This window comes from Triticum aestivum, chromosome 3D, assembly GCF_018294505.1.
Source record: "Triticum aestivum cultivar Chinese Spring chromosome 3D, IWGSC CS RefSeq v2.1, whole genome shotgun sequence".
Classification (NCBI taxonomy): domain Eukaryota; kingdom Viridiplantae; phylum Streptophyta; class Magnoliopsida; order Poales; family Poaceae; genus Triticum; species Triticum aestivum.
The window spans coordinates 46,550,719-46,621,252 of record NC_057802.1 but is presented as its reverse complement, the minus strand read 5'-3'; the positions used below and the strand labels follow the sequence as shown (position 1 = coordinate 46,621,252).

The window sequence follows — 70,534 nt, the reverse complement described above, 5'->3', positions numbered from 1 at the left end:
ACAACGTGATTGTGGGGGATGAGAGTGAGGCAGTTCACCAAGTTCTGGATTTAGAACAGATGGGTGATCATGCCCAACTTCTAGAGAAGAATGCGGCAACATGTGAGCAATTTCTACAAATGCATCATCAGATCCGCAATCGAGAAACTTAAATACAACATTAGTATTATGTGGTGGGCATTTGTGGACGGTTCATATAGACAATTAGAGCATGTGTCCAAATAATTTAAATTTAAATTTGAACTATTTATTTCAAAACTTTATGTTTGTATTGGACAACGTTGGATGGCAGCCCGGCCGGATGTCCGTGGACATTTGAGGGAATGAGTCTGAGGGACAGCTTGAAGTCACCCTTAGAACGCTCAGTTGTCAAAAGAGTCCATATTCTTTTTTGGGAAATCGTTTGTATCCGGCTGGCCGGCTGAAACTTCGATCGACCATGCCGCATGCGTACGATCGAAGCGACTTGTGCGTCCCTGGTGCGCCTTTCCCAGATCATGTATCTTCTCTCCCTCCACTAACAGGTCTCCTCTTTTTATTCCTCTCCCCCGGCAAACTACCACCACCGGTTGAGCTCGCACGATCGCGCGCCCTTGGCCCGCCCCCGCCACTGACCAGCAGCCTCTCCCTGCCTCCCTCTTGCGCCACAGACCCACCCCCACTGCTTTTTTTGGGCTCTTCACATGCTCCGTGTAGAGGACGCCATGGCCGCGCGCAACGAGGGGCGAGCACCGCCAGCAAGCCAGTCGGTGCACCTAGCGATGGTCGGAGATGCGACCCGGCAGCCCGAGGTTGGAGAAGCGGTCACCACGCGCTAGAACTAATTGACGTCGAGCTACAAACATACTGGAAATTTGCTGGAACCGGTCGACATCGGAGTTACAACGAGAGACGACAATGCTATGACCCTGCACGGCGAGCTACAAACCGGCGATGACGGCGGAAGTTTTTGCTGCAACCATATCGTTTTTTGCTACTACCGGCGACCTTTTTTGCTACATCCATTCACGAACTCCCGCATTACTTCACGGGGCTGTGAGATGTTGGTGGTGGGTTGCTGTGAACCACGACGGCGGCAACGAGCGCGGCTGCGAGCAGGATGACTATCTAGCATGGAGCGACAGGTGGCACGGTGCTGCGACCGGACGCGACAGAGCGTGGCGGCCCATATCCGAGGAGCTGCGCGGGATGCGGGACCAACGCAAGGAAGGAGAAACTCGGGGCAAACTGTTTTCTGCCCGATCCAATGGCCCACGCGGCTCGCATCGGACGGATCGCGCATGACCGGCCGAAATTTTGGGCCGGCCGGCGCAGAACACAGCCCCTTTTCTTTCGCTTCTATTTTGCGCATCTTTTCATAAGAAAATAGAAAAATGGAGAAACGAAATTCTCAGAAACCTTTGCTATATGGGTTGTTTGATTTATGCGATTTCCTTTTGTAACGATTTTCAGTGTATTTTACAGAAAGCTTCTGCCCCTCAAATCTTTCGGAGATTCCTTTGTTTTTCCTAGTGTTCAATCGAACGACCTTTCTATTTCGGGGTTTTCTGATCAAGTGACAGTACGCTGCAAGTGCCGTTTGAAAAAAAGAATACTAACAAGATCTTGTGTCTCAACTGAAACAAAACATGTGAAGAGCAGGTTTTGTTACTACGCACAGGCCAACAAAACTTTGACAACTCATTGTAATGTCGATTTTATGTTCAGGCCAACAAGTTTCGAGAATTCATGTGTAAGTATAACAAATATCACGAGAAAAATATATAAAAGTACGTAAGTCCCCAAAACCACTTATTTTTACGCTTACCACACAACTACATCTGCAATATCAGTTTCACAAAGTTAGATAATTTGGGCAGCAAAATCCTTGCAGCCCAACCACGTAGGTAACTGAATTTCGGAAACATCAAGCTGAGGAAAATAAACTACAAGAGCAAGGAAAGTGCACCGGTACACAGTCCGAGAAATCCCCTGCAGATGCTCTCGTACTAAGGCAAATAACAGCAGCAAAAGGTCAAAGTAAAAAACTTGGTTCAGAAAGATAAGGAGAAGACGGAGAAACATAACGGAGTTGATGACAGGGACATCCAACTGATTGATGCAGGGCCAGCACTCAGCAACACCTTGATCACTTCAGAAGAAGGGTTTTGAACTGACAAAATTTGGAGGCCACTTTATCAACAGCTAACTGTGAACAATTTTTCTAGCTCGCTGTGGCTTACAGACTCGGAGTATTGAACTGATCTGGCAGCCCCACGCACAGCCTGCTCAGAGACCTGGCAACATCGTTCAATGATCAGAGAGTCTAACTTCTGTGGATGTGCCAGCTTCGATACTCCAACATTAGTCACACTTTCACAGAGCCGGAGCGTGAGATTAATCAAGCATGGGGCACACACAGTGAAACGCAGCCCAGCATCAGTTATGCTCTCGCAATCCACAAGGTCGAGGGCCTCCAGTAATGGAGCAGATGAGAGGGCCTTCATCCCCTTGTCATTAAAGAAGTTGGCACCCCTTAGCACGAGAACACGAATCGGGCAAGACTGAATGAGAGCCACTAGGCCCTTCTGTGTGAAGCCTATTTCTGACGGGTACATGGTATCACAACCTGAAAATGTGAGATCAACACTCTCAAGCATAGGGCAACTGAGAGCTAGAGCCTTAAGGCTGTTATCAGTAAATGCCGTCCTGAAATCATCTTGGTAGTACTGAGGATCCAGCGAAAGTGAGATGCTTTTAAGGTTGTTGCAGCTCTGGGATAATGCAATCATGTCGTTGTCATTTAGACCCCGAACATACTCCAAGCAAAGTTTCTCCAGTGCTTTGCACCTCCCAAGGAGAAAACGAAGTCCTTTTCCTGTCGCAATTTCGATAGATCCCAACTTCAAGTCCTTCATGTTCTCACAAATGAAATCATACATATTCAGGCTATGAGGGTCGTATGAGGGATCATAGCCCCCATTAGGACCAGCCCACCTATTACGAAAGAATCTTTTCTTGATTTCAAACACAAACTTCTGTAGATTTATCCATCCCGAGCCAAACTTCAGGAGGTCATCCTGGCTGATGCCCTCGCAATTCTTTACTACAAGCTCCTCCAATGATCCTACAGAGCCAAGGTACTCCAACCAATCTTTGCTACCTACTTTGTTGCAGTCAATAATGTGGAGAGCAGAAAGACTCTGGCAATGAACAGACACGGTGAGAAGCCCTCTTGAAGTTATGTTTGGTGTGGACGTCAACCTGAGGGACGCTAGTTTCTTGGAACAGGCTAGATAACCAAGACCAGAGTCATCGATGTATGAGCAAAAGCTTAAACCAAGACTAGCCAGCGAGGGGCAGTGAGATGATAACACAGAGAGGCCTTGGTTGTCCAACTGATTGCCATGGCCTTCCGTCCAACCAGAGTAGTCGATTTCCACTTTACACAAATTAGGGAATCGGGTGCACAGCGATGCCAAGGCTTCTGTAGCAGGGCAAAGGCCACAGCCAACATGGATAGCACCCCTCTGATCTGCCTCAATCTTGTAGAGCCGCTTCGATACAAGGGAAAGAGAATTCAGATCACTTGTCCTGGTGATCCTTTTGAGGAACTCTGCAAACAGTTCCTCCGGGAGATCCTCCATCGAGCAATGCAGTGTGCAAGTATGGTAATCCTGAGCTTCAATAGGTACACAGCATTGGACAGAAATTAATGAGATCAGAGTTATGCACAGCAGGGCTATAAGATCACTTTAGCTATAGCGATAAAGATAAATATTATACTGGAAAATTCATGTGATACTAATAAGGAACATCTTAGTAATTATCCTCCCAAGTATCTGAAACTGCTAAACTAATAAAGAAAGAAGGGATGCAGAAACAACCAATCAGAAATACAAGTCTAAGAGATAACAGTGATCTGACCGATCGCATAAAAACCTCCTCCATGTGAGGACTGAGACCTAGGTGCTCCTGAGGAAGTTGCATCAATAGAACAGAAACTATGTTTTTTTTTTCAAGTATAATCCTTTGGACATTGAGTCATCAATTAAAGTGCAACAATCGAAATTCTGAAACATGTACAATAAAGTATCATAGATACACGAAAAATTGCTCTTTCAAGTATATATCGAAGATTTATGTGCTCATCTTTCGAAAGAACATTAATTAAGGCACCACCCTATTTATCTCTAAATCTCTAAGCAGACAAGAAAGAACCCATAAGTCACACAATAATGCAGAGACATATCTGGATTTGCTGGGAAAATGAAAGCAAGGAAGAAATCTATGGACATAATAACTAGAATCGATGCAAATGAGCAAATCTAGTAGTACGAGATAACATCCACCTGCTGATTTTTTATTTTATTTTTTGCCTTTAGCAAGGAAATCACGGGATTGGACATAAAAATTACCGGCAACAAGAACGCTAATAAGTAGTAATAACTAGGAGTTCCATGTGTCAATCGACCATCCAAATCGAAAGAAAGGAAGAAAGGATCCATATGAGCATCTCAAGTTGAGGAGCTAACGAACCGAGGTTGGATCTGTTTTCTTCAGACGGAACAGAGGAAAGGGAGCCGCCGTCAGCACGAACGGGAGAGAAGAACGGCACGAATCGGCGGCGGTCGTGGGTCGGCTCGGCCGGAGGAGCAGAGCGCCGCCTCCGACCAGTCTTGAAGTGACGGATCGACCAGCCAAACGCCTCGCGCCAGCTGCAGCCCCGACTCTAAAACCCCCGCGATAAAATCGGTATGGGGTGGTAGGTTTTCCAGTCGTCGCCCCACGGTGGCCAGATGTTGTAAATAAGCTAGTGGTGCTTTAACTTGTCATGGATGTTCACTTTAGTGCCTGAACTCAAAAAATACACCGAACTGGTTCTAAAACTTGGCACGAACATGCAAATACGGTGTTAATCTCATCTGTAGATGTAAAGTGCGTCCACGTGGCCCGTATATGGATGATGTGGCACTGACATGGCGTAGGCCCCAATTGTAGCTAGGAAACAGAATTATTACTTGACTCTATAACTAGTGGACCCACCTGTCAGTACATTAGAAAAATTAATATGAAGAATGAAAAAATGCGACAGGAATCGAACAAGCAACCTGATGTGTGCCCGCTAGTTGCGATACCCACTATTACCAAACATGTACTGGTTATAAAAATGGCAACTCCATTTATATGTATTTTATATAAAAGTCTTGTGCCCATAAATTAGTTGTAGCCAGTGGTCCATTTTGCACACGTTATTTTTTCAAAAAAAAAGTGAAAAGCATATTAGTACTAATCATAATAATAAAATGCAGATTCAAATATGTGTGAGTAATAATTACCCCATGCTACACAAATATCCGTGTGCACAAAAATAAATATATAGAGGAGTTTAATAAAATAACTTACTAAAAAATGTTCCTGTAAGTTTTAGAAATATTGACTTATTATTTAGAAAATTCCTTTTTAAATATAATACATGGTTGTTTAAAATATTTGTAAATATAAAATTTAAAATATGTGAATAATTATTCAAGTGTTTGAATAATTGAACAAATATTTACAAATGGTAATCTAAAAGAAATGAATTATTTATATTATTCAAACATTGTTATAATTCATATATATTATTCATGTCTGTACATTTTATATATTTGTATATCATTGTTAAATATAATCCATGACTGTGCATTTTCAATGTTTGTTTACGAACAGTTTGAAACACTCATATGTTATATTTAAAATAGTATTTTCCAAATAATTAGTTAATATTTCTAAAAGTAATTTTTTTATCGCATACCTCTATATATTTACTCTGTGTGCACACCGATATTTGCGTAACATGAGGTAAATATTAATAACACATGAATATTTGAATCTAACTTTTATTATTATGATTATTATTTACATACTTTTTACATTTAAAAAAATGTTTCCAACATGGGCCGCTGGCTGCAGTCAATTTATGCACATAAGAGTTTTTTTGTTCAATACATAATACTTGAGGGACTCTCTTTGTCAACAAAACATGTTGGTTCTGATGGCTAGCACAGGGATCCCTGAAGGTCTGGTAGCAGGTTCGATTTATGAAGTCCAAATTTTTATGTTAATTTTCGTCAGCCATATACCATCTACGGACAACATTGGCACCGTATTTGCACGTTCGTGCCAAGTTTTAGAACTAGTTCGGTGTATTTTTCAAGTTTAGGCACCAAAGTGAACATCCATGGCAAGTTCAAACACCACTGGTATATTTAGCTCATTAAACCATACTCAGTCAATGTTTTATTGTTTTTTACATATTGTTGAAAACATAATTTACAAACAAAATAAAAAACAACGACTACTACTACTGCGCCGCCGCCCGCCGCGGCGTCCGTCAGCCGCGCCTACAGGCCGAAGAGCTTGCCGAAGGTGTTGTAGCCGCCGCCGTCGTCGTCCTTCTTCATGCCGCCACCCCTGTCCTTGCTACACCCCTGTCCTGGGTCGCCTTGTCGGACCGGTTTGGTCGGCGGTGGTGCCTCATTGTCGCTGTCCTCGAGGACGATGACGCCGCCCTCGTCGCGGCCGCGGCGCCGAGCGACGATCTCCTCGAGGGCGCGGCACTGGCACTCCATCTCCAGCCGGACGTAGTCCTCGCGCGCCCACTTGATGGCGGCCTCATCGGCGGCGGCCATGTCGGCGTACTCATTCTTCACGGCGACGAGCCCCGGCTCCGTCTTCGGCTTGACGAGGCGGGAGGAGGGAGCAGAGGAGCCACGGCCCTCGTTGATGACGAGGGCGCCGCCGCGGGTGCGACGCCCGAGCGGCGTCTCCACGGGCTCGGCCTTGACGTTGGCAAGCGCCGATGAACCGGTAGAGCGGGAGGAGGAGGAGGAGGAAGAGGACCCGCCCGCCATGCGCCTCGGCAGTCATGGGCCGCCACTCCGGCGGGGGACCGGGGCGGGGCCGCCGGGTACTAGCGGTTGACGTCGGGCTGCGGGGGGGGGGGGGGGGGGACGCCTCCGGCGCTGAGCCTCCACCACCCCGGCACGCGCATGTCAGGCGGCGCCGGGTAGTTCGCCTCGTGAAGGAGGTGGGCCTCCCACTCGTGCAGATGGCGGCGGCCGAAGCCGTTGGCCACCGCTTCATCGCCGGGAAATCGCTCTCCCATCGACAGTTGTGGACGCGGTGGCTGTAGATGGAGAGAGAGAAAGAGATGGGGGCGTCGGCGGCGAGAGAGGGACTGCGGGTGAAGAAGAGTCGTCCACAGGCGAGAGAGGGGGCGGCTTTTATAGCGGCTGGGGAGCGGCAGATGTGTGTACGCGTGGCGCGTGTCACCGCTCCATTGCGCCGCCCGTGAGGAATCAATGGAAGGCTGACCGGCGAAAGCTTTGGCATTGATTCCCCGCGGGAAATCGAGGCGATGAGGTCGACAAAACGCGCCCGGTCACTGACTCGGTGGGCCCGCCAGGTTTTCGTGCAAAAAATGTTTACCCCGGGAGCCCTACAGCGCCTCGGGTTTGGTCCGGGTCCGCCAACGCCAAATTCGGTCCTAACCGATGAAAAGCTTCTGGGGGTGCGACTCGACCGATTTTTTGACGCCGACGATAAAAAAAGGGCTCCCGGAAGAGGGGGGGCTTGTTGAGAGCGCGGCTGGAGATGCTCTAAGAGCTTGGGCCTAGCGTAGCGTAGCAGGGCATTTCCAACACGAACTTGGACACAGTATACGTCCGTCCACAATGAATATGAAAGCCGAATCGACTATCACTTCCGCATGCCACATACTCCTTCTGTAAATTAATATAAGAGCGTCTAGATCACTACTTTAATGATCTAAACACTTTTAAATTAGTTTACGGAGAGAGTACATTTTAAATGAGATTTGAACAAACCGAATGATTATCCTGCAAAACGATTAAAATCATTATATTTTCAACACATTTCAATTAAATAAAAAGGGAAAGATTTTTTAAACTAGTCTGAATGATCACTGGCCATGGCAACATTCATGTCTCATGTCATATATTTCCCATGTTCAGCAAGCTCACCGAACCCTAAAAAGTGAAGTTGTGGGAGGAGAAAAATAAGACGTGGGGCGTGGCCCTCCTGGGACCCAAGCCATGCCAACATTCCACAACTCTTCCTCCTCTGACCCATCATGCAGCACAACGAAGTATGCATACTTTGGGCGCTGCTGTGCATCAGCCGGAGGATCTTTTTAAAAGATACGCGCCTCACGAGTCATTGGATTTGATGGATTGAGCGACCGAGCGTTGTTTTTTATCATTGCAACACAGGTCGTGTTGCGGAAAATTTCTGCAACACGGGTCATGTTGCAGAAGTTTTTGCAAGATTTTTTTTAACAAAGGTCATATTTCAGTTTTTTTTGCAAGAGAGGTCTTGTTGTAATTTAGTTTTTTCAACCGAGGTCTCATTACAAATTTAACATTTTTTATAACATAACTCTTGTTGCAGATTTTGCAACAGATGCCTTGCTGCAGAAACTCATCGCAATGAACAATGAGCAGCGAGCAGCGGCCACGTTGACCGAAAGAAAGAAAAAAAAGACCACTCGGTCAGGACACGTGTCGTAGGGATGAGCCGGCGGATGCTCGCGTATGATCCGCCGGTCGTCACCTTTTATCATTGCAAGATATTTCTTTTGCAACAGAGGTCTTGTTTCAGTTTTTTTGCAACATAGATTTTGTTGCAATTTAGTTTTTTTTTGCAATAGAGGTCTTACTGCAAATTTAATTTTCTACAACAAAGGTTTTGTTGCAGTTTTTGCAACAGAGACCTTGCTGCGGAAACTCATCGTAGTGGATAGTGAGCAGCAAGCAGCGGCCACGTTAACCGAAAGGAAAGGACCGCTCTATCAGGACACACATCGTACGTACGAGTCGGCGGATGCTCGCGTGCGATCCGCCAGTAGACGAGCGTTTTCCTTGTTTATTTTTGTCCTATTCATAAATATAATGTATTTGGGGTACCCTACGCATCGGCCGGCGGATCTTTTAAAGATCCTCGCCTCGATAGCTGCCAGATCTTGTGCCAACCAAGAGCCCAGCCTTGTCCTTCCAATTGCAACAACTACTGTGTTGTGAAACCTTTTGCGACAGAGGCCATGTTGCAAAAACTTTTGTAACAGAACTCATGGTGCAGAAACTTTTACAACAGAGGTCCTATTGCGGATTTGTTTTTGCATCGGAGTTCCTGTTGAGGATTTTTTTCTGAACATTTTTTCCTTTTCAGAATCTTTTTGCAACATAGGTCCTGTTGTAGAACCTTATTCTAACACAACACTTGTTGTAAAGCACTTCACGACAACGAACACATGATGCTTCTGATTCTAGGGGAATAGGTTGAGTGTGCGCCCAGGAAGGCACGTGGAAAATGGAGCAGGCGGCGGATGCGACCGAGCTATCCACCGGCTGATTGTTAGCGTTTTCCAATGTATTTTGGGTAAAATATGTTTCCGTTATGTGGAAGAATAAGACGTGAGCTACGGGAATGGAAGAATAAGACATTGGCGCGGCCCTTTTGGGACTCAAGCCGTGCCAATGTCTTATGCCCTACTCTTCCTCACCTAACTGTAAGTGCATCTAGTGCCCCTTAGTGATTTTGGTGTATTGAAGACTTATAGGTTAAGGAACTAATGTGTTTTTGAGTGTACACAGGACTATAAGTCTATGAGGAGTTTGATATTTACAGAGAAAGTCGACCCCTAAAAATGAAGTTCTTCGACTGAAGACTTTGGATTTCTGAAGACCTTGAAAGTGAAGAAATTGGTGTGACCTTGAAGACTTGGTATTCATTTGAGGAACATGAAGCGTGAAGACTTTTGTTTTCGTAGTTTCATTTTCTCTTTCTTGAGTCATAGGAAACACCGTACTGTTAAAGGGGGTCGAGGAAATACTAAGGAAAAATTTCCAAGTGATGCTCAACTCAAAATCCTACACCTACCAATCCCTTCGAGCGAAGCCATTGGAAATCTCATACAGTTCAGTCATATTCTTCAGTGACAGAGACGAAGTTCTTCTGGTCTCTGAGGAATTTGTTCTGATTAAGTAGTTAGGAATTCGCCAGTGCGGATTGCCTACACAGTGAGGAACATGATAGCCGTGAGGAATTTGATACTCAAATTTCCGACCGTTGCTGTGCTATGCGCCAGCTGTCCCAAAATATCTACCCACCTAACGGTCATATCATTGAAGGGCATTTATGTCTTATCATGTCGGGCTGCTCCCTAGGCTATAAATAGCTGCCCCTACAACCACTAGCTGGTTGGCTGCTCCGAGAGAAACTGACACTTGTCATTTGAGAGCATCCCATCCTCCGAGGACTTTGAGCGAAAATCATCGAGTGAGGAAAACCCAAACCCAAACACCTACAAACCCAAAGTGATTGAGCATCACTGAAGAGATTGATCCTGCGTGGATCCGACGCTTGTTACCTTTGAAGACTGTGCTTCTTCCAGACGGTTAGGCGTCATGGTCTATCGCATCCAAGAGGAATTGTGGATCGCCGAGTGACCGAGTTTGTGAAGGTTCGGAAGTCACCTGAAGACTTACCATGAGTCATTGGGCGAGGTCTGTGTGACCTTAGCTCAAGGAGAATACGGTGAGGACTGTGTGTCCTCAGGTTTAAATACCTAGCCGCTCCAACCAGATGTACAACTGAGACAACAGTTGGAACTGGTCTACCAAATCATTGTCTTCACCAAGCTTACTGGTTCTATTTCCTCAACTCTTTCATTTTCTCATTACAGTTGTTGTGTGCTTGTTCATATCTGTTTGAAGACTTTGACTGAAGACTTTCTCAATTTCCTCAGTTCAATTTCTTCAGTCTGTTTGTCTTCATCATGTGCTATCCTGTGTTTACGCTTTCTATACTCTGTGTTTGTCTTCATTTCATCATGATGACCATGCCTATGTTCTGCTATGCTTACTCTTGAGTACTTATTCCGCTGCAAGTAGTTCTTTGCTAAGGAATTTCCTCACCCGCAAATTCCTCAGTGAAGAATTCATAAAAATCGCCTATTCACCCCCGTCTAGTCGATATAACGCACTTTCAATTGGTATCAGAGCAAGGTACTCCCTTGTTCTGTGTGATTTTGGTTTAACCGCCTGGAGTTTTAGTTGTGTCGACCGCATGTATGATCAAGGTCTCTGCTGGGTGTCCTACCTTCGATGGGACGGACTACCCCTACTGGAAGAATAAGATGCGAATGCATCTTGAGGCAATTGATAACGATCTCTGGTATGTTGTGGAAAATGGTGTTCCCTCAGTCACACCTTCTCTGAATGCTGCTGATGTGAAGAGATTCAAGCAACTCGATTCTCAAGCGAAGAATATCATTTGTGGCCATCTGAGCAAAGGATAGTACAGAAGAGTGAGTGCTTTGGAAACTGCTAAGCTTATCTGGGATAGGCTGTCCAAAGTCAATGAAGGAGTCTCAACACAGCGTGACTCTCGAGTTGATGTTCTTCGCAATCTCTTCAACCGCTTCAAAAGACTCGACAATGAAAATGTTCAACAAACCTTCGATCGCCTCACCGACATCTCAAATGAGCTTCAAACACTTGGTGCCACTGACATCACTGACGATGAGGTGGTGAAAAAATTGCTAAGATCGGTTGATTCCTCATTTGATACTCTGGCATTGATGATACAAGAACGTGCTGATTACAAGTCACTTGATCCCGCTGATATCCTCGAGAGGCTAAATACTCATGAGTTCTAGCTTGCTGAAAAGAGAGATCTCTATGGTTCTAGCTATGGTAGATCACGTGCACTGAAGGCCAAGACACTTTCTGAGTCTGAAGATGAAGACTCTGGTAGCAGCCTTGGTGATCCTGAAGAACTGAGCCAGGAACTAGCACTGCTCGTGAAGAAATTTCAGAAGTTCTCAAGACGTGGTCGCTTTGGAAGACCCTCAAGGAGCAATGATTCCTCGTCCAGTGACTACAAGAAAAGGCTTTGTCACAAATGCAAGAAACCTGGACACTACATTCAAGATTGTCCTCAGTGGGAAAAGGAATCAAAGAAGAAGAAATACAAGGATTGCAGTTCTGATGATGCAAAGAAAAAGAAGAAATCCTCAAAGTCTTCATCATCAAAATCCTCAAAGTCTTCATCTCACAAGAAGAGCAGCTCCAAGAAGGCTCGGGCATTCATTGGCAAGGAAATGGACTCTGAGGCTGAATCTGAAGAAAATGAGGAAGAGGAGGCGTCTGAGGAGTCCGAATCCGGTGTGGCGAGCCTAGCTCTCGCTATTGCATTCGTCAGCAAGTCTATCTTCAACTCTGAAGAAAATGACCTCACCAACAAGGCTGATGAAGGCAATGATGACTACGCTCTCACCTATTGCTTCATGGCAAAGGGTGCCAAGGTACTCAAATATACCTCCTCTGAATCAAGTGAGAATGAATCTGATGAAAACCTCAAGCCCAGCTATTCTAAACTTGCTAAGATTGCTGTGAAACAACAAAGGGCTTTTGAAAAGGTTCAAAACATGCTAGACAAAAGTGATGATATGTTGGGTGAAAAAATGGATCGCACAAAAACCTTGACTGAAAATCTTCAAAGACTTCAGACTAGGTTTGACAACCTTCAAGGTCATCATAACACTCTCTTATCTGATCATGAGAAGCCTTCTTATGAATTTCTTCAAAGAAAGCAAGATCTTGAGAAGCTAAGAGTGAGTTATGAAGATCTTCAGAAGGAGCGCGATTCATTACTTGCTCAACAAATCAGCGCTTCTCAGGAAGAATTTGTCCCACCATGTTTGAAGTGCATTGAACGTGAATCTGCTAATTCTTCACCTGAATGTTCAAATGCTTCTAATGTTACAAATTCTTCACCTGCCTTTGCTATCACTAATTCCTCATTTGAGGACATTGCTAGTATCACTGACGATGCAGGGCTGAAGGAATTGTACATGACAGGCATGTACAAAAGCCTCAAAGGGCATCAGACTCTTTGTGATGTGCTTAAAAAGCAGATCCTCAACAGGAACCCTAGGAAAGAGGGTATTGCCTTTGAGAGGAAACTCAATGCTAATGGTACATATTGGAAGCCTGAGCAGTACCCCAAAACCTCATGGGTTGCTGCAAAGGGACCTCCAGTTGATCCATCTAATTTATCTGGCTTTACATGTGAATCTTCTCATTCTTCTGATGAGTCATTTGACTCCAACTATAAACTGTTTAAAAATCAGAATGGTGAAGTATTTGCTAGATATGTTGGCACTAACTGCAGGAACGGTTCTCCTATGAAGAAAATCTGGGTTCCCAAAAAGTGCCTTGAAAGTCTTCAGGTGAATGTCCTCATGACACCACCTGTGAAGAATAGGAACCCTAGATCAAATTCTTCATATGGACCAAATTCTTCATATGGATCCAAGTTCTCATACGGATCGAATTCCTCACGTGGATCATATTCCTCAAAAGGATCAAAGTCCTCATATGAATATCATCATGCTAACAACTCTGTTTCGCAGGGAAGAGCTAAGGGCTATGAATATGAGCATTATTCTTCTAATCATTATGTTCATAAGTCCTCGAAGAATTTCTCTGCTTATTCATATGCTTACCCTAACTCCTCTTATGTGAAACGAAATGGATTGGCTTCTATTCCACCTTTCTCGTATGGAGCTCGCAGAGTGATGAACTCTTTGCCACCCCTTCAGATGTGGGTGGTGAAGAAAAAGAACTAATCTCTTCTGCAGGGTCAGGTCTCCAGATGTGCGTGAACGTCTGAAGAATTTGCTGGAGACTTGAAAAATTGCTTGAAAGGACGCAGGCTAATCATGAAGAAATGAACTTTCATTTCTCACGTCCTCATACTGCTTTATTTGTTCTATTACTTGCTGAAATTGATCTGATGAATTGATGTCATATTCTTCACTGATGATGTATATGAGTTCGTAAGCTGCACTAATTCATCTGCAGGACGATCAACCCAAAGCCACTGAGTGGGTCCTTGATAGTGGATGTACAAATCACATGACTGGTGACAAGAATCTATTGGTGAATGCTCCCTTATCACCATCGCATCTGAAGCATATCATCTTCGCTGACAAAGGAAAAAGTCAGGTATTGGGTCTAGGTAAGGTTGCGATCACAAAGGATTGACACATGGACAAAGTCATGCTTGTCGAGTCCTTAGGATACAACCTCATGTCTGTCTCAATGCTTTGTGATCTTGATATGGTTGTTGTCTTTGGCAAGTATCGTTGTGTTGTGGTTATGGAAGCTGACAATTCCAAAGTCTTCGAAGGCTTTAGGAGAGGAGACTTGTATATTGTTGATTTCTCTACAGGACCGCAACCAGCCATGTGCCTACTTGCAAAAGCTTCAGAAGGCTGACTCTCGCATCGACGACTTGGTCATGCAGGCATGAGGAATTTGCACACGCTTGCGAAGGAGAAGCATGCCATTGGCATTGAGAATGTCAAATTCCTCAAGGATCACTTATGCGGAGCTTGTGAAGCTGGGAATATGACAAAGGCTAAGCATCCAGCGAAGACTATCATGACCACTACTCGACCATTTGAATTGCTTCATATGGATCTCTTCGGTCCTAACCATTATTCTGCAGTTTCATATGATGCATCTCAATATGGCTTTGTTATTGTTGATGATTACTCTCGATACACATGGGTACACATTGTCACTTACAAACATGAAGTGCAGGAAGTCTTCAAACGATTTTCCTCGAGGGCTTCAACCAACTTTGGTGTGAAGATCAAGCACATCAGAAGTGACAATGGAACTGAGTTCAAGAATTCTGGTCTTGATGACTATCTTGATGAACTTGGTATTACTCATGAGTTATCTGCTCCTTATACTCCTCAGCAGAATGGCGTCATGGAGCGCAAGAACAGGACTCTTGCTGAGATGGCTCGCACTATGCTTGATGAATACAAAACGCCTCGTCGTTTCTGGATTGATGCAATTGATACTGCGTGCCACATCATCAACAGAGTATATCTTCACAAATTCTTCAAGAAGACTGCTTATGAACTCCTCACTGACAAGAAACCCAATGTGAGTTATTTCAAAGTCTTCGATGCTAAATGTTGGATTAGAGATCCTCATCACAACTCAAAATTTGCACCGAAAGCACATGAAGGTTTTATGCTTGGTTACGGAAAGGACTCGCACACCTACAGAGTCTTCAACAACGTTCTTCAAAAGGTTGTTGAAACTGTAGATGTGCGGTTCGATGAAACTAATGGCTCGCAAAGAGAGCACCTACCTTCTGTGATAGATGAACCAGCACCTGAGGAAACTATCAAGTTCAAGGCTATTGAGGATGTCATTCCTAGCGAAGAATCTGCTGAAGAATTCATTCCAGAACGTGAAGAACGTCGAGCTAATGCACCTGAAGAAAATGCTGAAGAAAATGGTGCTGAAGAAAATGCTGATCAAATTCCTCGACGACAACCAGCTCATCCTCGCGTTGCAAAAGAAGTGCAAGTTGAAAAGATCATCGATGACATTGAAGCACTAGGTCCTCTCACACGCTCAAAAGCTTCACATTTATCTAACTTTTGTGGGCACTATGCTTTTGTCTCTATCATAGAGCCCACTAAGGTAGATGAAGCATTTCTGGAGCCTGAGTGGATTTAGGCCATGCAAGAAGAATTACATCAATTCGAGCTCAACAACGTCTGGGAACTAGTCAAACGTCCAGATCCTCCCAAGCACAATATCATTGGCACAAAGTGGATCTACCGCAACAAGCAAGATGAAAATGGCCTTGTGGTGAGGAATAAGGCACGGCTTGTAGCTCAAGGCTACACACAGGTTGAAGGAATTGATTTCGATGAAACTTTTGCACCTGTTGCTAGACTTGAGCCAATTCGCATATTACTTGCTTATGCTAACCATCATGATATCACTTTATATCAAATGGATGTGAAAAGTGCATTCCTCAATGGTAAGCTTGAGGAAGAAGTATATGTTGCTCAACCCCCAGGTTTTGAAGATCCAAAGAATCACTACACCACAACACTAAATTGGGGGCAATTAAGTGCCGGGAGAAATAAGAGAATAAGGGAAAATCATCTGCCGGGGATCTTGTTACTGCCGCTAGAAGCGCATAATGGCAGAAAAATTGCCGATAGAAGTTAAGCAATAAGGGCGCGTGCACTGCCGGCAATGATGTCTACATCGTAGGTCATAAAATCTGCCGGGAGACTGAACTACGGCTCACTATCTGCCGGGCCTGTCTGTGGCGCGAGCCCACATAATTTGGCCCAAAACGCGCGCGTTGGCGCGGGAGAGCGCGCGACAGACCAAATTTTTTCACCAAAAGAAAAAGGAATTACAGCCGTGGGCCGCCACCCGACCTGTTTAGCCCCAAATCGAACCCTTCCTCCTCCTCCTCCTCGACCGCCGCCAGCGCCGCCGCCACCCCCTCTGCCGTTGACCACGCCCTCCAAACCCCCCACCCCCCGGGCTGATCTGTGCAACCCCATGGGGATCTATGGCGGTAGTGCTTGGAGCTCGGCGTCGCCTCCCTCCAGACGCCTGTGGTGTGCGAGATGGAAGTCGCCTCCCTCCCTTCGACACCACTACCAGAACTGGTCGACGCCGCCGGTCGCGTCCCTCTCTTCTCCGCGGTGACGAGCATGGGCGGGTTCCCCACCATGGCTTCCTCGCCGCCAACGGCGAGCGCGGTGCCTCCTCTCCACGCTCTGTAGATCCGTCCCGGTGGAAACTCGATGCAGGTGAGATTTTCCTTACCAAGGTTGTGAACCTCTCCTTCCCTGCTCGATTGAGAACTCACGGTGGGAGTTGTCCAGTTGTCCGTAGGAAGCCAGATTTCCCCTTCCACCGAGTTATACTAGGCTCAAGTCTTCCTTATTATTATTTTTCTTTTGCTACCAAATTGATGCATGTTCTATCAGTGAAAGGATTGGAGACTGGTTCTAGTAGTGGTGGTTTGTTTGATGAATTTCTAGTGCCCATGATTTGCAAAGGGTTTCAGCCAGGTTAGTGTACGTGTAATGTCATATTTCATTTTGTTATCTTAATATGCAGGTATATGTGCTATGATTTGTAAAATTTCATTTGCTTGTATCCACCCTTTTTATGTACATGGATCGGTCTTTATTTATTCAGGTTCAGACATTGCACAACTGAATACTATATAAATACAACGCTCTATAAAGTTTTTGGTGCCTGCATCTAGAAGAGCTAAATTTGTAGACATGAATGTGGATTTGATATTAAAATTTGCTCTACAAAAGTAGCTACTTTTCCTGCCTTGATTTATCATCTAGCTAAATGTTTCATAGCAGTTCAGTGTTGAGGTAACATATTTTTTCCTGCTGGTAGTTGGTAACAAAATACTTCTATAGTAATTTTTCAAATGTAGGATTAAACATATAATATGTTTTGCAACATTTTCTTTAGCCTATGCCTCGCTCTTATTAGACAATAGTGAAGGAAATATGCCCTAGAGGCAATAATAAAGTATTATATATTTCCTTATATCATGATAAATGTTTATTATTCATGCTAGAATTATATTAACCGGAAACATAATACATGTGTGAATACATAGACGAACAGAGTGTCACTAGTATGCCTCTACTTGACTAGCTTGTTAATCAAAAATGGTTATGTTTCCTAGCCATAGACATGAGTTGTCATTTGATTAACGAGATCACCTCATTAGGAGAATGACGTGATTGACTTGACCCATTCCGTTAGCTTAGCACCCGATCGTTTAGTATGTTGCTATTGCTTTCTTCATGACTTATACATGTTCCTATGACTATGAGATTATGCAACTCCCGTTTACCGGAGGAACACTTTGTGTGCTACCAAACGTCACAACGTAAATGGGTGATTATAAAGGTGCTCTACAGGTGTCTCCAAAGGAACTTGTTGGGTTGGCGTATTTCGAGATTAGGATTTGTCACTCCAATTGTCGGAGAGGTATCTCTGGGCCCACTCAGTAATGCACATCACTATAAGCCTTGCAAGCATTGTGACTAATGAGTTAGTTGCGGGATGATGTGTTACGGAACGAGTAAAGAGACTTGCCGGTAACGAGATTGAACTAGGTATCGAGATACCGACGATCAAATCTCGGGTAAGTAACATACCGGTGACAAAAGGGAACAACGTATGTTGTTATGCGGTCTGACCGATAAAGATCTTCGTAGAATATGAGGGAGCCAATATGGGCATCCAGGTCCCGCTATTGGTTATTGACCGGAGACGTGTCTCGGTCATGTCTACATAGTTCTCGAACCCGTAGGGTCTGCACGCTTAAAGTTACGATGACAGTTTTATTATGAGTTTATGTATGTTGATGTACCGAAGGAGTTCGGAGTCCCGGATGAGATCGGGGACATGACGAGGAGTCTCGAAATGGTCAAGACGTAAAGATCGATATATTGGACGACTATATTCGGACTTCGGAAAGGTTCCGAGTGATTCGGGTATTTTTCGGAGTACCGGAGAGTTACGGGAATACGTATTGAGCCTTATTGGGCCATACGGGAAAGAAGGAAAAGGGCCTCAAGGGTGGCCGCACCCCTCCCCTTGGTCTGGTCCGAATTGGACTAGGGAAGGGGGGCGCCCCCTTCCTTCCTTCTCTTTTTCCCTTCCTCTTTTCCTATTCCATATGGGAGGTGGAATCCTACTAGGACTAGGGAGTCCTAGTAGGACTCCACACTTGGTGCGCCCCCTCCTAGGGCCGGCCTCCTCCTCCCTTGCTCCTTTATATACGGGGGCAGGGGGTCACCCCAGAGACACAACAATTGATCCTTGAGATCTCTTAGCCGTGTGCGGTGCCCCCCTCCACCATATTACACCTCGATAATACCGTTGCGGAGCTTAGGCGAAGCCCTGCGTCGGTGGAACATCATCATCGTCACCACGCCGTCGTGCTGACGAAACTCTCCCTCAACACTCGGCTGGATCGGAGTTCGAGGGATGTCATCGAGCTGAACGTGTGTAGAACTCGGAGGTGCCGTACGTTCGGTACTTGATCGGTCGGATCGTGAAGACGTACGACTACATCAACCGCGTTGTGATAACGCTTCCGCTGTCGGTCTACGAGGGTACGTGGACAACACTCTCCCCTCTCGTTGCTATGCATCACCATGATCTTGCCTGTGCGTAGGAATTTTTTTGAAATTACTACGTTCCCCAACAGTGGCATCCGAGCCTGGTTTTATGCGTTGATGCTATGCACGAGTAGAACACAAGTGAGTTGTGGGCGATATAAGTCATACTGCTTACCGGCATGTCATACTTTGGTTCAGCGGTATTGTGAGATGAAGCGGCCCGGACCGACATTACGCGTACGCTTACGCGAGACGGGTTTCACCGTTTGGAGCACTCGTTGCTTAAAGGTGACCGGCGGGTGTCTGTCTCTCTCACTTTAGTTGAACCGAGTGTGGCTACGCCTGGTCGTTGCGAAGGTTAAAACAGCACCAACTTGACAAACTATCGTTGTGGTTTTGATGCGTAGGTAAGAACGGTTCTTGCTAAGCCCGTAGCAGCCACGTAAAAACATGCAACAACAAAGTAGAGGACGTCTAACTTGTTTTTGCAGGGCATGTTGTGATGTGATATGGTCAAGACATGATGTGATATAATGTGTTGTATGAGATGATCATGTTTTGTAACCGAGTTATCGGCAACTGGCAGGAGCCATATGGTTGTCGCTTTATTGTATGAGATGCAATCGCCATGTAATAGTTTTACTTTATCCCTAAGCGGTAGCGATAGTCGTAAAAGCAATAAGGTGGCGAGACGACAACGATGCTACGATGGAGATCAAGGTGTCGCGCCGGTGACGATGGTGATCATGACGGTGCTTCGGAGATGGAGATCACAAGCACGGTGCTTCGGAGATGGAGATCACAAGCACAAGATGATGATGGCCATATCATATCACTTATATTGATTGCATGTGATGTTAATCCTTTATGCATCTTATCTTGCTTTGATTGACGGTAGCATTATAAGATGATCTCTCACTAAAATTTCAAGATAAAAGTGTTCTCCCTGAGTATGCACCGTTGCAAAAGTTCTTCGTGCTGAGACACCACGTGTTAATCGGGTGTGATAGGCTCTACGTTCAAATACAACGGGTGCAAAACAGTTGCACACGCGGAATACTCAGGTTAAACTTGACGAGCCTAGCATATACAGATATGGCCTCGGAACACAGAGACCGAAAGGTCGAGCGTGAATCATATAGTAGATATGATCAACATAGTGATGTTCACCATTGAAACTACTCCATCTCACGTGTTAATCGGACATGGTTTAGTTGCTTTGGATCACGTAATCACTTAGATGATCAGAGGGATGTCTATCTAAGTGGGAGTTCTTAAGTAATATGATTAATTGAACTTAAATTTATCATGAACTTAGTCCTGATAGTATTTTGCAAATTATGTTGTAGATCAATAGCTCGCGTTGTTGCTTCCCTGTGTTTATTTTTTATATGTTCCTAGAGAAAAATTATGTTGAAAGATGTTAGTAGCAATGATGCGGATTGGATCCGTGATCTGAGGATTATCCTCATTGCTGCAAGAACTATGTCCTTGATGCACCGCTAGGTGACAGACCTATTGCAGGAGCAGATGCACACGTTATGAACGTTTGGCTAGCTCAATATGATGACTACTTGATAGTTTAATGCACCATGCTTAACGGCTTAGAGTCGGGACTTCAAAGACGTTTTGAACGTCATGGACCATATGAGATGTTCCAGGAGTTGAAGTTAATATTTCAAGCAAATACCCGAGTTGTGAGATATGAAGTCTCCAACAAGTTCTATAGCTAAAAGATGGAGGAGAATCGCTCAACTAGTGAGCATGTGCTCAGATTGTCTGGGTACTACAATCGCTTGAATCAAGTGGGAATTTATCTTCCAGATAAAATAGTGATTGACAGAATTCTCTAGTCACCATCACCAAGTTAGTAGAACTTCGTGATGAACTATAGTATGCAAGGGATGACGAAAGTAATTCCTGAGCTCTTCGTGATGCTGAGATCGACGAAGGTAGAAATCAAGAAAAACATCAAGTGTTGATGGTTGATGAGACCACTAGTTTCAAGAAAAGGGCAAAGGGAAGAAGGGGAACTTCAAAAAGAACGGCAAGCAAGTTGCTACTCAAGTGAAGAAGCCCAAGTCTGTACCTAAGCCTGAGACTAAGTGCTTCTACTGCAAAGGGACTGGTCACTGAAGCGGAACTACCCCAACTATTTGGTGGATAAGAAGGATGGCAAAGTGAACAAAGGTATATTTGATATACAGATTATTGATGTATACTTTACTAGTGTTTATAGCAACCCCTCGGTAATTGATACTGGTTCAGTTGCTAAGAGTAGTAACTCGAAACGGGAGTTGCAGAATAAACAGAGACTAGTAGAAGTGAACAAAGGTATATTTGATATACAGATTATTGATGTGTACTTTACTAATGTTTATAGCAACCCCTCGGTAATTGATACTGGTTCAGTTGCTAAGAGTAGTAACTCGAAACGGGAGTTGCAGAATAAACAGAGACTAGTAAAAGGCGAGGTGACGATGTGTGTTGGAAGTAGTTCCAAGATTGATATGATCATCATCGCACACTCCCTGTACTTTCGGGATTAGTGTTGAAACTAAATAAGTGTTATTTGGTGTTTGCGTTGAGCATGAATATGATTTGATCATGTTTATTGCAATACGGTTATTCATTTAAGTTAGAGAACAATTGTTGTTCTGTTTACATGAATAAAACCTTTATGGTCATACACACCAACGAAAAATGGTTTGTTGGATCTCGATCGTAATGATACACATATTCATAATATTGAAGCCAAAAGATGGAAAGTTAATAATGATAGTGCAACTTATTTGTGGTACTGCCATTTAGGTCATATTGGTGTAAAGCGCATGAAGAAACTCCATACTGATGGGATTTCGGAATCACTTGATTATGAATCACTTGATGCTTGCGAACCGTGCCTCATGGGCAAGATGACCGAAACGCCGTTCTCCGGAACTATGGAGAGAGCAACAGATTTGTTGGAAATCATACATACAGATGTATGTGGTCCGATGAATATTGAGGCTCGTAGCAGGTATCATTATTTTCTGACCTTCACAGATGATTTGAGCAGATATGGGTATATCTTCTTAATGAAACAGAAGTCTGAAACATTTGAAAAGTTCATATAATTTGAGAGTGAAGTAGAAAATCATCGTAACAAGAAAATAAAGTTTCTACGATTTGATCGTGGAGAAGAGTATTTTAGTTACGAGTTTGGCCTTCAGTTAAAACAATGTGAAATAGTTTCACTACTCACGCCACCTGGAACACCACAGCATAATGGTGTGTCCGAACGTCATAACCGTACTTTATTGGATATAGTGCAATCTATGATGTCTCTTACCAATTTACCACTAATCGTTTTGGGGGTTATGCATTAGAGATAGCTGCATTCACGTTAAATAGGGCACCATCAAAATCCGTTGAGACGACGCCTTATGAACTGTGGTTTGGCAAGAAACCAAAGTTGTCGTTTCTTAAAATTTTGGGGTTGCAATGCTTATGTGAAAAAAGGTTTCATCCTGATAAGCTCAAACCCAAATCGGAGAAATGTGTCTTCATAGGATACCCAAAGGAGACAGTTGGGTACACCTTCTATCACAGATCCGAAGGCAAGACATTTGTTGCTAAGTATGGATCCTTTCTAGAGAAGGAGTTTCTCTCGAAAGAAGTGAGTGGGAGGAAAGTAGAACTTGATGAGGTAACTGTACCTGCTCCCTTATTGGAAAGTAGTTCATCACAGAAATCTGTTCCTGTGACTCCTACACCAATTAGTGAGGAAGTTAATGATGATGATCATGTAACTTCAGATCAAGTTACTACCAAACCTCATAGGTAAACCAGAGTAAGATCCGCACCAGAGTGGTGCGGTAATCCTGTTCTGAAGATCATGTTACTAGACCATGACGAACCTACGAACTATGAAGAAGCAAAGGTGAGCCCAAATTCCGCAAAATGGCTTGAGGCCATGAAATCTGAGATGAGATCCATGTATGAGAACAAAGTACGGACTTTGATTGATTTGCCCAATGATCGGCGAGTCATTGAGATTAAATGGATCTTCAAGAGGAAGACAGACGCTGATAGTAGTGTTACTATCTACAAAGCTAGAATTGTCGCAAAAAGGTTTTTCGACAAGTTCAAGGTGTTGACTACGATGAGAGTTTCTCACTCGTATCTATGCTTAAGTCTGTCCGAATCATGTTAGCAATTGCCGCATTTTATGAAATCTAGTAAATGGATAAACAAAACTGCATTCCTTAATGGATTTATTAAAGAAGAGTTGTATATGATGCAACCAGGAGGTTTTGTCAATCCTAAAGGTGCTAACAAAATATGCAAGCTCCAGCAATCCATCTATGGACTGGTGCAAGTATCTCAGAGTTGGAATATACACTTTGATAAGTTGATCAAAGGATATAGTTTTATACAGACTTGCGATGAAGCCTGTATTTACAAGAAAGTGAGTGGGAGCACTACAGCATTTCTGATAAGTATATGTGAATGACATATTGTTGATCGGAAATAATGTAGTATTATTCTGCAAAGCATAAAGGAGTGTTTGAAAAGAGTTTTTCAAAGAAAGACCTCGGTGAAGCTGCTTACATATTGAGCATCAAGATCTATAGAGATAGATCAAGACGCTTGATAAGTTTTTTCAATGAGTACATACCTTAACAAGATTTTGAAATAGTTCAAAATGGAACAGTCAAAGAAAGAGTTCTTGCCTGTGTAACAAGGTGTGAAATTGAGTAAAGACTCAAAGCCCGACCACGGCAAAAGATAGAAAGAGAATGAAAGTCATTCCCTATGCCTTGGCCATAGGTTCTATAAAGTATGCCATGCTGTGTACCAGATCTATTGTATACCCTACACTGATTTTGGCAAGGGAGTACAATAGTGATCTAGGAGTAGATCACTGGACAGCGGTCAAAATTATCCTTAGTGGAATAAGGATATGTTTCTCGATTATGGAAGTGACAAAAGGTTCGTCGTAAAGGGTTACGTCGATACAAGTTTTGACACTAAATCTAGATGACTCTAAGTCTCGGTCTAGATACATATTGAAAGTGGGAGCAATTAGCTAGAGTAGCTCCGTGCAGAGCATTGTAGACATAGAAATTTGCAAAATCCTTACGGATCTGAATGTGACAGACCCGTTGACTAAAATGATCTCACAATCAAAACATGATCACACCTTAGTACTCTTTGGGTGTTAATCACATAGCGATGTGAACTAGATTATTGACTCTAGTAAACCCTTTGAGTGTTGGTCACATAGAGATATGAACTATGGGTGTTAATCACATGGTGATGTGAATTATTGATGTTAAATCACATGGCGATGTGAACTAGATTATTGACTCTAGTGCAAGTGGGAGACTGAAGGAAATATGCCCTAGAGGCAATAATAAAGTATTATATATTTCCTTATATCATGATAAATGTTTATTATTCATGCTAGAATTGTATTAACCGGAAACATAATACATGTGTGAATACATAGACGAACAGAGTGTCACTAGTATGCCTCTACTTGACTAGCTCGTTAATCAAAAATAGTTATGTTTCCTAGCCATAGACATGAGTTGTCATTTGATTAACGAGATCACCTCATTAGGAGAATGACGTGATTGACTTGACCCATTCCGTTAGCTTAGCACCCGATCGTTTAGTATGTTGCTATTGCTTTCTTCATGACTTATACATGTTCCTATGACTATGAGATTATGCAACTCCCGTTTACCGGAGGAACACTTTGTGTGCTACCAAACGTCACAACATAAATGGGTGATTATAAAGGTGCTCTACAGGTGTCTCCAAAGGTGCTTGTTGGGTTGGCGTATTTCGAGATTAGGATTTGTCACTCCAATTGTCGAAGAGGTATCTCTGGGCCCACTCAGTAATGCACATCACTATAAGCCTTGCAAGCATTGTGACTAATGAGTTAGTTGCGGGATGATGTGTTACAGAACGAGTAAAGAGACTTGCCGGTAACGAGATTGAACTAGGTATCGAGATACCGACGATCAAATCTCGGGCAAGTAACATACCGGTGACAAAGGGAACAACGTATGTTGTTATGCGGTCTGACCGATAAAGATCTTCGTAGAATATGTGGGAGCCAATATGGGCATCCAGGTCCCGCTATTGGTTATTGACCGGAGACGTGTCTCGGTCATGTCTACATAGTTCTCGAACCCGTAGGGTCCGCACGCTTAAAGTTACGATGACAGTTTTATTCTGAGTTTATGTATGTTGATGTATCGAAGGAGTTCGGAGTCCCGGATGAGATCAGGGACATGACGAGGAGTCTCGAAATGGTCGAGACGTAAAGATCGATATATTGGACGACTATATTCGGACTTCGGAAAGGTTCCGAGTGATTCGGGTATTTTTCGAAGTACCGGAGAGTTACGGGAATACGTATTGAGCCTTATTGGGCCATACGGGAAAGAAGGAAAAGGGCCTCAAGGGTGGCCGCACCCCTCCCCTTGGTCTGGTCCGAATTGGACTAGGGAAGGGGGGCGCCCCCTTCCTTCCTTCTCTTTTTCCCTTCCTCTTTTCCTATTCCATATGGGAGGTGGAATCCTACTAGGACTAGGGAGTCCTAGTAGGACTCCACACTTGGTGCGCCCCCTCCTAGGGCCGGCCTCCTCCTCCCTTGCTCCTTTATATACGGGGGCAGGGGGCACCCCAGAGACACAACAATTGATCCTTGAGATCTCTTAGCCGTGTGCGGTGCCCCCCTCCACCATATTACACCTCGATAATACCGTTGCGGAGCTTAGGCGAAGCCCTGCGTCGGTGGAACATCATCATCGTCATCACGCCGTCGTGCTGACGAAACTCTCCCTCAAACTCGGCTGGATCGGAGTTCAAGGGACGTCATCGAGCTGAACGTGTGTAGAACTCGGAGGTGCCGTACGTTCGGTACTTGATCGTTCGGTACGACTACATCAACCGCGTTGTGATGACGCTTCCGCTGTCGGTCTACGAGGGTACGTGGACAACACTCTCCCCTCTCGTTGCTATGCATCACCATGATCTTGCGTGTGCGTAGGAAATTTTTTGAAATTACTACATTCCCCAACAAATAGTACTAGTAGTTAAGGTATTGCTGTCATCTTTTTATTAGATAGAACTGTTCCTCAGTGCCAAAGCATTGTTTTCTTGTTAATATCACTCACAATTGCCTGCTACTGTTTTAGTACTGGCGTCTAGCAACCTTGAAGCCCACAGTTGACCTGCCTCCTAATTTGTGTGATGAGCAAATGTGTAGATTGTGTGTGTAAATCGGAGATGCCTTGGGTTATGCCCTCGGAGAAGATGGATTGGTAAGAGTTTGTAATGTTGTTTCGCAAGAGTTGATTTCTATATGTGTTGCAGAATGTGTTGTTCGAGTAAGAGGATTTAAGTTTCGCGTGCTAGCCACTCTGACCTATGAAGATGGATTGGTAATTTTTTTGTTAACTAAACAATATGCCATCAGCATTTATGCCTTTTTATGGGCAAGTGATTCCTGCAATTACTTACTGTATTTCGTATACTCACCAAGACCTGAGTAGGGCAGGTGATCTTCTTTTGTCCATTTTCTAATTATTCACGCAAAAGTTGTTGGAGGCCAGAGAGAACATTGCAAGCTCATTTGGTTCAATCTCCCTCTGTTTTCCTGACTGAATTAGGTCTTGGTGAACGAGGTGGAGGTGATCGAAGAGGCAATATGCTTATAAATCATCTTCACATCGGGTATATTTTTCTCGGCTATGGGTGTACATGATATGTTTGCCAAAACACTTGCAAATTATGGCACACTTACTGGTGAGAGATCCATATGCCTGATGCCTGAAGTGAAAAATGTACGAATTTTAGTTCTTTTTTCATTGTTTTGAGGTTTTAACCTGACCAGTGACATGTCTATGTTTTTTACAGTGTTGCAAGATGTCCTATAAGGCTATTAAGGCAGATGATCTTCTTTTCTCCATTGTCCAATATTGAAGCTTTTGTTGCCCATCAGCATACACCTCATCCAGGTTCATTTCCTATATACTAGTTAGATACTGCTTCATAGTTGCTCTAGGTGTACTTTGATTAGCGTCATCTACTTGTCCCATCATCGACAAGGTTATATGATTGCGAGAGATTAATAACTTTTGTGATACGCGTTCATTTATTAACTAAATCATCAGCTTGCTCAATAATACTTTTGGGTACTCGTGTGGTGTTTATGGCTGATGAAATACGCTTTGTTTAATAGGACTGGAGACATTTCTGATGCTTAGGTCAAAACACCGGACCTATTTCTTATTTGTTTGTAAACTCAGTCCAGTAATACAAGTTAGCATTTTGTCTTAATTGTTCTTGGAATTAAAAAGGAAACCTTCTTGTTGTTCGTTCTACACCGCTAATCTGTTTAGCCATCCTTGAGAAAGGCTCGACGGTTGGACGTGAAAACTATATTTGTTCTCCTTTTGCTTCTCTGGTTTAGTTTTAAATTTAATCTAGGTTGGCTGTTTGCAATTGAAAAAATGTTTGTTTCATGGCTTCCTGTAAATGTTGTTAGGCACTGTAGAAGCAGAAATTTAGAAGGGAATCACATTACGGAAGAAGGTTCACAGGAATGGAGCATCACTCCTTAGCACGTCTACATAAACAATGGGGGTTCGTATGTACAATTGTGCATATAGCTTAGGTGAAGCGATTTCTGATTTGTGAAACTCTCTTTATGTTAAGATAAAGGGAAGGACTATATAATGCTAAAATTTCCATTACTCCTATAACTATTGAATCAAATCAAATCTGTTTTTATTCTTGTGTTTGCCTGCTATGAAAAATGAGGTTGGGTACTAGTGGGTAAATAGGCAGAGTGATTCCAGATTTCTAACACTCTCCTCGTGTTAAGTTGAAGCAATACAATGATCCATTTTACATTATACAAATTTATTTTTATTCTCATGATCATGAATATTGCAGTATTTTTTGTGTGTAATGAAAAGTGAGTGGATCACGTGCTGAAGTACCCCTTTAGACCATTTTTTTAATCTTTAGACTAATTTAACATGTGTTATCTTTCTGGGAATATAAAGTCTATTTGCAGATGATAAGTCTTATGATTGTGCGCCTGCAGCTCCTTCTATAGGCCTTAAAGTACCTAACACGCAGTTATTATGGGCCAATGATAATTGAACTCCACATTGCTTCTGTTCTACTTACTTCGCCTTTGTTTCGTTCTTGCGCCAGCGGCGCAAAGGGTGGAATCTAGTGTACAAAAGAGTGAACATGTAATTTGTCTTCCTGGACATGGTTGCAGCCATGCGATGTGCTTAACCATTTGTGTAGCTCAGTTTGAAGATATAAAATATTATTTTCTTATGTAAAATTTGTGTACCCTTGTAGCTGAATGCTACCGAACACATGTATGGATGATGAAGTACTGAATTATTAGTCTATGAATGTTTCTAAACTTTTAAGGTTTTGGATGAGGCTGTATGTAACTTTGATTTAAGTGTATATACAAGTCGTGACATTTGTCCAAATCAGCTGACATAGATAATGGATATTAAACTAGAGATATGTTGAACAGTTTGCAAGTGAACAACGTGATGGCATATTAACTGCCGGGTAGACATGTTTGTGCCGGCAGTTCCACAGCCAGTAACAGTAGTTCACGTGTCACCACCAATCTGCCATGAGAAAACTAACTGCCGGGAAATGCAAGCGCCGGGGCAGAGAAACTTCCGGGAATAGTTTATCTGCCGGGAGAAGTAACCCCCGGCAGCCGTTCTCGTGGTAGTTCTATCTGCCGGGAGAAACACTGTCCCGACAGTTTTTATGCCACCTTAATGACTTTCTCCCGGCAGATTGTGTGCCATTGCATCAGTGTTGTGGTGTAGTGAATCCTGACAAAGTCTTCAGACTCAATAAGGCCCTCTATGGCCTCAAGCAGGCCCCTCGGGCGTGGTATGATACCTTGAAGGAATTCCTCATGAAGAAAGGCTTCAAACCCGGTTCACTCGACCCTACTCTTTTCACTAAATCTTATGATGGTGAATTGTTTGTGTGCCAAATATATGTTGATGATATTATCTTTGGCTGTACTGACCAACGTTATAGTGATGAATTTGCCTATATGATGAGTGAAGAATATCAAATGTCTATGATGGGAGAATTGAAATTCTTCTTAGGTCTTTAAATTCATCAACAGCGCAATGGCATATTCATATCTCAGGAGAAATACCTCAAGGATGTACTGAGGAAATTCGGCATGCAAGATTGCAAAGGCGTCAAAATTCCTATGCCCATAAATGGCCATCTATGCACTGATGAAAATGGTATTGACTTCGATCAAAAGGTATACCGCTCCATGATTGGTTCTTTATTGTACTTATGTGCATCTAGGCCAGACATTATGCTTAGTGTTTGCATGTGTGCCCGATTTCAAGCTACACTGAAGGAATCACACCATAAAGCTGTGAAGCATATTCTTCGATATCTAGCTCACACACCAACACTTGGATTATGGTACCCCAAGGGCTCGGCTTTTGATCTCATTGGATATTCTGACTCTGACTATGCTGGTGATCGTGTGGACCGCAAGTCAACATCTGGTACATGTCATTTCCTCGGACGATCTTTGGTCTGTTGGTCCTCGAAGAAACAGAATTGCGTATCACTGTCTACTGCTGAAGCTGAGTACATTGCTGCTGGTTCTTGCTGTGCTCAATTGCTGTGGATGAAGCAAACTCTCAAGGACTATGGCGTCAACGTGAAGAATGTGCCTCTCTTCTGTGACAATGAGAGTGCCATCAAGATTGCTCACAACCCAGTTCAACACTCAAAGACAAAGCACATTCAGATTCGTCATCATTTTCTTCGTGATCATGTGTTGAAGGGCGACATTTCCATTGAGCATGTGAAGACTGAAGAACAGCTAGCCAATATCTTCACAAAGCCCTTGGACGAGAAGAGATTTAGCAAGTTGCGGTGTGAGCTAAATATCTTAGAATCTTCGAATGTTCTTTGAAAAGGACACTCATCCTAACACTTATGCAAAATTGATGACTTAGATGTGCAACACATGAAGAAACGTTTTTCTTCAATCAATGAAGAATAACACTCTAAGTGTGAAGAAATTAACGAAGAATTTGATTCTCAGAACCCTACGACAATTGTACGCGGTGTCTGAAATCATCATTCTTATACGGTGGGTCACGCCACCACCAAAAGTTGAAAATCTTCAATTTGAGTTTTTCCTCAGTTTTGAAATTCCTCAGTTGTTCATGTTCTTCAACTTTGCATTGTCTTCACCGCTTTCCGTCGTTTTCTTCATTGGCTATATATATATATGAGTTTATGTCCTCTACAGCATTCACTTATGGCTAATTCTTCAAGTTGGGTTTTCTGCTAAGTGAATGTGAACGGACCCTTCCCCCTCTATGCTACACTCAACCCAATCTATTCACAAATTCTTCATGTGCGTTCTATTTGAAACTCGTTCAAAATCTTCACTGTGTCCTTGTTAGCTGAAGAATTTGCGAACGGAACCTAAAACTTATCTTATCCAAATTTTTGGCTTTGCTGCTCAAACCGTTCCGCATCCCACGAAATACTTATTTATTCACCCACGATCTCACACGATCTCCACTTCTCAGTACATGGGTGCATGTCAAGCGAATGAGAAGGGTCAGGGGCACGTTCGTCCAAATTCTTAGGGCGAACAGCTTTTCACCGGGGCTATAAATACCCCCTCCCCTTCCTCACTTCCTTTACTCCGCTCGACCTCTCTCCAGCTCGAGCTTCTCAAACCCTAGCGCCGCCGCTACTTCATCGTCGCCGGTGAGGAAGAGCTTCACTGCCTCGACCTAGTCGCCGTCGTACTCGCGCCGCTGGGGATTTCTTCACTCCACCGCCGCCGTAGCTGTCTTCCTCCGCCAAGTTAGGGCGTGGAAGATCTGCACTGACGAACTTCACATCTCCACATCCCAGTTCGTCGTGTTCTTCGTCCAGGGTAATTAAAAGTTACTTTTACTGCCCTCTTTGATTCAAATGATTTCTACAAAATCTTCAAAGGTGTTTTTCTTCAACTCTTCACACACTAAACACCTTACAAGTCATCTGATCTTGATTCATTTCTCTAAGCTATATTTTTTCTTCAAGATTCCTCAATTGTGTGGATCTTCGATCTATACAACTCTGGAACCTAAGACAAAGAACGCTTAGTGAAATTCTTCAAGACTCATCTGGTCAAATTCCTCAAACTAGTTCTTTTTACAAAACCTTCTGAGAACGCATATGACCTCTCCAAATTCCTCGCAACTATACTCTGTTCACAGGTACTCATGTCCGCTGCTGAATCACTAGGTTCTCATCAACTTAACTCATTTGCAGCATTCCTCGAAGAAAAGTTGCATACTTCTTCAGAGAATTCAATTGTTCAAATTCCTCATCTGAAGAAAATGGCTGATGGAAAGAAGCCACAGAAAGGAGGAAAGAGGCCTGAAATCAATACTGCTTTTGAAATCCCTGATGATATATACAAGGATTATTGCACTCCTGATGAGGCCAAATTTGGAAAGAAGGACAAGAATCAGCGCAAGGTGCGCATCCAGAGAATAGAGAGGAGATGGGCAAGAGAGTGGAGGGAATACAGATATGTTACTCCCAAATACATGAAGAAATTCGCACTCAATCCTCCATGCCCAAGACCTCCGTTGGCACCTGGCCAAGAAGCAGATCCCACTAGCCTCAAGCGCGGTGAGGATTATCCTGATGAATGGGCCAAGCGCCAGGCCAAGCTGGCTAGGCAAGCCAGAGAAGCAGTGAGGAAATTCAACGAGGACTCTGCTGCTGCTGCTGCTGCCTCTGCTGAGGCCTCTGCTAGCAAGCCAAAGAAATCCATGGCAAAGAAGCCTGCACATAAGCCAAGTGCTTCCTCTTCATTGCCCTCACGGCCGAGTTCCTCAGCTATGCCCTCAAGGCCAGAATCCTCAAAGCCCTCACGGCCAACTCCTCAAGCTGCTCCTGCTCCTCCAAAGTCCTCAGCTCCTCCGTCAAAGTCCTCGGCTGCTCCGACAAAATCCTCAGCACCTGTGCATCTTGCCACGTGCCAAAGGACGACATGCATCTCTATTGCCTCAGGAGCTTCTGCTAGTTCCTCAGCTCCACCAAATTTTTCAACTGGCCCCTCTCTGCTGAAGAAAAAGGCCACTGTTGGACGAGGCACTGGACCAAGTCCGCACAAGAAGCAGGCCGCCTTTCAAGTGCCGTCTGATGAAGACGAAGCTAATGATGAAGAACTTGCTGAAATCATCAAAGACAGACAAGTCGAGGCCGCTAGAGCCAAAGGCAGCAATGTGCCATTACTTCTGGATCCAAAGCTGATCCTAGACTTCATTGACTTATGGCACAAGGATCCCAACATGCCCTTGCCGGAGATGAACCTCACTCCTGGTCAAAGTCATGTTTTGACTGCCTTCATTGAAGAAGAAAAGTGGAAATTTGAACAAGGAAGAAGAGTGAAGAAAGCGCAGTACAAGAAAGAACGCTTTCTGAAGCAAAATGTCCTGAAGCTTTCCCCTGAAGAACTCGTTGCCTTACAAGCTGAGATCAAGCAACCGAGTGATGAATTGGATCGTTACTACGCTGACTGGCTTGGAGCCAAAGTCAGATTTGTCAAGATAACTGAAAAGTTCACGTCAAATGTTGCAGCCCCATCGCAACAAGAAATTCCTCAGGCTGAAGCATCTGCTCAGCCGACTGAAGAACATGCCAGCACCACTGATGACATTCAGGCTGCTGAAGAAAATGTGAGTTCCAGGGCTGATGACTGCTTTCCAGTCGCTGAAGAAATTGCCAGGGCATCCACTAGTGGTGCGCCTGAAGAAAATGAAGAAGTCAGGGCAACTGCATCAATTGTGCCTGAAGAAAATCAACCACATTCCTCTGCTCCTCCTGCGCCTACCCCAACTCCGATCCTTCCATCTGCTTCAGATGTGAAGAAGACCAAGGCTGCAGAGCGTGCAACAGTGAGGAAAAGGAAAGCATCAGCTTCATCAGATTCTTCAGCTCCGAAGAAGATGAAGAAATTGATCAGCTCATTTGAAAATCCAATTGATGTTGTTCCTGTTTCCAGCATGCCATCAAAGGAAATCGTCCCTCTTGATGAAGAATATGTGATCCCTAGCGGATCTGATGAAGAAAATCCTTCTGCTGCTTCGTCAGAGCAGATGGATGAAGAAATTGAAGTGGATGAAATCCCTTCAACACCAGTTGTCTTCTCGCATATGCCTCAGTTTACTGCTGAAGAGGCCGGCGTTGAAGAAATGGAAGATGAAGATGTGGACATTGGTTGTACCACACCCGTGCTAAATGATGACTTTTGGAAAAGTCAGCACCCCAACTCTCCACTCTTCACACCATTGCAACAAATTCCTCAGTCCCCAGCAACTACAGTACAAATGGGATCTAATGAACCACATGCCACACCGTCTGTCCATGGAGAAATTCCAGCCACTAGTGCTGAAGAAAATTTAAATGAAGAATTGAAGACCCAGGCTGTTACTGGAGTAGAAGCTGAAATTCCTCAGCCTGAAGAACCTGAGATTGCAATTCCTGAGGTGATAATGCAATTGACTGACACTCCTCAGCCCAAGCCAAAGGATCCATTCTCAAAGAAGCAGAAATTCAAGGCTGATGATTTCTTCGGCGAGCACGTGTTCTTCACTGACTACAATCCCTACGATTCTACTCGTCTTAGAAGGAAGCACTTCTGGACCGCCAGCCAGGCCAACTTCTATTCCTCAGTGCTCTTCAACAAGGACAAAGTCTTCGACCACGAGTATATTCCTCATGTGGACATGGAATCACTGCCATGCTTCACACCTATCCTCAGTGTGCTTCATGACACAGGCCTCCTCAACTTTTGCACAGACATAGTTGATTGGAATGAAGAGCTCATTCTTCAATTCTACGCAACATTGCACATCACAGGAGATGCTGACGATGTGAACTCCTGGGTTTGGACTGGATGACCGAAAACACTCACTACAAAGCACCGGCCTCTGAATTACTTCACGCCCTGCCCATCAGTCCTCCACCTGAAGGAGCTCGTTGCATGTACCAAGAGCCTGAGCTTACAGATCACTATATGCAAGTGCTGATGAAGCCATTGAAACCTGGTCAAGCCTCAAGGACAAAATTCCTCGTGAAGGAATTGAAGTATGTACCAAGAACAGTCTATCACATTCTGATGAAAACTATGAGTCCAATCAAAGGCCACGACTCATCTGATGAGGAAATTGTCGGCATCATGAAGAATCTGGTATTCAACATCATTCATGGCATTCTTGTTAATTATCACGACTTCTTCATGAGGACTCTGGCAAATGTTGCACTTTCTCCATTTGAGCTGAAGCCTTATGCACCTTGGATTATGAGATTCCTCAGGACAAGGTCTTCACTCAACTACAAAGCTGATTTTCAGAATCACCTCAGCTACTTGCTCCCGATTGAAGTCCTCAAGCGGACCTATTCCTCAGCTGATGAAAAGGGCAAGGCACCAGCTGTTATTGATGAAGGTATTCGTCCATTGGATGGTCAGTTTCGCAAAGCTTCATCTTATTCCACCAATGATGACTCTGCCACTCATGATTCTGCTGCTCATGCATCCAAGCCAAATCCTCAAGCCACTGCTCCCCGTGTGATGACTGACCGTGAGCTTCTGCTAAGTCTTCACCAGAAGGTGGATCGAAACCATAAATGGGTTAAGCATTAGTTTGGTTCAATTCTTCACAACATGACTGCTACACATAATGCAGTGAAGAAAAACCATTACTACCTCCATGAAGTCTTCGGTCGCACCTGGGCTATTCTGTCACATGTATATGGTGAAGAAGATCTGAAGCAAATGGGTCTCAAGGAGGACTTTGACTGGTCTGCACCTCCACCGAAGAAATACAAGAAGGTCAAGGTTCCTTCCTTGGTGGCCAGCTCCTATTCTTCATCGCGCGACACCGATGAGCATGAAGACTTGGACGACACTGCGGCAGGCCCTACATCAACAAACGACCCCAACAACGCTGGCGCTCCTTCATCAACTTGATATTCTTCAGGGGTGTTAGTCCTCATTTTCGATCCTTTTGGTCATTCGATGACAAAGGGGGAGAAATTTGAGTTAGTCTTCAAGCGGGTCTATCATATATGGGCTTTTTTCTAAGTTACAACTCTCGTTTTTTTTTGAAGACTTTGCTGGATCGAGTTGTAAACTTAAACTCTATGGTGACTTGATACTTTTGTTGTAGTTTTTCTGCATGCTTATTCCTCACTAATGTTTATGCACGCATGCTGAATTACATCAGTCACCATATTTCATCATGCATTTCAAATTCTTCATATACCATGTCAAATGCGTGTATGAATTACAAGATATAGGGGGAGATCTCCATGATTCAACTCTTCAAGTGTGCATTGCTTCAAAAGCAAATTCCTCACTATGCACATCTTCAGGGGGAGTTCTTCTATATCTTGCAATCAAATTCCTCAATATCAGTATTTACACTTCATATGTTTATCCCCGTTGAAAGCTTAACCTATATTGTCATCAATCACCAAAAAGGGGGAGATTGTAAGTGCATCTAGTGCCCCTTAGTGATTTTGGTGTATTGAAGACTTATAGGTTAAGGAACTAATGTGTTTTTGAGTGTACACAGGACTATAAGTCTATGAGGAGTTTGATATTTACAGAGAAAGTCGACCCCTAAAAATGAAGTTCTTCGACTGAAGACTTTCTGAAGACTTTGAAAGTGAAGAAATTGGTGTGACCTTGAAGACTTGGTATTCATTTGAGGAACATGAAGCGTGAAGACTTTTGTTTTCGCAGTTTCATTTTCTCTTTCTTGAGTCATAGGAAACACCGTACTGTTAAAGTGGGTCGAGAAAATACTAAGGAAAAATTTCCAAGTGATGCTCAACTCAAAATCCTACACCTACCAATCCCTTCGAGCGAAGCCATTGGAAATCTCATACAGTTCAGTCATATTCTTCAGTGACAGAGACGAAGTTCTTCTGGTCTCTGAGGAATTTGTTCTGGCTGAGGAGTTAGGAATTCGCCAGTGCGGATTGCCTACACAGTGAGGAACATGATAGCCCTGAGGAATTTGATACTCAAATTTCCGACCGTTGCTGTGCTATGCGCCAGCTGTCCCAAAATATCTACCCACCTAACGGTCATATCATTGAAGGGCATTTATGTCTTATCATGTCGGGCTGCTCCCTAGGCTATAAATAGCCGCCCCCTACAACCACTAGCTGGTTGGCTGCTCCGAGAGAAACTGACACTTGTCATTTGAGAGCATCCCATCCTCCGAGGACTTTGAGCGAAAATCATCGAGTGAGGAAAACCCAAACCCAAACACCTACAAACCCAAAGTGATTGAGCATCACTGAAGAGATTGATCCTGCGTGGATCCGACGCTTGTTACCTTTGAAGACTGTGCTTCTTCCAGACGGTTAGGCGTCATGGTCTATAGCATCCAAGAGGAATTGTGGATCGCCGAGTGACCGAGTTTGTGAAGGTTCGGAAGTCACCTGAAGACTTACCACGAGTCATTGGGCGAGGTCTGTGTGACCTTAGCTCAAGGAGAATACGGTGAGGACTGTGTGTCCTCAGGTTTAAATACCTAGCCGCTCCAACCAGATGTACAACTGAGACAACAGTTGAAACTGGTCTACCAAATCATTGTCTTCACCAAGCTTACTGGTTCTATTTCCTCAACTCTTTCATTTCCTCATTACAGTTGTTGTGTGCTTGTTCATATCTGTTTGAAGACTTTGACTGAAGACTTTCTCAATTTCCTCAGTTCAATTTCTTCAGTCTGTTTGTCTTCATCCTGTGCTATCCTGTGTTTACGCTTTCTATACTCTGTGTTTGTCTTCATTTCATCATGATGACCATGCCTATGTTCTGCTATGCTTACTCTTGAGTACTTATTCCGCTGCAAGTAGTTCTTCGCTAAGGAATTTCCTCACCCGCAAATTCCTCCGTGAAGAATTCATAAAATCGCCTATTTACCCTCCTCTAGTCGATATAACGCACTTTCACTAACCCATCATGCAACACAATTATACCGGGCCATGCGCAGCCTGGCCCGGCCCGGACGACCCGACCTTGCCCACGGCCTGGGCCTGGGCCTAGATTTTGAGCCCGATGGCCGGGCTAGGCTGGGCTCAGACCCGACGTAGTTACAATTTAAGAAAAAGGTCCGCCTCGAGGCCTGACGGGCTTTTTGCAAGATGGGCCGGGCTTGGGCCTGATTTTTAGGCCCGACGACTAGGTCAGGCCGGGCTCAGCCCTAGGTTTTTTGCGTCGGGCTTTGGTAGGCCGGCCCGGCCCGACGGAGGGCCAGGTATGAGCACAACATACGCACACTTTTCCATTTCTTTTCGCCTTTCATTTTTCTTTATTTATTGTTGTCCTATTCATATAGATAAATGTACTTTGGTTAAAATATGTTACGTTTACGTGATTTCAAAATATATTTGTGTACTACAAAAATGTGTTTACACACTTTAAAAATTGTTATTGAATTTTTTGAAAATGTTTCATGTATCTACAATATGAAAATTTAGTTTTTTCTCACATTTTAATAAATATTCCTATGCTTTATAAGTTCATGATTTTAAAGTATGTTTGTCCCATTAAGAAAAGTTTTCACACGTTTATAAAATGCTTCATAACATCTAAGAATGTTCATGAAAGGATAAAAATTTGTTCACATAATTTTTTCCTCAAAAAATCATAACATATAAAAAAAATTATGTGTCATTTAAGAAATTGTGCACAAAACTAAAATATATTCATAGGTTTAAAAAGTTTTTTTTCACAAAATCCAAAAAATGTTCATGGATATAAATAAATATTCATGAAAATATATAATTTTGTTCACATTAATTACCTATTTTTTATTTTCATTTAACATTCCCCTTCATAACATCTAAGAATGTTCATGTTGAGGAAAAGTTTTCAGATGTTTATAAAATGCTTCATAACATCTAAGAATGTTCATGAAAGAATAAAAATTTGTTCACATAATTTTTCCTCAAAACATCATAACATATAAAAAAAATTATGTGTCATTTAAGAAATTGTGCACAAAAATAAAATATATTCATAGGTTTAAAAAGTTCATAAAAATAGAAAATTTGTTCGCACAACTTTTAGTAAATGTTTATAACATATAGAAACAATTTGTACCATTTAATTTTTTTCACAAAATCCAAAAAATGTTCATGGATATAAATAAATATTCATGAAAATATATAATTTTGTTCACATTAATTACCTTTATTTATTTTCATTTAACATCCCCCTTCAGTTCATTGTTTCTTTTACTCATCTTATGCTACTGCAGTCTCTGGAATTTTTTTGCAATTGTTCTCCTAATTTTTAAAAATTGGTGAAATATGAAAAATTCACATATAAAAAAATGAATCTAGAAAATGTTCATGGGTTTAAAAAAATTGCAATATTTTTAGAAAAGCATGAGTTTTAAAAAATCACAATTTTCGAATAAAAAGGGAAATAATAAATTAAAACTGAATAAGAAAAACCCGGCAAAATAGATGTAAAACACAAAGAAAATCAGCCAAAAAAAACCATTGAGGCAGAGGACTAAATGGGTCGGCGCACTTAGAGACTAACAAAGGGAGGAGGGCGTGCACTGCATGCCGAAGAGTTCAGTTAAATGCCAGACCGTTTTTTTTTGACACTTTTGATATTTACTTTGAAGCAAACATGATGGATTCAGATGAGGAGTTCTTTGACATGGAGTTTATGGATTCATATTCATCGGATGATAACAAAGATGATACTGAAATGGCGATAATGATGGCAATTCCAGACGAAATGGATCTTGCATAGGAGCATTTTCTCAACTTCAAGGGCTCAACGCTGGGACATCGAGAGTTGAATCAACATCACGCATAGGAGCGTGTTGACCTCCACGAGGAATACTTTGCCCATGATGTGCTATTCGACCGCTATTTCCGAAGTCGGTATTGGATGCAGTGACCATTGCTCTTGCACAACATGGAAGGTGTCAGGGCATATGATGATTACTTGAAGCTCAAGAAGGATGCAGTCGGTTGTATTGGGTTATATGGTTTCCAAGTGTGCATGAGTGTTGTGAGGATGCTTGTGTTGGCACAACCACAAACTAGTGGGATGAGTACCTCTGGATGTTTGGGAGCACATGCCTTGAACCCACGTTTAGATTTGCTAAGGAAGTGGTCAAGGTGTATGGGCCGGAGTACTTGAGAGAGAAAAATGCCGAAGTCACGACAAGGCTCATGGCAATGGGAGAAGCGAGAGGGTTTCCATGTATGCTCGCGTCCCTGTATTGCATGCATTGGTAATAACAAAGGCAGTGTCTAAGGCCAGCAAAAAAAATCCCACCGTCATTCCTGAAGTAGTTGCATCACAAGATCTTTGGATTTGGCAATCTTTATTTGGCATGCCAGGGTCTCATAATGACATCAACATGATGCACGGTCTCCATTGTTTGCAAGGGTGTGTGTGCGAGCGAAGCTCCTGCGTGCAACTATACCATAAATGGGCATGAGTACAACATGTGGTACCATCTTTGTGATCGTGTCTATCCTTCGTGGGCGAATTTTGTCAAGACCATCTCCAATCCACTAGGTAAGCAAAGATCACACGTTGTTGCAAGTAAAAGGATGTTGAGAGGACATTTGGAGTGATCGAAGCCCGTTTTATAGTTGTTTACGGACCTACCAAACAATGAGATCCAGAGACAATGTGAGAGGTGATGATAGTTTATGTGATCATGGACAACATGATTGTGGAGGATGAGGGTGAGGCAATTCACCAAGTTATGGATTTGAATAGATGTGTGATCTTGTCCAGCTTCTTGAGCAGAAAGCAGCAATGTTTGAGCAATTTTTTCGGATGCATCATCAGATTCCCAATCGAGGAACTCAAACACAACTTTAAAATGATGTGATGGAGCATTTGTGGACGGTTCATATAGACAACTAGAGCTTGTGTCCAAATAAACTGGATTTAAATTAAACTTTTTATTTCAAACTTTATGTTGAATTATTGTTGTATTGGAATATTTATCTTTCATGGATCATGGTATCTATCTTTGATTCTTTTCAATATTCAGCGTGTTAAAAAGATGGATGAGGCAATTATTTGAGGGAGAACGTTGGATAACATCCGCCCGGCCAGATGTCCACGGACATTTGAGGGATAGCCTTGTAGATGCCCTTAGAACGCTCGCTTGTCAAAGGAAATCATATTCTGTGTTTTTTTATTTATTTCTATCTTGGGCATCTTTCTATAGAAAAATGGAGAAATGAAATTCTCAGAAACCTTTGTTATCTGGGTTGTTTCATTTGTGCAATTGAATATTAAGTTTTTTTGGTAACAATTGCTTTTCACTATATCTTACAAAAAACTTCTATCACTCAAATCTTTTGGGTGCTTTTCCTTCAATCAAACGACCTTTATATTTTAGGGTTTCCTGAATAAGTGACGGTATGCTGCAGGTGCCGTTTCGAAAGAAACAAAACGGGCGAAAAGCAGGCTTTGTTACTACGTAGAGGCCAACAAAACTCTGACAAATCAATGCAATGTCGATTTATGTGCAGGCCAACAAATTTTGAGAAATCATGTGTAAGTATAACAAATCTCACCAGAAAAATATATAGAAGTACAGCTACATAATGCTCCAAAACTACTTATTTTTACGCTTACCACACAACTACTTCTGCAATATCAGTTTCACAAAGTTTGATAATTTGGGCAACAAAAACCTTACTGCCCAACCACGTAGGTAACTGAATTTTGGACATCAAGCTGAGGAAAATAAACTACAAGAGCAAGAAAAGTGCACGCAGTCAAAAATACCCTGCAGATTCTCTCGCACTAAGGCAAATAACGACAGCAAAAGGTCGAAGCAAAAACAAGTTCAGAGAGATAAGGAGAAGATGCAGAACTGATCTGGAGCAGATGAGACGGAGTTGATGTCAGGGACATCCAACTGATTCAGAGCCAGCACCAAGCAACACCTTGATCACTTCAGAAGAGGGTTTTGAACTGACAAAATTTGGAGGCCACTTCATCAACTGCACGAAGTTGTGAACAATTTTTCTAGCTCGCTGAGGGGTACAGACTCGGAGTATTGAACTGATCTGGCAGCCCCACACACAGCCTGCTCAGAGACCCGGGAACAACGTTCAATGATCAGAGACTCTAACTTCTGTGAATGTGCCAGCTTCGATACTCCAGCATTAGTCACACGGTCACAGAGCCGGAGCATGAGATTAATCAAGCATGGGGCACGCACAATGAACCGTAGCCCAGCATTACTTATGGCCTTGCAATCCAATGGCTCGAGTGTCTCCAGTAATGGAGCAGATGAGACGGCCTTCATCCCTTTGTCATTAAAGAAGTTGGCACCCCTTAGCACGAGAACACGAATCGGGCAAGACTTAATGAGAGCCACTAGGCCCTTCCGTGTGAAGCCTATTTCTGATGTGTAGATGGCAGAGCAACCTGAAAATGTGAGATCAACACTCTCAAGCATAGGGCAACTGAGAGATAGAGCCTTAAGGCTGTTATCAGTAAATGCCGTCCTGAAAGTATCGTAATAATTCTGAGGATCCAGCCAAAGTGAGATGCTTTTAAGATTGTTGCAGCTCTGGGATAATGCAATCATGTCGTTGTCATTTAGACCCCGAACATACTCCAAGCAAAGCTTCTCCAGTGCTTTGCACCTCCCAAAGAGAAAACGAAGTCCTTTTCCTGTCGCAATTTCGATACCTGCCAACCTCAAGTCCTTCATATTCTCACAACTGAAATCATACATATTCAGGCTATGAGGGTCGTATGAGGGATCATAGCCCTCACCAGGCCCTGCCCCGTCATTACGAAAGAATCTTTTCTTGATTTCAAACACAAACTTCTGTAGATTATCCATCCTGGGCCAAACTTCAGGAGGTCATCCTGGCTGATGCCCTCGCACTTCTTTACTACAAGCTATTCCAATGATCCTACAGAGCCAAGGTACTCCAACCAATCTTTGCTACCTACTTTATGGCAGTCAATAATGTGGAGAGCAGAAAGACACTTGCAATGAACAGCCACGGTGAGAAGCCCTCTTGAAGTTATGTTTGGTGTGGAGGCCAATCTGAGGGACGCTAGTTTCTTGCAGCAGGCTAGATAACCAAGACCAGAGTCATCAATGTATGAGCAAAAGCTTAAACCGAGACTAGTCAGCGAGGGGCAGTGAGATGATAACACAGAGATGCCTTGGTTTTCCAACTGATTGCCATGGCCTGCCGTCCAACCAGAGTAGTCGATTTCCACTTTACACAAATTAGGGAATCGGGTGCACAGCGATGCCAAGGCTTCTGTAGCAGAGAAAAGGCCACAGCCAACATGGATAGCACCCCTCTGATCTGCCTCAATCTTGTAGAGCCGCTTCGACACAAGGGAAACAGAATTCAGATCACTTGTCCTGGTGATCCTTTTGAGAAACTCTGCAAACAGTTCCTCCGGGAGATCCTCCATGGAGCAATGTAGTGTGCAAGTATGGTAATCCTGAAGTTCAATAGGTACGCAGAGCACTGGACAGAAATTGATGAGAATCAGAGTTAAGCATAGCAGGGCTATAAGATCACTTTAGCGATAGCGATAAAGATAACTGTATCGTACTTGTGAAAATTCATGAGTTACTAATAAGGAACAACATCGAAGTAATTTTCATCCCAAGTATCTGAAACTGCTAAAATAATAAAGAAAGACAGCATCCAGAAACAACCAATCAGAAATATGAGTCTACGAGATAACAATGATCTGACCGATCGCATGAAAACCTCCTCCATATGAGGACTGAGACTTAGGTGCTCCTGAGGAAGTTGCATCAATAGAACAGAAACTATAAAAAAAAATTCTAGCATACTCCTTTGGACATTAAGTCATCAATTAAAGTACAACAATCGAAATTCTGAAACATGTATACTCAAGTATCATAGATAGACGAAAAAACATTCTTTCAAGTATGCATATATTAAAGATTCATGTGTTCATCTTTGGAAAGAACCTTAACTAAGGTACCACCCTATTTATCTCTAAATCTCTGAGCAGACAACAAAGAACCCATAAGTCACACAATTATGCAGAGACATATCTGGAATTGCTGGGAAATCAAAGCAGGGAAGAAATCTACGGACATAATAACTACTCGTAGAAGATAACATCCACCTGCTGAACCGACATCTTGGATTTTGCTGAGCGACACTAATTCTTTTTTGCCTTTAGCAAGAAAATACGGGATTGGACATAAAAATTACCCGCAAAACTAGGGTTCCATGTGTCAATCAACCATCCAAATCGAAAGAAAGGAAGACAGGATCCATATAAGCATCTGAAGTTGAGGAGCTAACAGACCGAGGTTGGAGCTGTTTTCTTCAGTCGGAAATAGAGGAAAGGGCGCCGCCGTCAGCACGAACGGGAGAGAAGAACGGCACGAATCGGCGGCGGTCGTGGGTCGGCCTGGCCGGAGTAGGAGAGCGCCGTCTCCGACCGGTCTTTGAAGTGACGGATCGACCAACCAAAACCCTCGTCCTGGGCATATGGGCTTGGTTAGAGTTGGGCCTAGCGTGCTAGTATCTCTTTTGTAAATGGGTCATGAAGTTTCTTCTGCTTTACAGGCCCGAAACCCCTAACAGCCCACACGGCCCAAAACTCGGCGAGACGGAACGGGACTCGGCAGCGGGGAGGCTCCCCGTTCTCGCCCCGCCGTCTCCGGGGTTCTCCTCCTCGTCCTCCCCTCCTCCTCTCCTCTCCGAAACCAAGCTACCACTGCCAGGGCCGCTCGATCCTGGCCGAGACCAAGGGAGGAGGCTACCGACAATGGCGTGGAGGCGGCTGGCGAGCGGTGCCTCTATGGCGGCGCATCTCCGGCGGGGCGTCCCCTCTCCCTCCTTCGCCCCCGCCCGCGCCTTCTCCGCCGCCAGCCCTACCCGTGAGTTCCTTGCTTATCCGGCGTCCTCGTTTGTTCGATCCACGTGCTGACGCCCTCGAGTGACTCGACTCCCCACCAGTTCCTGCCAGGCACGCGTTGCAGGGCATCTGGTCGCGGTGTTCGAGCTCGGCCCCCGGGTTTCAGGCTCGCGCCCCCATGCTCCGAGCTCTGCTGGCCGCGAGGGTGTCCCCCGGAGTTCGTCCGAAGCTTCCAGGTAGCCTAAGCCCTAAGGAGTTAGGATCATGCGCTGCGGTTCAGTGTTTGTCAGTGCGCCGTGGCCGTCCTTTCAAGCTCTCCTTGTATTTGTCTCAAAAACATATCTCAGATAACCATGTTTTGGTCTAGAATGTCAGTTGACCAGGATTATGTTCACTGACTTTAACCATTATTATTTTAGGTCTACTGAGGGGATTTGGGACGGGCGGCACCGCAATTGCTGTCATGCTCTATCCCACAAAGGTTGCTGAGGCACAAGGTAATTTCATGCCACAAACACCAGACACATTAGACTGTTACAGTATATATGTTTTTCTTTCTTTCTAGTGCTTGCTCACATGGAGAAAAACATTTGGTGCATTTCCCCGATATGATTGTTCTTATTTTCTGAGCATGCTTAGGTATGATCTGGTGATTGGGCTTGTATACGACAGAGTTTAGTGAAGTGGATTGATACATGTCCTATAGTCCAATTTCATTCAGTTTACCCCTTGAAAAAGCTCCATTTAAGTTGTTACATACTCAGACCTAGCTACAGACAATCCAAATGCTAGTCACTATTACTATCCTAATGCACATTTAAGTTGTTGCACTCTAGTGCTTGTTCACATGGAGAAAAACATTTAGTGCATTTCCCCGATATGATTGTTCTTTTTCCTGAGCATGCTTAGGTATGATCTGGTAAATTGGGCATGTATATGACAGAGTTTAGTGAAGCTCAAACGTGTCCTATAGTCCAATTTCATTCAGCTTTCCCCTTGAAAAACTGCATTTAAGTTGTTATACATACTTAGACGTAGCTACAGATAATCCAAATGCTAGTCACTATTATTATCCTAATGCACATTTTTCCTGTGTGTAATTGCTTGCATCGCAGAGCGACCGGCAAAAAGCCCATCAGAAGATATCACTGTGCTCTCACCATATTCGAAACAAGTTCTTAGGAAATTCTGGAATTTGGTCAGAAAATTTCAGCTGCCTATCGGTTTGATTCTTTTGATTGTGTATGGTTGGCGGAAACCAATGGTTCTTGCCATCAATACATTGCTTCTTCTCTACTCTACAAGGCCGGACCCCTATTCCATATACTTGTTTCTTCAGGAGGTTAGTTAAATGACTATGGCATCTTGTAATTAAACATATTCACGTTTACAGTTTGATGGTGCTTAATGTGGAATGATTATAGCATTGTTTGAGATTTATTTATGCTACCCAAAATAACAAACTTACGAGAGGATGTTCTACGTTTTCCCTTCTTCTGTACCTGATATAACTTTTACTGTTTCAGATTCATCAAGGGAAGGTGCAGCAAAATCCTGCATTGTGGAAGGAGGAGGTGAGCTTCATGTGTTTCCCCCTAAGAGAGCTAGATTACATATACCTGCATTTTGTAACACATTTTGGAGTAGTTTAATAGTTCTACATCACATTACATTTTGAAGTGCTTTCCATATGGTCATGAACTTTCATTCACATTTTATTTTTAGCCTTTGCACAATCGAAGAACCCCCAAAATACCCCCCCCCCCCCCCCCCCCCCCTAAACTTGAACACATTAAGAAGATTATACCCTTTTCTGAAAACAGTTTGAAAGATGATACTGTTTCAATCCTTCATCTCAATACCACATTGCTCTTATACCAAACAAGAACCCGGCATCAATGAATACGTCTACCTTAGGTAAAAGTGGTTTGGAACATTGACCAGAGGGTCATGCTTGTAGGTTTCAAGTTTTTGGCCACTCATCTATCTGTAATGTAAATCTTTGAAGTGGTGTGAATTGTGTGCATTGTAGTCCTTCAATCTCTAAACATGAGACCAGATTTTTTATTCCTGGAGGGTAGCTACCACCGTTGAATCCAGCATGAGTTCGGGCTTCGAGATTCACATATTTTGTGTCTCTACAGTATGCATCCTTTTACTCTCTGTAATGAACTAACCCAGGTACAGTTTTAGGCAGTGGATAGAAACAGCGAAACAAAAGGAGCTGAGGCAGTAAGGCCAAATCTAAGACGAGCTAAGATGACCGGCAGAAATATATTGGAGCATGTTCAAAGTTTCTTCAGTACGTTCTCTTGAACCAGATGATCACAGGCTTTTGCCTGTTGCCTTGTGCAATCTGTTGGCAATGGAGAGGACTGCAGAGTTTGTCAACAACAACAGCAACAAGAGTTTGTCAACAACAACAACAACAACAACAACAACAACTAAGCCTTTAGTCCCAAACAAGTTGGGGTAGGCTAGAGCTGAAACCCAATAAGATCTCGAAACCAACTCATCCTTCTGGCATGTGGACACTTCCACACACCCCTGTCCATGGCTTGTTCTTTGGTGATATTCCAGTCCTTCAGATATCTCTTCATGGACTCCTCCCATGTCAAGTTTAGTCTACCCCGACCTCTCTTGACATTATCAGCACGCTTTAACCGTCCGCTATGCACTGGAGTGCGCTGTATATGCCCAAACCATCTCAAATGATGTTGGACAAGCTTCTCTTCAATCGCTGCTACCCCAACTCTCTCACGTATATCATCATTCCGGACCCGATCCTTTCTTGTGTGGCCACACATCCGTCTCAACATGCGCATCTCCGCTACACCTAACTCGAAGGGGGCAAATCCACACTTGATCATCTTCATTTCTGGGCAACCCTCATCAGTTCTCCCCTCATCCTCTTGAGGAGCAGCAGGATGCGGTCGAGCAATCTTGAGTGAGCATCTAAAATAGCATCTTCCATCTTCCAATGTGTGCCATCAGTTTCCAGAGCATTATTGTACCGTGCCAGTTTTTGCTCTGAAAACAAAGTTGACTCTGTAAAGACCATATTGAGTTATTGACCAGAGAGTAGCCTAGCATAACAAATTCAAAATTTCATTCTTATTATTTACTCAACCACCAATGGCAAACATATTCAAAGTCAGAACCTAGCTGGACACTGAATATACCAGAGATAATTTTCCACTCTTGTTTGGCCACTACAACACAGCCAAAAAACAAGTTATGCACTGATTGATTCTCAGCACAAAACAAGCATGCTTATTGCCTTGTCTTTAACATTTGGGTGTTTTTGAATGTTATCACACGTGAGAATTCTGTTATTGGCGAGGAGCCATAGAAAGACATGGACCATGTCTAGTAAAGTTTAGTTTTCGTAGCTAGTATATTGCCCAAAAAAAATCATAATCAGAATTTCTGCAAAAAAAATGAAGAACTGAAAAGCCTCGTGATTTTTCTTTGGTTCCTGAAGGTAAAAAATGACCTTAACCATAGTCGAAACTATTCAAAAGACCATGAAGTAAAAAATGACTTGTAATTGTGGAGTAGAGAATATAATTTAGGCAGAAAGTATGCAAAGCTTCACGATTCTCCCTTGGTTCCTGATGGAGAACTGCAGACCTCTTATCTTTTAATTGGATGTTTCGGTACTTGTGTTCCTTTTCCTGTATTTCGAGTACTATTTTATGATTTGGTAAATTGTTCCTGTGCTGCTTCGGTGGAGTTACACCATCACCTGGACAGAACTAGTCGACTGCAGCTTTTGAGATGCTATGCTTATGCTTGCAGCTCTCTGCTATGCTTTCTGTCACCACAAACAAAAGAAATTTGCTGTCATTGAAATTTAGGTATAATTTCAATTCAATTAAGTTGTATTGCCTCTGTCCATAAATATAAGGCGTTTTTTCAGTTCAAACTGCAAAAACGTCTTATATTTTAAAGTTCAAACTGCAAAAACGTCTTATATTTATGGGCAGAGGTAGTATGTTTCAGTGACTCCAGCTTTTTTGATTTATGTCTGAATTGCATGTTTATAAAGGAAACATGAATTCTGAAAATCAAGCTTATGATTTTTGGTTGAGTAATGGATAATGTCAGCAAGGTCAATCCATATGCATGACAATATTTAGCTCCTCGGCGCTCCTTTTATGTACTATTTTATAGTTATAACCCTTCTTCATTTGCCTTCAGGTCATCCAGACAAGAAAAGTTGATACCGAAGACTACAAGTTCTTTTCTATTGGGACGGTCGAATTAAAGGACAGAACAGTACTGCATGTGATTGGAATTCTGGGCAATTGGTGGATCTATCATGTGTCGTATGACAAGAGAGTGGAGCAGTTGTACTTGTAACTTCTCATTCTGAAGAGCTGGTTAATAACAGTAGTTACCTGTAGTTTTTGACATCTGTATTAGGGAATACTGATTCTCAATGTTTCGGAGCTCTGTTTTTGCATGTAATGCTAAAATGCTTTAACATCACAAGTTTGTCCGGAAGATCTAGCTCTACTGGTCGTCCAAGGAATTTGTTTGATGGATGCATCGATTAACTTGTATCTGCTTGCAGTGTGAACTTACATCAATTTGAGTTGCATTTCTCTGCAGTATTTTCTTTAGACAGTATTTTTCTTTAGAATTAACATGGCACTGAGTTTATATGTGATATGCGATCATTCTGTTTGTTACCTATGATGTAACAAGGCCTGTTGTCTCATATTTTCTTAATTCTGCATGCCAGGTATGAATATGAGTATAGATATTACTATCTGTCTTTGGAAATACATGACACTGGGTTTATTTGGGATATGAAGATCATTCTGTTGTTACTTATGATGTAACAAGGCCTCTTCTCTCTTATTTTCTTTATTTTGCATGCCGGATCGGGATACAAGTACATTATCTGTCTTAACAGAAGTGTTGAACTTGTTATTGATGTTTTTCTGGTAAAGAATAGCTGGATGAGTCATTTTATTTTTATCAAATGCCAAACTGCTACGCTGCATCTTATCGGATTCCCCATATCAAAATGCTTTATCTTTCATTTCATCTGTATTGGAAGCATCTGGTACTATCTTATTCCTGATCAACTTGGCTTTTCTTTGGTTGCTGCTTTGGTGAGTATCAGTTTACATCAGAATTTCTTTCCTCTTGTCCATACCTGTGCCGTGCCGACGGTGCCGCTTTAGTTAACCGATGAAGTAGAATCTGGCATTCCAGTGCCAGTGGCATGAAAGAAACTGGAGTAAAAATTCCTTTTTGCCCCCTTTTGCTTTGCATCATGAATCTTGATTTTTCATGCCTCTTGTACCAATAGGCTTCTCTAGCAGAGGTAAGCAAGTGGAACGTGTCTGTTTCCTGGGGGAGGTAAAGTGGTGATAAGGAATCAGGCAAAGTAACAAGAGGAGAAAGATCATCGGTTCAGCCTATGTTTTCCTCGTCTTTCGTTTAGTATTTCGAATAATACTACTCCTAGATCCTTTTGTTATCTATTTAAGGACCTGACCACAGCTGAAACCTCACTGCCATTGTTAGACACACTGGTCTGGAATCAAAAACCTGTTTGTGTTTATCTGAGCTTTGCAGGACATCATGGGTGGGAGGAATATTGGAGTTGCTGTGGACTTCTCATCGTGCAGCAAAGCGGCTCTGCGATGGGCGTCAACCAACCTTGCCAGGAGCGGTGACCAACTCGTGCTTATCCATGTCAACAATTCCTACCAGAATGAGCAAGGAGCGATGCATCTCTGGGAACAGAGTGGTTCACGTAAGTCCACCGACAACCCCTCTCGTTTACCGTGTATTGGAGTCTGTAGGATAGGTATAGCGAGTGCTGCACATGATTACCTCAAGTTCTATCTATATCTGTTTCTGTCAGTTTCGAACTGACGAACAAAGTCTGCATGTCTGTGTTCTCCATTGTGGTATGAAATTACCATGTCTTCTGAAATGGCAATTCTTGTGGATTTCAGCGCTCATCCCTCTGGTAGAGTTCTCAGACCCCCATGTCACCAAGAAGTACGGACTGTTGCCGGACAAGGAGACACTGGAGATCCTGGCCCAAGTGGCACATCAGAGCGGGGTACCAGTTTTTTTTTTTCATCTTCCATCCACAGAATTTTGTAGTGATCACTACTCCTGATCAAATTTCTGTGCTAAATATTGATCCTGTCTGCCGACTATCTTGTTGGCGGAACTACGTGATTTGCAGGTTGAGGTGTATGGGAAGATATTCTACGGCGACCCGACCAAGAAGGTGTGCGAGGCAGTCGACCTGGTTCCCCTCAGCTGCCTGGTCATCGGAAGCAGAGGTCTGAGCACGCTCAAGAGGTATGCATACACACAGATTCAGCATGTTCGGTCCGTGGCCGAACTTTACCTGCAATTTGTCGAGCTTGCGGTCGATGGTGAAATCATGGATATCTAACTTGATGAGCGGTTCCTTTGTTCTTGTTTGGGATTCATGTGACCGCTGTTGTTTCTTGGCGGCAGGGCTCTGATGGGGAGCGTGAGCACCTACGTTGTCAACCACGCGGCCTGCCCGGTCACGGTTGTGAAGGAGAACATGTAGGCGTACCTGCAGCTTGCTACTGATGATTATACGCCGTCTGCAACCTCGAAACAAGGAGATAATACCGTCCGCGAGAACGATAGTACTGTAACGTCTATGCGATAGCATGTAAGCCCATATACTGGTATGGCAATAAACTGTGCTCGGCGTGCACTCATGTTCTGTATCTTGAAAAAGGCACATAGTTCACATCAATACTGTTGAATTGGACTCTGAATGTAAAATTACCTGAAACTACCTGATACTGCGAGCTTATTTGACACTACTCCCTCCGTTCCACAATGTAGTGCGTCTGTGCTTCCCGATATTCAAGTTTGACCGTAAATTTAATCAACGAGACCGACTGCGGCGGGAGCAAAAGTTGTACCACTGAGTAAAAATTATGCCACTGAATTTGTATTTTTGATACGATACGAATTCAGTGGTATAATTTTTGCTCCCGCCACAGTTGGTCTCGGTAGTTAAATTTATGGTCAAATTTGAATCTCGGGAAGCGTGTGCGGACTACATAGTGGAACGAGGAGGGAGTAGTACGTAGTACTGTGGATTTCAGTTCATAGCATACCGTGGGGAATGTTGTTTGCGGTTTGTCATCTTAGTCGTCCATTTACTTGATCGGACGGTGGACGGGAACCTTCGAGCCCCGATAGAGGTGCCGCTTCTTCACCGACGAGGTCCATCTACCTCGGCGGCGTTTCATTCGACAGCCACATGAACGCGGCCAAGTCCGGCGGCCGCATGCTCGCGCGGCGCGTCGTCGTACCGTCCCTCTGCCGCGGTGCCGCCTCCGCCGTGCCCGCGGCCGCCGCGGCGACGCCCCAGCACGTCTCCCACTACCTCGCGAGCAGCCCGAGGGTGACCTGGGAGGCGCTCTCCGCCGCGTTCCCCGGCGCCCCGGCGCCCGAGGGCCACGTCGACGCCGTGCTCCTCTCCCTCGCCAGGAACCCCAGCCCCTCCCCCTCCTCCGCCGAGACCGTCGCCAAGAACGCGCACAGCTTCTTCCACTGGTCCGCCGCCGCCTCGTCGCCGTCCCCCCACTCGCTCCGCTCCTACTGCCTCCTCGTCCACCTCCTCGCCCGCGCGGCCCTCATCAGCCACGCCTCCGTGATCCTCCAGGCCGCCATCACCAGGCACCCCTCCTCGCCCGCTTCGGATTTCCTGGACGCCTTCTTCGCGGCCTACGAGGACAGCGGCACCGCCGCGACCACCCGCGGCCTCCACCTCCTGGTGCACGCCTACGCGCAGCTCCGCCTCCCGGAGGAGGCCCTTGAGGCCTGCCGGTACCTGGCGCTCCGCCGCGTGCTCCCCTCCATCTCCGCCTTCAACGCCGTGCTGCACGCGGCGCAGCGCACCGGCCGGTTCCGGGTCGCCTGGGAGGTGTTCGAGCTAATGACGCTGAAGCGGGTGTACGCCAGCCAGGCCACCGTCGAGCTTGTCGTCGGCGTGCTGAGCCGGGAGGGCGCACTTGCCAGGATGGCGGCCCTCGTGGAGAGGATCCACGGCAAGAAGTGCGCGCCGGGCGTCGTGGCGCACGTTGCGCTGGCGCTGTGGATCTTCGAGGAGGGGAGGACCGAGGAAGGGATCTTGCTGCTCAGGAGGATGCTGCAGAGGAACATGGTGTTTGATGACGTTGCTTACTCGCTGATGGTGCATGCCCACTGTCGTATTGGTGATCTGGAGTCGGCGCGCGAGCAGTGGGACGACATGGTCCGACGAGGCTGTCGCCTGAACCCATTTGTGTATACTTGCCTCATCGGAGTACATTGCCGTCAAGGCAATGTCAGTGAGGCCATGCAGTTGCTGCAAGAAATGCTGTCCAGGGGGTTGAAACCGTATGATGCTACATACAGTCACCTCGTCACCGGGTGTTTTAGACATGAGAAGACAGATGAGGGCTCGGAGTACTTTGACAAGATGATCCATGAAGGCCTTGTGCCGGACATTGGCACTTGCAATGAGATCTTAGAGGCGATGTGTGGTGCTGGACAGGTCGGCAAGGCAAACGAGTTGGTGACGGCAATGATCGACAGAGGAATTATTCCTGGTCAGGATACATACTGTAAGCTCATTGATGGGTACAGCAAGGTTGGTGATGCTGAAGGTGTTGTCAAGATTTATCATGAGATGGAGCACAGGGGACTTAACCATGGCATCGAAGTTTTTGCCTCCCTGATCAGTGGCCTGTGCCAGTGTGGGAATCCAAAGGAAGCTGAGAAGTTTGTGTCTGTGATGGAGAGGAAATTGCTGGCTCCGACTAGTGACATAAGCGATATGCTGATCAGCAGTTACTGTGAGAAGGGTAACACTAAGAGCGCACTTCGGTTATATGACAGGATGATTGCACGGAGCGAGAAGCTAATCCCCTCTGCGGATACGTTTATGATGTTGGTGAGAAGAGTCATCAAAGTAAAGACATAGCTCCCATAATACCTGATCTCGCAGTTAGATGGTTTGTGCTTAATGGGAGAAAAGCTAAAGGGGGCTAAGGATAGGCGAAGGTAAAGAAGGAGAAGGTTGCTATTATTTAATACAAGATTCGTCTACATATTGCACTTGTTGTACCTTTGCAAAGGCAATGGTAAAAATAGTAGGCTAGCCAACAGTGAACCACCATGAGGCTGCTGAAAATAAAAGGACATGTAAGGAGAAATTAAGGCCTCCCTAACTCCCGAGAAATGAAACCTGCCCTACAAGTGAGGGGAGGAATTACAAGAGAATCCATATTTCTTTTCTCGCCTTGTAAGGCGAACAATCTGAGATTCTAGTTGGATACATGTTATTTTCTGCTTGTGTGCGAGTGGATGAGGCCAACCTATGATGCAGATCAAAATCAAATGGTGCATCCCTTGGAGTCCAGACCAGATTATTGCCAACATAACTACTCTATGAGTGTATGCTGTTCCTAGGACCTTTTCAATGCAAAATGGATCACTTGATTTCTGCTTGCCTGTTACTGTAAGGGTTTGTTCTTCTGCGAAGCACTAATGCACTGAGCAGGAACCAGTAAATGGTAATCTTTTTCCAGTGCTGATGATGAGATAATGTATGGTAACATTTTTAATGCACTGAACCATTATAATGTCATTCACATGTCTATAGCATTGTACAGTGTCATCTATCAAACTGACTCTGAATTCATTTATTGATTCAAATCTTGCTGATGTTCAGTGCTTTTAAGTTTTCTTGGTCTCATTCTTTTTATATTGTGATAATCGGAAAGCCTCATTTCAGTCAGCAGTTAACATCCTACATTCTGCTTGACCTGATTACAGCTTGCCCCCTTTGCTTTTGGCATGTTATAAGTCTGTATTTGTGCGTGCATGCATTCAGCTTCTAAAATTCTGTCATATTCTAGTTCTCTACTTAAATGTGTGCACACCTGTAGGTGATATGGGGCTGCATGACTGTGTTTAAGGTTGGCAGTAGGATTCTACAAGGCATATGACAAATAGTGTCTATATGGAACATTAAAGATAACAGCTAATTTTGTTTGCTGGACTGGTTAATGAAAACTGAGGGCTTTCGTTTTCAGAATCAGGCTATCTGTAATAATGGACATGCTGTTCTCATCTGACATCTCTTATAAGATATTTTTCTTTGTTAAAGAAATACAAAGTCTGCTGCCATTTAGTTTGCAGTCCTTGGATCTTTTGTCTATTACATGTGTGTAGGTTCTGGTATATGACCCAACATCACACCTCAGCGGGACACAGTTTTTACCGTGTTGGTTTTCTACTGCAGCAACCAATAGATCTCCTATGCAGAAGATACAGGTTTGTCACCAGCCAAACTAGTGCTTGATTTTTAATTATGCCGCCACTCTGTGCTAGATGTCCACGAATCTGATGCTAGCTCTTAATCACTTGAGCGATTGATGTGTCAAGAAAATTAAGCTGATTGTGCTCCGGCGGCGCTTGGTGCTAGGCGAGGGGGATCGAGCCGAGCAGGGGAGCGCCTTGCGGGAACTTGCGCGCAGGAGGGGAGGGCAGGCCGTGGCATGCTCTGCAAGGACACGTGGGGGCTAATGGCTTCAGGTATGACTTGTCTATACTCAAAGTGATCAGTATGACCAAAACCTATAGGAATAAAAGTCTTCATTAACTCGCCTCCTTTTCATGTTACCTTTTTATTTGGAGCCAAGATGAACTTTCATCCTAGCTCAAAAAGAAAATGAAAAAACTTTCACCAGCTGTCCATGCGCTGACGGTGTTTGGCTAAACACCTGGTTGGCATGGGGTCCTCCAGCAACATCTTCCTCTCTTTGATCCAGATTTAGTAGAGGCTTCGACCCGGTCACGACAAATAATCTTCCTCACAGCTAGCTAGGGCTCATGGGCTAGTGAATGTTCATTGTAAGATAGTCATGAGCCGAGCTAAAGCTCAACCTGGTGTACGTGACCGCCGACTCAACCAATGGGTATCGCTTCCCCCTCGGTTTGGCTCCACCCCTTGACCCCTTCAGACTTTGGGTGAAATTTTTGATCTGCAGCAGCGTTGAAGATATATTTTGTAATAGGATTTTTGTCAGCACCTTGTATCGATCTCGACTGATTTGGCATTTAAAGTCGTGCTGCAAAACCATTCATCTAGATAACGCTTGCACTCTAGGAAATCTGAATTCTAGTAGTGACCGGGCACTCATATAATTAACAAACTCTCATTTATAAAAGGAACAATAAAAATGTATGCCCATTGTATCGAAGCACTCTGGTTGTCGTCCATGGCATGGCATAAGGACATCCCCAACAATTAATGGGCATGTGCCAACCGTGGGCCACGGTCATATAAAAATGCACAAGGAAACTGATAATACAGAACGGAATACAGTGTCAGTTCCGTGGAACTGGTTGGTGCAGATACCAGCAGCATGCGTGCTCAGGTGTCAAACTGAATTTCCAATAAGGACACATCTCAGCAAAATGTGACTTTTATTTTTCCCCATCTCATCTCTCCATTTTTATTCCTCTCTCTTTCACAGTGGGTCCACATGCCATCTATGCCACATAACCTGAGAGATGATGGGGACCATTCTTTGACTGCATGAGAGCTACAAAAAAAAAACAAATCTGCGGCTCTTGGCCATATGTAATGTTCATCCTCAAAATCAATGATTTTTTTGCAACTCCGCAATTCAAGGTATTTTATCGTGAAACTTTACACACAGTTTTTTTTAAGAATTTATGGGAACTGAAAGTTTGAATGTTGAATAAACATGCGGTATGGCAAAAGATGACGATGCCATCCATCGGTAAAACCAGGGGACCTGCAACTTGTTTCTCCAACGGGGATGTCATGCCAATGCCATCATGCCCATCACTGCAACCAAACCGTGGTACGTCGCAAAGTCCACCGAAAGTGCCGCCTCTAGTTTCACTGCAAGCCGTTGAAAAAATCCATTTCCCTTTTGGAACATTCGTGTGCGACGCGGCTCCGTGATACCGGGGTAGCCGTGCAGTGGACATCTCCCATTGTTTAGTCGGCCATCTCCCGTTGTTTTGGCAGCGGCCCCGAACCCGCCTTCCCAAAACCATTGGCGCCCACGCCACCTATAAAACCCATCACCACCACCAAATCACCACCATCACACACCAGCCAAAATATTCCAACGAAGCAAGAAGAGAGAGCCACAGTCCACAGCACCACGATCGATCGATCGATCTCCAACGACTCCGGCGCCGGGCTTTGATCGGAAGGGAAGAAGAGGAGGATGCGGATGAGCTGCAACGGGTGCCGGGTGCTGCGCAAGGGGTGCGGCGAGGGGTGCACCATCCGCCCCTGCCTGGAGTGGATCCGGAGCGCCGACGCGCAGGCCAACGCCACCGTCTTCCTCGCCAAGTTCTACGGCCGCGCCGGCCTGCTCAACCTCCTCGCCGCCGACGACGCCGGCCTCCGCCCCGCGCTCTTCCGCTCGCTGCTCTACGAGGCGTGCGGCCGCATGGTCAACCCCGTCTACGGCTCCGTCGGCCTGCTCTGGTCCGGCCAGTGGGGGGCCTGCCAGGCCGCCGTCGAGGCCGTGCTCAAGGGCCGCCCCATCGTCCGGGTCACCTCCGACGCGCCCCTCACGGCGTGCGACATCCGCCACGTCGCCAAGGCCGACCGCCCTGCCGCCTCTCCGGAGGCCGCCGGCACGCTCCTCGGCGTCTCGTGCGCCGGGCGCACCGGGTTCAAGCGCGCGTCCTCCTCCACGGCCAAGTCCAAGACCAAGACCAAGAGCTTCTCCGGCGCGAAGCACAACGATGGGCTCGACCGCGCGCCGAGCCACGAGGAGTCGGCCGGCAGCCACGACCACGGCAGCCACGTTGAAGACGGCGGCATGGCAGTCGAGCAGGCGAGGGGAGATGAGTCGTCCGTGGGCACTGAGGTTGACGCCGGCTCGCACGTGAGCCAAGCAGAGCACAGCCCCGTGCCCCCGGCGCACCAGGTGGCCAAGGACGAGGAGGCACATGACGACGAAATCGGGCTGGAGCTGACGCTGGGGTTCCAGCCGGTCACCCCGCGCGTGGTGGCGAGGTCGCCGCCGGCAGGGGCACGCTTCGGCGCCAGCAGCTCGAGCGCCGAGTCCAGCCACATCGGCCTGCTGCTTGAACTGCCGGTGTCATAGAGACGCGGCCGGCGACAGTGCCGTACTGCCGTCCTTCATACTAGCTGAGATAGAGTCCATAAGTTTTGGGATCGTGTCATGCTCCTTCGTTGGTTTCCGTTTTCTTTTCCCCATTTTAGAGTAGAGATGGCAGTGGAATCTTGTACCTTGTCCATGCTGACCGCCTTGTTTCCGTTTTCTTTTCCCCATTTTAGAGTAGAGATGGCAGTGGAATCTTGTACCTATATTACTCACAGGAATGACACTAGCTATGATGTACTCCCTCCGTTCCAAAATAAGTGTCTCAATTTTATACTAATTCTGGTGTAAAGTTATACTTTTTTTCGCGAATACGCAAGTTGCGTATCATTTCATTGATAGGTAGAAAGCAAGAGTTACGGGGGCCAATTACAAACTCCAACACCAGCGGGAGAGCGTGCAACTAGGATGAGCAAGAGACCGGGATGCTCAGCCCGGAAAACAGAGCGCGCCTAGGACGGCTCGAATTGGGTGATCGCGGCGAGCCCTCTGGCCCTAGCCAAGGCCCAGGTCCGTGACTCGTCGAGGATGCCTTGCGTCACCAGGTCGGCGGAGTCGAAAAACACGGCGTTACGGTGCCTTCAAATGCTCCAAGCAGTAAGGACGACAAGGGAGGCGAAGCCTTTGCGAAGCGAGTGCGGGGTGTTGAGGGTGGCGGCGCTCCACCAGTCGATGAATCTGTCCTGTGTCGTCAGAATCGCCGCGGTGAGCCTGAAGCTCGAGAGCACGCGGTACCATACTTCGCGGGAGAACGGAAGCCGACCAGGAGATGGTCGATCGTCTCAAGGGTCTGGTCGCAGAGGACGCAGGTAGGGCTGTGGGAAAGCCCATGGCGGGCGCGGCGCTCCGTGGTCCAGCAACGGTCGAGGGTGACTAGCCAGATGAAGACCTTGTAGCATAGCGGAGCCCACGTTTTCCAGATCAGCTTGGCGTGCGGCGACGAGGTGGAACCAAGAAAGAGGGCATCGTAGCAGGACTTGGCAGAATATATGCCCGAGGACGTCCAGCGCCAGCGGATGGCGTCAGGAGCGGAGGAGAGGGGGATGTCGCGGACGCGACGCCAGAGCTCCAAGTACTGAAGAGCCGCAAGGGGGCCAAGTGCCCCTTGGATGTCCTGGGTCCAAGAGCGAAGATGGAGGCCGTCCGCCACAGAGCGGGCTTTCCGGCGTCGTTTGGGCATGAGGGCAAGGATCGCCGGTGCAAACTCGGCCACGCACTGTCCCTGGATCCAGTGACCAGTCCAGAAGCGGCAGGTATGGCCATCGCCAATGATCCAAGTGGTAGACGCCATGAAGATCGCGCGGACCTCCGCGTCATGGGGGAGCTGGAGGTGTTTCCACGGCCGGTTGTGGTCAGTGTGCTGGAGCCAGGGCCAACGGACCCGGAGGGCGATGCCCACACGAAAGAGATCGCGCACGCCAAGGCCGCCGAGGCCGAGCGGCATGCACACCCTGCGCCAGTTGACAGGGCAGCATCCTGACGCCGCGTCCTTGCGCCCGTGCCACAGGAAGTCTCGGATGACCCGGTTGGCACGCTTGAGGGTGCTAGCATTCAGAGCGATCGCCGCCAGGATGTGAGTAGGCATGCCTGTGAGGACGTGGCGAGCCAGAGCAAGTCTTTCGCCCCTAGAAAGCAGGGCGGCTCGCCAGGTGGGCAGCTTCTTCTGAAGGCGAACAATGAGCGAATCGAAGGCGGAAGATGGCAGCTTTCGGAGTGACAATGGGAGACCCAGGTAGGTGATTGGGAACTGGGCAATGGGACAGGCCAGGGCGGCGCTCACCTCCGCAGACAGCTCCTCGGAGCAGCGAATGGGAGAGATGGAACACTTGGCGTAGTTGGTATGGAGGCCGGAGGCCACCCCAAAAATCCTGAGTGTAAAGTTATACTAAGGTCAAGAAACTTATTTTGGAACAGAGGAAGTACTGATTTCAAGTCATTAGAGCAACTGTCATATGGCTTCATAATAACTGCTAATATAACGATTTTGACCCAAAATAGCACTTTAGCAAAGTCGTTATATGTCTCTCAGTCGACATAATTTAAGGAGTTGGCTCCAAAACCGAGCTCATAGCCTCCATATTTGAAGACTATGAAGACCAAGTTTGGAGCTCACAAAATTATGAAGACCAAGTTTGGAGCTCGCTCCAAATCGAACTGCACGAGGGCAATGGCGGAGCTCGAAAGAAATCTCAATAGGGGCGAAGCTGCGAAAATAAAGAATACATCGCTTGTTTGTACTTTTGCTGAACAAGAAACAATATAAACAATATGGACAATGCCTGTTCTCCAAGTACTCCAACCATGATGGAAAATCCTTGAACTAGTCGAACTTAAAGTGTCGTTTCCGACCTTCCCCGGCTCAGATCTGGGCCCTGCGGGCCCCATCCGGGTCTTAGCGGGTCGGTCCCCAGCGTGGCTTCGTTGTTTTTTGTGTGGTGAGGTAGAGGAGCAGCTCGGATCGGGGGCGGAGACGCCGACGGCGTGCCTGCTGCAGCAGGAAGGCGTGAGCTTTACGGGCCTAGGAGGGCCCGGCCAGGCCTGTGGGCCCACGGGCCTGGTTTGCTCCTGCTACTGCGTCCGGTCAGCTACCGTTGCTGACGGTGGAGGTTGAGCCCTCCCGCATGCCGACGGTGCTGCTGTTTCTAGTCCCGGCTTCTCTTCTTCGGTGCGTAGACCTCACTTCATGGTGCCGTGGTGAGACGGCGTGAGAAGCTTCAAGACCATGTTGGCGCAGGGTGGTGGTAGGTTTGGCGGTGGGCTCCGGAGCGCCCGAGGTGATGGTTGAGATCGGGAGAAATTCCTGTCGGCATGGGCGGCATCGACGCGGTGGCACTTGAGGGTGCCATACCTTCCTGGAGGGCGTCGGGGGCTACCGTTCTTCTCTCCTCGTCGAGTACCGGGGGAAACCCTTGGCAGCAGCGTTGTCATCGTCGCGACCCTTCTTGGAGGTGTTGATTGGTACCAGCGCTTCGGAGTCTAGGAGCTTGATGGGAGATACGGTGGGCGCACTGGTCGCGAGGCTTTTCGTTTTTGTCGATCCGACGTTGTTGGCATTTGTTCCTTTTGTTTTCTCTTTCGTTTCTTTTGAGCGTGTCTGTGCTGCTTCTGCCCCAGCACCTATCGCTGTTTATATCAGTTGGTTGCTTTGTAATACAAAGCAAGGGAAATTCTTTCTCGAAACCTTCTGGACCATAAGCTTTTTAATTTTTCAAAAAGGGCTGCATGGCACCAAGCTTCAAATATGCTCGCCCCACAGCTGCAAGAATTCAATCCATCGGAATAGTATTACATTTGCTTGAATTTGATGGCCTTGTTGTCGCGACATCTAAGGATTTAGTCCTTGTTGCTCAAATTCAAGCAAGGAGGCTGAACAGGTATTGCTTCAGTTGATGTTGGTTCATCAGTTGTACAATCAACTAAATCACCTCTCTTTCTTTCAAAAAATGCATCAATTATTTTCCCCTTAAGCATCACGACCACCCTCTAAAGGACATTTTCAATAGACAAAATCCAAACCTAATTAGAATCCCCAACTAAGATTAGGGATGGCAATGGGTCGGGTGTGGCTGGTCCAGATCCAACCCATGACCCAACTTCCTACCCTTTGCCCATCCACCAAAGTATCCATGGGCGCAGCTTGTGCCCATGCCCAAATCCACTTTATCCGGGTACCCATGGAGCTCCATGGGCACAAAAAATCACAATGAAAAGCCTTAGCAAAGATCGAAATAAATTCATCATCATTCCTTCACAAATCACAACAAAAGCTACAAGCATAAGCATAAGTAGGCAACAAGAACACTGTCCAGACATTGACCACACAGTGGCAACTCAAATAGTCTCATAATAGAAAACTTGTCTTAAATCTTATTACATCACAAGGAAAGTAAACTACAACATTGATAGTCAGTTAACTGTTTTCAATTCTAGCAAAAATGCTGATAACAAAGCTAGTCCATAAAAAATTAATAAGAAAAAGTGAATTCTAAAAATGCAACCGAACATGATTTATATGCACAACTACATAAGCTAGTGTAGAAGTAGTCCAACTATAACACATTTAGTAGCCCCTAGTTCTCAGTCAAGTCGTTGCTAGATTATTGGATCTTAGAGCATCTACGACCACATATGACAAATATGACCCCTCAAATGCAGTGACCGGGCACGCCTTAAATTTCACTTGTTGCATCCAAACATCTCATACTAGATTCTTAAATAAAAAAAATATACAAAGACATGCAAACTACAATAAACCTACGCACTACGTCGATCAACTAGCTACTCATCGTCGGAGATGTCGACGATCTCCGTGCCCGGCTCTGGCAGCATGGGCGATAGCTGCAGCTCCACCTCCTCCGGCTGCTCCGCTCCGGCCTCCTCTGCCTCTATCTCCGCGTCGAGCTCGGCGAATAGCGTGTCGGACTCCGCCTCCTCCCACTGGAGGAACGCCCGGTTGGCCTCCACATAGGCCTCATTCTGGATGGACTCCAGGATGGCATGCTGCTCCGCCATCTCGTCGGACTGGGCGACGGCGAACTCCGCCTCCGCCTGCTCCATGTTCAAAGCCGACACCTGCTGGTCTGGCTCCTCCACCTCCATCAGAGCTATATCCTCCTCCTCTTCCCTCGGCTCCTCCTCCTCCTCCTCCTCCTCCTCCTCTGGCTCCGGTGAGTCCGGAGGCAGCCCGGCAACGATGCGCCCACTTCTTGCCGCCCGGATCTCCTGTTGGATCTCGTAGCGGTGCTCCAGCGTCAGCATGGGGTAGTAGGTGATCTTGCTCCGGACCATGGCAGAGTGCCGGAGCGTGGGCGAAGCGTCTGACCGTGGGCAGAGCACCGGAGCGGGAGAGGGAGGAGGTGGATGGGCTCGGACTGGTGGCGCGGAGAGGGGGGAGGGGGATGGGTTAGGGTTGTGGGATGCCGACCGGCTTAAATAGCCGAATTTTGGTCTTGGGGCGGCGAGCCGGAGCGGCGCCACGCGGCGTTCACACCGCGGCGACGGACGCGGCGTCCGTCGGACCGCCGGTTTCCGCGTGGGACCCCGCCATCAGGCCGACGTAACGGGCGTGCCCGGGTGCCTCCATATCCGCCCCATATTTGGGCTGGATATGGGAGGTGCCGGTCAGTCCGGGCGTTTGAGACACGTCTGAGGCGTCCGTCTGGATAAAAAAAAACGTAACCGGTCAATGATCGGGCGGCCCGCCCGGACGTATGAGACGTGTTTGGGAGGTCCGGTTGTAGATGCTCTTAGTGAGTTGCATGTTCACACGTTCGTGCGTTGTACAAGTGTGGTTAATCTCTGAATTGGTCTCTGAATTTACTGCTAGTTCTTATAAAGTTTCAGATAGGTCACGAGCAGAGAGCACTGAGTTGCAGAAATTAAACAATGGATATAAACCTTCTTCCTGCTCCTCCGAGTACAGGTTGGGCGTTTCGTTCTTCTCCAGGCAGAGGCAGACGGCGCCTCCTACGTGCCGCTCATTGCGGCGAATTACCGAGCGGACACACAGGCAACTCCAACTGGGCCTGGCCTACTACCGTAGCACATAGCTGCTGTTGGGATTGTTTTGTTCGCTGTAGAAGGCCATGGGAACAGCAGTAACAATGTGAAGAAACACCTTCCCGATGGAAAAAGCAACGAAGGACGATTGGCGGCCTCCCCGGCGGAGGACCGCCGGTCCCAATGAATCTGCTATGTTGGAACTGTCGAGGGTTAGGCAACGCCCCGATAGTTCAAGAGTTACGCGACCTTTCGCAAAAGTTTGACCCTAGACTGCTATGTGTTATTGAAACTCAAATTGGTAGAGATAGAGCTGAAAATCTTGCCAACAGTTTAGGTTATGATAGTTCTTTCGCTGTGGAAGTCACTGGTAGGAGTGATGGGCTTGTTATGTTTTGAAATAATGAAATAAATATTCAGGTTTTGGGTTACTCGAGGTACCATATAGATACTAAAGTTACTGACTTGGGTGGAGCCCCATGGAGATTGTCATGTTTGTATGGGAAATCTCAAACCCACCTGAGACACAACACTTGGAACACGATGAGGAATATGGCATCTTTGAGTGATCTACCCTGGTTATGCCTCGGTGATTTTAACGAGGTTCTGAGTTTGGAGGAATATGACGGCATAGGAAAGCGAAGCCAAAGCCAGATACAAGGTTTTCGAGATGCTATCGATATATGTGGCTTGGTTGACCTCGGTTTTCAGGGACGACCATGGACTTTTGAGAAAAAGGTTTCCGGTGGTACCTATACCAGAGTAAAACTTGACAGGGCGCTCGGCTCTTCTGAATGGTGTGCACAGTTTCCGCTGGCAATGGTCGAACACTTAACCTCTGCCACTTCTGACCATTCACCTCTATTGGTAAAGCTAGCTGCATCAGGCCATCGGCTGGAGAAATCTTTCAAATACGAGGTGATGTGGGAGATGCACCCAGACTTGAAGAGGGTCGTCGATTCTGCATGGGAGTCGAACGGTCGTAATCGGACGGCCAGTGAAGTGCGAGCTAACCTGACCGCACTAGCTAATGAGCTGGGAGAATGGAGCAAGGCAACCTTCGGCAATGTACGAGGGGAGATAAAGAAGCTCAAATGTGAACTTGAAAAGCTGAGAAGTGACCCTGCTAGAATGGGTCCTAGCAACAATGAGATTAAGATAAATGATAGGCTAATTGAACTGTATCTCAGGAAGGAGACAATGTGGCGACAGAGGTCACGAGTTCAATGGCTCCCTGAGGGTGATTGTAACACACAGTTTTTCCATCTCCGTGCTTCAATGAGGAGGAGGAAAAACCTGACTAAAGCCTTGCAAGGGCCAGATGGGACGCTGACGGAGGATCCAACAGAAATGCAAGCTTTGGCTTTGGAGTTTTACAAAGCTTTATATACGTCAGAAGGTGTACAAGGGGTTGAGAATGTTCTTCAGCATGTCCCGGCAAAAGTGACAACACCAATGAATTATGTTTTGCTAGCTCCATATGACCGAGAAGAAGTAAAAAGGGCCCTTTTTCAGATGTTTCCAACCAAGGCTCCGGGACCTGATGGATTCCCGGCTCACTTCTTCCAAAGGCATTGGGACGTTTGTGGTGACTCGATCACGGATGCGATCCTGGGAATTCTTCGGGGTGAGGAGAGTGCGGAATGCATAAATGATACAATCCTAGTATCATCCCGAAGGTATCAAACCCAACTCTACTATCACAATTTCGGCCTATTAGTTTATGCAATGTCTTTTATAAAATTGCATCTAAAGTGCTATCTAATCGCCTAAAAGTGATCTTGCCTGAGATAATTTCCGACGAACAGTCTGCCTTTGTCCCAGGAAGGCTAATCACTGACAATATTATTTCGGCCTATGAATGTCTGCATTTTATGAAGAGGAGCAAGTCAAAGAATAATAGCTACTGTGCACTCAAGTTGGACATGATGAAGGCGTACGATAGAGTTGAGTGGAGCTATCTAAGAGCAATTATGGGAAAGCTTGGCTTTGCACCATCATGGATTAACATTGTCATGCACTTGGTAAGCTCAGTTTCTTTTTCAGTCATGTTCAATGGATCAAAATCAAAGTTTTTCAAACCATCCAGGGGAATTCGGCAGGGAGATCCAATCTCTCCATACCTTTTCTTGTTAGCAGCAGAGGGCCTTTCGTTCATATTAAAATCCCAACATCAGTCATCTCAACTCAGTGGTATTAAGGTGGCTGAAGGAAATATGCCCTAGAGGCAATAATAAAGTTATTATTTATTTCCTTATTTCATGATAAATGTTTATTATTCATGCTAGAATTGTATTAACCGGAAACTTGATACATGTGTGAATACATAGACAAACATAGTGTCACTAGTATGCCTCTACTTAACTAGCTCGTTGATCAAAGATGGTTAAGTTTCCTAGCCATAGACATGAGTTGTCATTTGATTAACGGGATCACATCATTAGGAGAATGATGTGATTGACTTGACCCCTTCCGTTAGCTTAGCACTTGATCGTTTAGTATTCTGCTATTGCTTTCTTCATGACTTATACATGTTCCTATGACTATGAGATTATGCAACTCCCGTTTACCGGAGGAACACTTTGTGTGCTACCAAACGTCACAACGTAACTGGGTGATTATAAAGGTGCTCTACAGGTGTCTCCGAAGGTACTTGTTGAGTTGGCGTATTTCGAGATTAGGATTTGTCACTCCGATTGTCGGAGAGGTATCTCTGGGCCCTCTCGGTAATGCACATCACTATAAGCCTTGCAAGCAATGTGACTAATGAGTTAGTTGCGGGATGATGCATTACGGAACGAGTAAAGAGACTTGCCGGTAACGAGATTGAACTAGGTATTGAGATACCGACGATCAAATCTCGGGCAAGTAACATACCGATGATAAAGGGAACAACGTATGTTGTTATGCGGTTTGACCGATAAAGATCTTCGTAGAATATGTAGGAGCCAATATGAGCATCCAGGTTCCGCTATTGGTTATTGACCAGAGATGTGTCTCGGTCATGTCTACATAGTTCTCGAACCCGTAGGGTCCGCACGCTTAACGTTCGGTGACGATTTGTATTATGAGTTATGTGATTTGATGTACCTAAGGTAGTTCGGAGTCCCGGATGAGATCGGGGACATGACGAGGAGTCTCGAAATGGTCAAGACGTAAAGATCGATATATTGGACGACTATATTCGGACATCGGAAAGGTTCCGAGTAATTCGGGTATTTTTCGGAGTACCGCAGAGTTACCGGAATTCGTATTGGGCCTTAATGGGCCATACGAGAAAGGAGAGAAAGGCCTCAAAAGGTGGCCGCACCCCTCCCCATGGTCTGGTCCAAATTGGACTAGGGAGGGGTGCGCCCCCTTCCTCCCTTCTCCTTTTCCCTTCCCTTTTTCCTATTCCATGTGGGAGGAGGAATCCTACTAGGACTAGGGAGTCCTAGTAGGACTCCACACTTCTGGCGCGCCCTAGGGGCTGGCCGGCCTCCCCTCCTCCATCCTTTATATACGGGGGCAGGGGGGCACCTCTAGACACAACAATTGATCTCTTGATCTCTTAGCCGTGTGCGGTGCCCCCCTCCACCATAATCCACCTCGATAATATCGTAGCGGTGCTTAGGCGAAGCCCTGCGTCGGTAGAACATCATCATCGTCACCACGCCGTCGTGCTGACAGAACTCTCCCTCAAAGCTCGGCTGGATCGGAGTTCGAGGGACGTCATCGAGCTGAACGTGTGCTGAACTCGGAGGTGCCGTACGTTCGGTACTTGATCGGTCGGATTGTGAAGACGTACGACTACATCAACCGCGTTGTGCTAACGCTTCTGCTTTCGGTCTACGAGGGTATGTGGACACACTCTCCCCTCGCGTTGCTATGCATCACCATGATCTTGCGTGTGCGTAGGAATTTTTTTAAAATTACTACGTTCCCCAATAGTGGCATCCGAGCCAGGTTTATGCGTAGATGTTATATGCACGAGTAGAACACAAGTGAGTTGTGGGCGATACAAGTCATACTGCTTACCAGCATGTCATACTTTGGTTCAGCGGTATTGTTGGATGAAGCGGCCCGGACCGACATTACGCGTACGCTTACGCGAGACTGGTTCTACCGACGTGCTTTGCACACAGGTGGCTGGCGGGTGTCAGTTTCTCCAACTTTAGTTGAACCGAGTGTGGCTACGCCCGGTCCTTGAGAAGGTTAAAACAACACTAACTTGACAAATTATCGTTGTGGTTTTGATGCGTAGGTAAGAACGGTTCTTGCTCAGCCCGTAGCAGCCACGTAAAACTTGCAACAACAAAGTAGAGGACGTGTAACTTGTTTTTGCAGGGCATGTTGTGATGTGATATGGTCAAGGCATGATGCTATATTTTATTGTATGAGATGATCATGTTTTGTAACCGAGTTATCGGCAACTGGCAGGAGTCATATGGTTGTCGCTTTATTGTATGCAATGCAAACACCCTGTAATGCTTTACTTTATCACTAAGCGGTAGCGATAGTCGTAGAAGCATAAGTTGGCGAGACGACAACGATGCTACGATGGAGATCAAGGTGTCGCGCCGGTGACGATGGTGATCATGACGGTGCTTCGGAGATGGAGATCACAAGCACAAGATGATGATGGCCATATCATATCACTTATATTGATTGCATCTGATGTTTATCTTTTATGCATCTTATCTTGCTTTGATTGACGGTAGCATTATAAGATGATCTCTCACTAAATTATCAAGGTATAAGTGTTCTCCCTGAGTATGCACCGTTGCGAAAGTTCTTCGTGCTGAGACACCACGTGATGATCGGGTGTGATAGGCTCTACGTTCAAATACAACGGGTGCAAAACAGTTGCACACGCAGAATACTCAGGTTAAACTTGACGAGCCTAGCATATGCAGATATGGCCTCGGAACACTGTGACCGAAAGGTCGAGCGTGAATCATATAGAAGATATGATCAACATAGTGATGTTCACCATTGAAAACTACTCCATCTCACGTGATGATCGGACATGGTTTAGTTGATTTGGATCACGTGATCACTTAGATGATTAGAGGGATGTCTATCTAAGTGGGAGTTCTTAAGTAATATGATTAATTGAACTTTAATTTATCATGAACTTAGTCCTGGTAGTATTAGCATATCTATGTTGTAGATCAATAGCTCGCGATGTTGCTCCCCGTTTATTGTGTTCCTAGAGAAAAACTATGTTGAAAAATGTTAGTAGCAATGATGTGGATTGGATCCGTGATCTGAGGATTATCCTCATTGCTGCACAGAAGAATTATGTCCTTGATACACCGCTAGGTGACAGACCTATTGTAGGAGCAGATGCAGACATTATGAACGTTTGGCTAGCTCAATATGATGACTACTTGATAGTTTAGTGCACCATGCTTAACGGCTTAAAATCGGGACTTCAAAGACGTTTTGAACGTCATGGACCATATGAGATGTTCCAGGAGTTGAAGTTAATATTTCAAGAAAATACCCGAAATGGGAGATATGAAGTCTCCAACAAGTTCTATAGCTAAAAGATGGAGGAGAGTAGCTCAAGCAGTGAGCATGTGCTTAGATTGTCTGGGTACTACAATCGCTTGAATCAAGTGGGAGTTAATCTTCCAGATAAAATAGTGATTGTCCAAATTCTCTAGTCACTATCACCAAGTTAGTAGAACTTCGTGATGAACTATAGTATGCAAGGGATGACGAAAACGATTCCCGAGCTTTTCATGATGATGAAATCGATGAAGTTAGAAATCAAGAAAGAGCATCAAGTGTTGATGATTAACAAGACCACTAGTTTCAAGAAAAGGGGCAAAGGGAAGAAGGGGAACTTCAAGAAGAACGGCAAGCAAGTTGCTGCTCGAGTGAAGAAGCCAAGTCTGGACCTAAGCCTGAGACTAAGTATGTCTACTGCAAAGGGACTAGTCATTAGAAGCAGAACTACCCCAAGTAATTGGCGGATAAGAAGGATGGCAAAGTGAACATAAGTATATTTGATATACATGTTATTGATGTGTACTTTACTAGTGTTTATAGCAACCCCTCGGTATTTGATACTGGTTCAGTTGCTAAAAGTAGTAACTCAAAACGGGAGTTGCAGAATGAACAGAGACTAGTTAAAGGTGAAGTGACGATGTGTGTTGGAAGTGGTTCCAAGATTGATATGATCATCATCGCACACTCCCTATACTTTCGGGATTAGTGTTGAACCTAAATAAGTGTTATTTGGTGTTTGCGTTGAGCATGAATATGATTTGATCATGTTTATTGCAATACGGTTATTCATTTAAGTTAGAGAATAATTGTTGTTCTGTTTACATGAATAAAACCTTCTATGGTCATACACCCAATGAAAATGGTTTGTTGGATCTCGATCGTAGTGATACACATATTCAAAATATTGAAGCCAAAAGATGCAAAGTTAATAATGATAGTGCACCTTATTTGTGGCACTACCGTTTAGGTCATATTGGTGTAAAGCGCACGAAGAAACTCCATACTGATGGACTTTTGGAACCACTTGATTATGAATCACTTGGTACTTGCGAACCGTGCCTCATGGGCAAGATGACTAAAACACCGTTCTCCGGAACTATGGAGCGAGCAACAGATTTACTGGAAATCATACATACAGATGTATGTGGTCCAATGAATATTGAGGCTCGCGGCGGGTATCGTTATTTTCTCACCTTCACAGACGATTTAAGCAGATATGGGTATATCTACTTAATGAAACATAAGTCTGAAACATTTGAAAAGTTCAAAGAATTTTAGAGTGAAGTGGAAAATTATCGTACCAAGAAAATAAAGTTTCTACGATCTGATCGTGGAGGAGAATATTTGAGTTACAAGTTTGGCCTTCAGTTAAAACAATGTGAAATAGTTTCACTACTCACGCCACCTGGAACACCACAGTGTAGTGGTGTGTCCGAACGTCGTAACCGTACTTTATTAGATATGGTGCAATCTATGATGTCTCTTACCGATTTACCACTATCGTTTTGGGGTTATGCATTAGAGACAGTTGCATTCACGTTAAATAGGGCACCGTCTAAATCCGTTGAGACGACAACATATGAACTGTGGTTTGGCAAGAAACCAAAGTTGTCGTTACTTAAAGTTTGGGGTTGTGATGCTTATGTGAAAAAGTTTCATCCTGATAAGCTCAAACCTAAATCGGAGAAATGTGTCTTCATAGGATACCCAAAGGAGACAGTTGGGTACACCTTCTATCACAGATCCAAAGGCAAGACATTCGTTGCTAAGAATGGATCCTTTCTAGAGAAGGAGTTTCTCTCGAAAGAAGTGAGTGGGAGGAAAGTAGAACTTGATGAGGTAATTGTACCTTCTCTCGAATTGAAAAGTGGCTCATCACTGAAATCAGTTCCAGTGATGCCTACACGAATTAGTGAGGAAGTTAATGATGATGATCATGAAACTTCAGATCAAGTTTCTACCGAACCTCGTAGGTCAACCAGAGTAAGATCCGTACCAGAGTGGTACGGTAGTCCTGTTCTGGAAGTCATGTTACTAGACCATGACAAAACCTGTGAACTATGAGGAAGCGATGATGAGCCCGGATTCCGCAAAATGGTTTGAGGCCATGAAATCTGAGATAGGATCCATGTATGAGAACAAAGTGTGGACTTTGGTTGACTTGCACGATGATCGGCAAGCCATAGAAAATAAATGGATCTTCAAGAGGAAGACGGACGCTGATAATAGTGTTACTATCTACAAAGCTAGACTTGTCGAAAATGGTTTTGA

At 45.0% G+C, this 70,534-nt stretch overlaps 6 protein-coding genes and 1 pseudogene across 18 annotated transcripts; 5 read left to right on the top strand and 2 right to left on the bottom strand.

The window, feature by feature from the left end:
* Positions 1–1,919: 1,919 nt before the first annotated feature.
* LOC123074057 (F-box/LRR-repeat protein 14-like) lies at positions 1,920–4,729 on the bottom strand. The gene is made up of 2 exons (XM_044497005.1): positions 4,519–4,729; positions 1,920–3,656 (listed from the first exon to the last, which is right to left on the bottom strand). Exon 2 carries the CDS (start codon positions 3,624–3,626, stop codon positions 2,178–2,180), a length of 1,449 nt encoding a protein of 482 aa, XP_044352940.1. The 5' UTR covers positions 3,627–3,656; positions 4,519–4,729; the 3' UTR covers positions 1,920–2,177.
* Positions 4,730–16,414: 11,685 nt separating this feature from the next.
* Positions 16,415–28,454, top strand: LOC123074054 (uncharacterized). Of its 13 annotated transcripts, none has more exons than XM_044497003.1 (5): positions 16,415–16,696; positions 16,867–16,960; positions 26,725–26,788; positions 26,972–27,072; positions 28,167–28,454. In XM_044497003.1, exons 1-5 carry the CDS (start codon positions 16,691–16,693, stop codon positions 28,223–28,225), a joined length of 324 nt encoding a protein of 107 aa, XP_044352938.1. In that variant the 5' UTR covers positions 16,415–16,690; the 3' UTR covers positions 28,226–28,454. The 13 variants fall into 13 exon arrangements, 2 of the variants coding, with proteins under 2 accessions (XP_044352938.1, XP_044352939.1); XM_044497004.1 differs by having other exon boundaries at positions 28,126–28,454; XR_006435841.1 differs by lacking the exon at positions 16,415–16,696 and adding an exon at positions 26,251–26,376 and having other exon boundaries at positions 26,725–26,860; positions 28,126–28,454.
* Positions 28,455–40,849: 12,395 nt separating this feature from the next.
* Positions 40,850–43,763, bottom strand: LOC123077274 (F-box/LRR-repeat protein 14-like; annotated as a pseudogene).
* Positions 43,764–43,838: 75 nt separating this feature from the next.
* LOC123077275 (uncharacterized) lies at positions 43,839–48,655 on the top strand. The gene is made up of 6 exons (XM_044499521.1): positions 43,839–44,088; positions 44,168–44,302; positions 44,486–44,563; positions 45,182–45,408; positions 45,593–45,640; positions 48,270–48,655. Exons 1-6 carry the CDS (start codon positions 43,977–43,979, stop codon positions 48,429–48,431), a joined length of 762 nt encoding a protein of 253 aa, XP_044355456.1. The 5' UTR covers positions 43,839–43,976; the 3' UTR covers positions 48,432–48,655.
* Positions 48,656–49,532: 877 nt separating this feature from the next.
* LOC123077277 (universal stress protein PHOS32) lies at positions 49,533–50,870 on the top strand. Its single transcript, XM_044499523.1, has 4 exons — positions 49,533–49,842; positions 50,048–50,157; positions 50,287–50,405; positions 50,568–50,870. The coding sequence occupies exons 1-4, from the start codon at positions 49,668–49,670 to the stop codon at positions 50,644–50,646; spliced, it is 483 nt and encodes a 160-aa protein (XP_044355458.1). The 5' UTR covers positions 49,533–49,667; the 3' UTR covers positions 50,647–50,870.
* Positions 50,871–51,129: 259 nt separating this feature from the next.
* Positions 51,130–53,363, top strand: LOC123077273 (pentatricopeptide repeat-containing protein At1g66345, mitochondrial). The gene has a single exon (XM_044499519.1). It carries the CDS (start codon positions 51,358–51,360, stop codon positions 53,062–53,064), a length of 1,707 nt encoding a protein of 568 aa, XP_044355454.1. The 5' UTR covers positions 51,130–51,357; the 3' UTR covers positions 53,065–53,363.
* Positions 53,364–55,739: 2,376 nt separating this feature from the next.
* On the top strand, positions 55,740–57,505 carry LOC123077276 (LOB domain-containing protein 40). Its single transcript, XM_044499522.1, has one exon. The coding sequence runs from the start codon at positions 56,354–56,356 to the stop codon at positions 57,245–57,247; it is 894 nt and encodes a 297-aa protein (XP_044355457.1). The 5' UTR covers positions 55,740–56,353; the 3' UTR covers positions 57,248–57,505.
* Positions 57,506–70,534: the final 13,029 nt, after the last annotated feature.

What these genes read in the sequence shown, in the direction of transcription:
- LOC123074057 (XM_044497005.1), bottom strand. Translation starts at nt 3,626, where the DNA reads ATGGAGGATCTCCCGGAGGAACTGTTTGCAGAGTTCCTCAAAAGGATC.
- LOC123074054 (XM_044497003.1), top strand. An exon ending in TTGCAAAGGGTTTCAGCCAG is followed by an intron (nt 16,961 to 26,724) that starts GTTAGTGTACGT and finishes TGACTGAATTAG; the next exon opens with GTCTTGGTGAACGAGGTGGA. An exon ending in TCAGCATACACCTCATCCAG is followed by an intron (nt 27,073 to 28,166) that starts GTTCATTTCCTA and finishes GTGCGCCTGCAG; the next exon opens with CTCCTTCTATAGGCCTTAAA.
- LOC123077275 (XM_044499521.1), top strand. Translation starts at nt 43,977, where the DNA reads ATGGCGTGGAGGCGGCTGGCGAGCGGTGCCTCTATGGCGGCGCATCTC. An exon ending in AGTTCGTCCGAAGCTTCCAG is followed by an intron (nt 44,303 to 44,485) that starts GTAGCCTAAGCC and finishes TTATTATTTTAG; the next exon opens with GTCTACTGAGGGGATTTGGG. An exon ending in CTGCATTGTGGAAGGAGGAG is followed by an intron (nt 45,641 to 48,269) that starts GTGAGCTTCATG and finishes ATTTGCCTTCAG; the next exon opens with GTCATCCAGACAAGAAAAGT.
- LOC123077277 (XM_044499523.1), top strand. Translation starts at nt 49,668, where the DNA reads ATGGGTGGGAGGAATATTGGAGTTGCTGTGGACTTCTCATCGTGCAGC. An exon ending in CTGGGAACAGAGTGGTTCAC is followed by an intron (nt 49,843 to 50,047) that starts GTAAGTCCACCG and finishes TGTGGATTTCAG; the next exon opens with CGCTCATCCCTCTGGTAGAG. An exon ending in AAGTGGCACATCAGAGCGGG is followed by an intron (nt 50,158 to 50,286) that starts GTACCAGTTTTT and finishes CGTGATTTGCAG; the next exon opens with GTTGAGGTGTATGGGAAGAT.
- LOC123077273 (XM_044499519.1), top strand. Translation starts at nt 51,358, where the DNA reads ATGAACGCGGCCAAGTCCGGCGGCCGCATGCTCGCGCGGCGCGTCGTC.
- LOC123077276 (XM_044499522.1), top strand. Translation starts at nt 56,354, where the DNA reads ATGCGGATGAGCTGCAACGGGTGCCGGGTGCTGCGCAAGGGGTGCGGC.